The sequence below is a fragment of the Mesocricetus auratus genome, unplaced genomic scaffold, assembly GCF_017639785.1.
Source record: "Mesocricetus auratus isolate SY011 unplaced genomic scaffold, BCM_Maur_2.0 Super-Scaffold_15014, whole genome shotgun sequence".
NCBI lineage: Eukaryota > Metazoa > Chordata > Mammalia > Rodentia > Cricetidae > Mesocricetus > Mesocricetus auratus.
This window is the reverse complement of record NW_024429186.1, coordinates 4,149,724-4,207,082: the sequence shown is the minus strand read 5'-3', so window position 1 is coordinate 4,207,082 and position 57,359 is coordinate 4,149,724. Positions and strand designations below refer to the sequence as shown.

At 39.5% G+C, this 57,359-nt stretch overlaps 1 pseudogene and 2 gene segments (V, D, J or C); all 3 read right to left on the bottom strand.

Moving 5' to 3' along the window:
• Positions 1–8,033: 8,033 nt before the first annotated feature.
• On the bottom strand, positions 8,034–8,612 carry LOC101835668 (annotated as a pseudogene).
• An 18,379-nt stretch (positions 8,613–26,991) lies between these two features.
• On the bottom strand, positions 26,992–27,823 carry LOC110340575. The segment is given in 2 exon segments: positions 26,992–27,645; positions 27,729–27,823. Coding segments are annotated over 2 exon segments (426 nt in total).
• Positions 27,824–52,558: 24,735 nt separating this feature from the next.
• Positions 52,559–56,747, bottom strand: LOC121139531. The segment is given in 4 exon segments: positions 52,559–52,857; positions 55,633–55,965; positions 56,047–56,116; positions 56,731–56,747. Coding segments are annotated over 3 exon segments (678 nt in total).
• Between the last annotated feature and the right edge of the window lie 612 nt (positions 56,748–57,359).

Sequence of the window (57,359 nt, the reverse complement as noted above, 5' to 3'; positions counted from 1 at the left end):
GTGACTCCCTGTGTTTCTCCTTCCCAGAGTCCTGCTGGACACCTAGTCCCACCTATCTTGGTACCATATTGGCCAACAGTGTTTTATTGACATATACACTGGACCTCCCCCATCAATGTTATCTCTCATCTTTCTCTCCTCTATTCTTACCCTAGCTCAAACTTCCTGCTCTCCTTGTCCTCCCCCCTCCTCTTTTCCCCCTCTGTTTCTCCCTTCTTCTTCTGCCTTCCCCTCCCAATCTAATTAGGAGTACTCTCCCATAACGTTTCTCTGGGTTACCATGCACAGTTTGTTGAAATCTCCTCAATGCACAGTATCTTTGCCTGCTTCTGTGGCCATTAACTTCTTAAAGATTGATGGATCCAAATTGCCCCCTGCTGGTTCCCAGGACTGGTCTGTCCAACTTCTCATGCACAGAACCCTCACTATGACTCTTATTTATCTTCTCTGTAATGTACTTGGTAATGCTGAGTAGAGATTTCAAGGATAGATTATGAGCTATGCCTCCATCAAAGGTTGTCTACATAGGCCACAATACCTTCTGTAGATGTAGCTTTAGCAGTGAGCACTGATAATGAAGGGAGTTACCAGAGACAGAACAAGTGGTGGAGGGTATCCCCACTTGCTTTATAATGCAATTTTCCAAATCCTCCAGCTGCACTTGGGACACAAAATTCACAACACTTGGAATATGAACAAATGTGATAGAGGCAAATCTGTTCCCAACTACAGAAAATAATTTTGCATTTGAGAACTGACCAGAATTTAGGAAATTTGGACTGTGTTTCAATCTGTTTACTAATTTCTTTCATTTCATAGGTTGACTTTAGATTTACTTAATAAGCATTGTTTATCCTTTTTATGGCTCTTTCTGAGTGGAAATGATGGCTGTGTTGTCTCTGAATGTAACTTACCCAAACACAACATCCTCTTATTCATGTGATATCTTGGCTATTGATTTTCAAACAGATGGATGTACTTGCTATAAGCTTGTTGAATAACAGCTATACAGCTGAATAATCTACTACAACCTTCAAGTAGTTAGTGGAACCAATACATACATACACATACACACACACACACACACACACACACACACACATATCAACCATATGCTTGTGAATATGTATGCACTTTGTAGGCACACATAATAACCCCTAAAATATTCTTCACATTGATGTATAGAAAGATCTGTCTGGATGTAAGCAATGTAAACATGAGCCAAATGCATTTCAATCACATATAAATTTCTCTTGATTTGAAAATTTCAAGCGTCTCATGTTACTCAATATTCCATTTCTTTATGGGAGTGCTTTGACGGACTTATGTACTCAGGGCTTATTAAAAGAAGGGTGGTGGAAGTCACACTCACATTTATAATATATGTTGCACGTGGTAGATGCTTTTGTTTACATGACGTTTCTGCCTAGCATTGCTGAAATGGGATCCTGGTTTTGATTCTAACTAAAGAGACCTGAGCCTTCACAATAAAATCTGGGCAGGTAAAGAACGTACATAAAAAGTACACAGAAGAGTGAGAACGTTGATACAAATGAGTAAATATTGATGCATCTGAGCACCTGGTGTCTCTTAGAAGCTGAAACAATTTTGAACTTAGTATTGAATCAGGGATGTATTTCCAAGAAAGAATAATGAGATACAGCCCTACTTAGAGGAAATTAAAAAAGACCAACATGATGTAAATAACTGAAATCCAGGAAATCTAATATGTGACCACAGGGAAGGAGTTCTAGGACCCTTGGGAAATGGTTGTTCAAACACACAGGTCGAAAAAAACCACTTTAACAGAACATTTGGTTTACAATAAGACCAATGCCTACTCTGTCTCAGAATCTAGAACTTTCTATTAGTTTCAGCCATGTGATATATTCAAAGAGTGGGTTTTAAATACAATCTCACCAGCAGGTCACCACTGTAGCAACAGCGTGCTGTTAGGCTAATTCTCATTTGGGAGCATACTAACATGAAAGGTGGTCATAGGGCTGAGGACTGCAACCAGACACCAACTCAAATTTTCCATATTCAGTGAGATATGCAGGTGTTTTCTTCAGCAATAAGATGTTACAGTCAGTATGTGGAGAGCAACAAAATGCCTTTGTCACAGCTTGAGATATTTTGGGGTTTCTTTTGGTTACTTTACCCAATGGCTCAATTTACAAAAGCTGATTCAGACATGTAAATCTTCCCCGTATCCAGGCGTTTACTGACGATGATGTTACAATAATTCAGAATCTGGTCTTCTGAGTATTTGAGGCTAGAGACTTATTAGAACCACAGCCCTAAACCACATGAATCATGAAACAGACACCCTTAATCTTTACAAAATCAAACTGACAGATTCTCATTTCCAAACAATTTCTAAAAGGGGAGTCTCATTTGTGTAACAGGAAACAAGGGATTTAAAACTCAGAGTGAAGAGGAAACCCCAGGGGCTATCAGGAAATGTGGAGCCATTCCCAACCCATGAGGTGTATGAGGAAGACACAGAGCTGAGAAAAAGCCTGAAATTGTGTACAACTGTCAGCCAAGGCTGTGTGTCTGTGCTCTCCTGGCACAGGAGTATGTGGCAGTATTTGCAGTGTCCACACTGGTTATCTTGAGGAATACCCGGTTGTTAGAGGCGTCCTTAGAAATTGTGAGCCGGCTCTACAGGGATGGGTTGTAGTACTTATCATCATCCCATCAAATGTCTGCCAACCACTCCAGACCCTTTCCTGGGGGCTGACGGATCCAGCCAAAACCCATACCAGAAGGGCTCAGTGAAATCCCAGAGAAAGAGTAGGTCATACTGATAGTCTAGGAAGGTGGGAACAGACCAGGACCAGACTCCTTCAGGGTAACCTGTGACAGGACATCTGTGGGGAAAAAAAGTGGAAGGTAAGATTGACACAGAGTAAAATATTTTAATTCATCCAGTTGGGATCCACTCACATGCAGGCAAAACTAGCAGCAGGAATGAGGACGCATACAGGGCCATGGCTTTTCTCCAGTGAGTGATCAGGCCCAGCTTTGACTTTTCAAGCTAAGCATGGGAGGAGCCAGGAGAGATTTGCATTCATTCAACAGGTGTTGACTCTGATGGAGGACTTAAAATATGGGCCTTAGGATGAGATAGTCTGTGAGGAGGTACACAGGATACCTCAGTGAAGTTCATCCTTGTTCACGAAAGAATGGTGCCCTGGTGAAAATGAAAAGACAGTGGTACTCAGAATTTAACAGATCTGATGAGTACTGTGTGAATGCATCAAGGAAGAGAATGTGCCATTTTCAGGCTGGCAGTTATGCAGTCTATAATTACATGCAAGAGAGTTGTATTTAACTGACTTTACTGATCTGTCAATTTCCTGCCTCACAAATTTGATATTTCTACTCATTCAACATGAGCACCTTCATGTTTATACTGCCCTTTATTTCTGAAAAATTTAAAACAGCAGCAACAGAAAACATAAATTGTAGGCAGAGACATGAGTCAGTTAGCTTAATTCTCTCATATGCGGAGCATCCTGGAGGAGGGGAGGAAGAGCAGAAAATGATGACTGTCACAACACACAGGACCTATGGATTTCCATCATAGGATCAGGGATGTTAAAGCACACTGTATTCTACTTTTTCTTTGGGACCCTTGATGATTTAGCACCCAAAGAAAATTATTTACTTGTCTTTGGACAACATTCACAGTGACTGATATTAACATGATTGGAACCATGGAAAGCAGCTTGAGAGAACTGCTGATTTCTATAAATAAAGAGCTATATCAAAAATTACCTGCTGTTTATGAACACAACATCTTCTAATTAACATGTTTAAAAGATAAAGTTGCCAAGATGTTAATAAACCATGATTATAAACTTACCACAATGTTGTATTAACACTGCACAAAGAAACCAAGCCCACCATGCTGAGTGTGAGCTGAGGCACTCAGCCTCTTGTGGTAGGAGTGGTGACAAGTGCTGCAGTAACAGTGTCTTGGTTTTCCATGGCAATACAATGTTACAATGATTTTAATCTATTATTGAATTGTGTGTCTTGAAAGAGGATACTATATGACATTGCCTCTATAAAATAAAAAGGTCACCACACATGTACTCATCAAAGATGGGCAATAGGAAGTACAGACAGGTGTGCAGCATAGGGGTCAAACCACCACAAGAAATCCCAAAGAATCACTGATCCTGGGATGGTAAGGGACCAAAGAGACTTTACTAACAACCACAGAGCTTACACGGGACAAGCATAAGGCCTCTGCAAATAAGTGCCAGATAGGTAATATTGTTTTCTTATGGGACTCCTAAAAGTGGGAGCAGGGACTGTCTCTGACTGTTCTGCTGACTTTTGTGGTCCCTTTTCTCTTACTGAGTTGCATCATCAATTTGACATGTCATGCTATATTGGTATCCATAGGAGGACAGCACTCCATACGAACATATGGGTAGTCAAGAGAAAATGGGGAGGGATTTGAATTAGAGGACAGAGGTGGAGCAGACATTTGCTAATAAATTAATAGATAATATGTATGTATGTATATAAATCTGGCACAACAAGTCTAAGCAGGGTCAATGTGAGTGATCAAAAATCAATTATGGAATAAGAGAAACATAAATTATGATGCTATTTTAAAACAAAAATTCTGGAAATAATCAAAAGTTCATATACCCCCCTAGTTTAACATTTGAGAGTTTCCCTTGTTAAGGGAAAAATGAGAGTTCAGATTTTGGGTTGTTTTTATGGATATGATGGTATAGTGTATTTATCAAAAATAATTGATTTTTAAAAATTGTATGGGAAACTAGTGAGATGTAGGCAAACTGATAATGTAGTTATTAGTATTGTCCCACTGCAAGTTCTCATCAAGTTCTATGATTAAGCTGGGCATTGGTTGCACATGCCTTTAATCCCAGCACTCGAGAGGCAGAGACAGGCAGATCTCTGTGAGTTCGAGACCAGCCTAGTCTACAGAGCGAGTTCCAGGACAGGATCCAAAACAATACAGAAAAACCCTGTCTCGAAAAACCTAAGAATAAGTTCTATGATTATGTGGGATATATGCCTGCAGGAAGAGCAGTTGAAAGAACATGGATGAGATTTCCTTTTTATATTAATATCATAATCTTTGAACAGAGGTTCTTGCTTCGGTGGACAGTGCTGCTCACAGAAGAACTGAGATCTTATTGGAACATCACTATTCAGGGCACATGATAACTCCCTATGAGGTCATGGTCTGAAAGGCCCCACAGGTGATTAGAACAATATGAGGTATTGCCATTGATCTTAGTTTCCCACAACAAATTGTGCATGTCCGTTTCATGTTACTGCACTTTTGCCTATATTTCATAGTTGCATAGTTGTATGTTTTCATGAGTTTTGTGTGTGTGGCTTTCTTTTTTTCCTAGTTTTTAAATGCCTTATGTTTGAAACTTTTTTTACTTCCTTGCTTTCTACAAAGCGAAAAAATATGGTGTGATGTTCAGTGAGTGGAGAGGTAGGAAGAATCTGGAAGGAGTTGGAAAAAAATAGTCAATGACCAGAATAACTTGTATTGATTTTCTTCAGTTACATCATAAAGTACATCAAAACTGATTAAAATATACAAGAACCTACAAAACTGTGAAGTGTTTAACAAAGAATCAGCACTCAGTTAGACCATGGGAACATCACACATCAATCATAACAGGTATATATCAGCTTGTAGACTCAAGAAAGGAAAACACAGAAGATACAGACTCCCCTCCATGTCAACCTCATCTTTCTACTGTGGATTCTTGGCCCAACTGAGCCCCCTACTGGTTATGAGCTCCCATACAGGTTGGTTTGTCATTGCTTACACTAAATCTGCACTGTCTCCTTTGTGTAGTAACACATCCCTGCAACTTCAGTACTCACAAAGTTCAGCTGTAGAGATAAATGCCTTTTTACTGTAAGATACTGATTAAATGTTTCAGAGATAGATTTCATATTGTGCCAATATTACTTTCAGTGTCCCTCTCAAAGTGGGGATCCTCCCTGTTTTCAGTAGAATCCAACTATAGAAGTTGCCAATATAAAATAATAAAAATAATACCAGTAGAGAGTAGGGTCTATCCTGCCTTCATCAGGCTACAACTGGGGCAGAGCACCTGAGGTCAGAGAAACACAGTAAGTCTTCTCCTCACCTGTAGTGTCGATATCAATATGACACATTCAGATACAAAATCAACCGAATGAGGAGGAGGCAGCAACTTAGTACTCATAGATCAGTGAACAGCTATATAAAATATTTTACATTTAGAAGTCAGTAGAAACCAAGCAAATTCACACTGTAAGTAAATCAATGTCCTATCCTCCAGTTGGGGGAGGAAAGGACAGTTCTTTGACAAGATTCCTCATGGGTGGAAGTATATGTCCTTAGGCAACTCTCTCTGTCTCTCTCTCTCTCTCTCTCTCATCCTGTCTGTCTGTCTCTCTCTTTCTTTCTTTTTCTGACTCTGTCTCTCTCCTATTCCAGGTCCATTGTCCTCTTATTCTGTAACAGAGCTTGTGTTAATAAAGCTTTCTAGGAGTTGAAGGTTTTCATTCATGAAGGATTGTAAGATGCTTCCAGGAATGAAAAAAGCCAATTAATTTCTGTATAATTTGGTTTTTATGTCAGCTAAATATGAGTTCTTGCTACAAATATTAAAACAAAAATATATACTATGGAGCGTCGGCTGACTACTGTCTGTTTTGTTCTAAATTCAATATCATGAATAACATTCACCAACTGTTCCAAGAGGGAAGCAGATGGAGCCATTTGGTTGCAGAGTTTCTCACCTATCTACACCACAGTCTCTGAGTATAATGGTGTTGGCAATGAAATCCACACAGGCTGTTGGAATGTCCCCAGTGCACAACTTTCTTTTTTTATTTTTTATTTTTGGTTTTTTGAAACAGGGTTTCACTGTGGTTTTGGAGGCTGTACTGGAACTAGCTCTTGTAGACCAGGCTGGTCTAGAACTCACAGAGATCTTCCTGCCTCTGATTCCTGAGTTCTGGGATTAAAGCTGTGTAACACCACTGTCCAGTCAAGTGCACAACTTTTTTTTATCAACTTCAGCTATCATTTATTTCTTAGGGACTGGTGGATCTACAGTGCTCCCTGCTGATTTGGAGAATCCACTATTATAAATTTGACTCTGGGCTCACATAGAGTGCCAAAACTATGTCTCTTCCTTCTTTCTTCATCGTCTTTGGGTATGTTGAGTAGATATTTCAAGGATAAATGGGGAACTGCTCCTCAGTTTTTTCCAGATTCATGAAACCCAGTCTTTTTTCTTTTGGTGTTGTTGTATCTGACTATAGCAGTGACCACTGATGATGAGCTTAATTAATAGTGTCTACAAGTACTCTACCAGAGCAAAATTCAAACAATCTGTAGGACAAAGTTGACCAGCAGGTATCCAATGGCCTCTGACTATTGATGGTGTATCAGTACAGGTCCATGTTCTATAAAGACTTGAGGATGTGAGGCAGGTAACTGAAACTGGGAAGCAAGTAAATATGGGACCAGGGACTAATGTATGATCTAAGAAAATACCACATTGTACATACTGTGATTTGGCTAATGATTTTTGTGAAAAGTAATGTAATAATGCATTTGAAAAACTTACCGGAATTATACTTGTGTGGCAATGCATTTTGATAGATGTATCACATCCTAAGAGACTGGAACTTCAGCTGAACAACACACAGTTAACGATACCCCTGATGTCATATAAACTTTCAGATTATATAAATAAATTTGTTTACCCAGATGTTATTATTTGGACTTTACTGGTCAAATTAATATTTCAGATTTTTTAAAAGATATACCAAAAAGTCTCAGTCACATGACATCTGGAGATAGTTTTACCATAATGCATCATCACAATTTTCAATTTTATTGTTTTATTAATGAATAAACGTGTCAATAGATGTGGTCAATGGTGAACAGATTTTCAAGGTATGGTGTACACTGGGGCATCCTAAACCAGCATCATGGGAGAAACTGGTAATAATGGTTAAAGTGACAAAGGAACACTCAGACTGAATATTTCTGAGTAAACACCCAAGATTATCTTCTCTGTCATCTCAGTCCCAGGGCAGCTTACTGATCCTCCACGGTTTCTGTCACAATTAGGATGTGGTTGCAACATTGTGTCTCTTGCACAGTAATAGACTACAGAGTCCTCAGATGTCAGGCTGCTGAGCTCCATGTAGGCTGTGCTGGAGGATTTGTCTGCAGTCAGTGTGGCCTTGCCCTGGAACTTCTGATTGTAGCTAGTATCACCATTTCCAGGATAAATACTTCCAATCCACTCCAGGCCTTCTCCAGGCTTCTGATTTACCCAGGAAATATAGTAACCTGTGAAAGTGTATCCTGAAGTCTAGCAGGACAGCTTCACTGAGGCGCCAGGTTTCCCCAGTTCAGGACCAGACTGCTGCAGCTGGACCTGGGAATGAACACCTGTGAAGAGAAATGCAGAGTGGATGTCACTGTCACTGTCACCTTAGTCCTGCGTAATCCTCATGTTTGGAATTGGAAATAACTTACCTGTAATTACTGATACCAGGAAGAAAGTAATGCAGCTCCATTCCATGGTGAGGACTGGATAAGGACACTGAACATATGTTGTTAATGATGTGGACATCCCGGTATTTACAACCATAGACTCATGTGATTTGCATATTCATGAGCAGAGAATTTCTTTAAATATGGACCTAGTACAGCTGAAGAAGGAATTGGTTGAGGACACTTGAGTCAGGCAAAGGATGCTGAGATCCAAATCCTAGCCCTGTCTGAGGAATTGCATCCTTACCATTCCCTCAGGTCTGTGCAGATGCTGGGGGTGTAACATTAGGGTGTACATTGAATCTCTCTGTGACCTCTTGCTGCCTACCTTTCCCAGAGTTCTCCTCGATTGCTAGTCTCATCTATCTTCCCTCCTCTATTGACGAAACAGTGTCTTATACATCAACAAATAAGAGAAATATATATCCAGTGGGACATCCTCCATTGGATGTCAACTTTGGGGAAGGGAACAAAGGGTCAGAGATGCAAGATTCACTGATTCCAGAAATGTAGGGAGGTAGGCAACAAACTCTTCCGAAGAAAGAACTTCATTACTAAGCATGAAAATTGATGTTGTGTTTCAGACACCTTGTTTATGGAGGACATAAAACTGTGGTATTCTGTCTTAATTCTGTGACATGAGCTGCAGTAGATATAGTCATTTTCCTAAAATTTTCAGAGGTACTAGAATTATTTTTGGTTCCAAGGGGAAAATGAGGACAAGTGTGGAAATGCAGTATAAAAATTAAAATGCAGAATATAATCCAACAACCTTATGTAAATGCAGATTAACTCTCCCTCTCCAATAAAGGCTTAAAATTAGAAAAAACTATTGTAAAGTTGTATTAGAGTTCATCATGCCCTTATACAATTTCTCTGAACTAATTCCTTACATTCAAATTTCCAGAACTCAGATATAGCCAACTTGAGATTCTATTTAATGTTTCCCATCAGTGCTGTAGGAATGTCTTGGTCTTCCTATTTATCACTGTGGCATGTGAGGTGAAAATCACTTTAGTGAGAATATGTGTTAGATAAACTGTAACAACCAATTCATCTTTAGAAATTCCCAAGCACTTGGATTGAAAATGATTGTACTGTTATATGATTCCTGTGAGGAGAGCATGGTATTTATTGATTATGTGAATAACTGGATTCAAGATATGCATGGAGTAGAACATCAACCAAATATGCATTTAGTTTATGTGTAAAGTCTTATAACATAAGTTCACCTCTTCTACTTTTAGAGAAAGAATCATCCCTATAATTCAGGTTGCTGGATGGTTTTATCTGGACATTTCACAATCTCTGTCTAAAGCTGCATTTCATACTCCAATCCAGGGGATTCTGATGACTATCATAGGTAATGGAAAAGAGTGCTCACCTACTTAAATACAATGGAGACATCAACTTCTTATAATTCACAAAATTCTGCGACCTTTGAGAATACACATAGATATTGTTAGCTTAACTCCTTAATTAATGCAATATTAGGATTACAGTATGTGTATATCTGGTGAAATGAATATGAAAGTGAGCAAGAGCTTTCCTTGATTATATCACACATGGATTTCTAGCTTTTTGCCCTTTCTCCCTCTTTCACCCCAGAACCTGTGTGGACAGAGTTCTTCCATCCCAGTGAGAATTCAGTCACCACATCCATGTTCATTAAAGTGAATCATGCTTCAAGGGTTCAGTGGTCATCTGCACCTCCTTATAGTCAAGCAGGTTTGTGATGCAGAGGAGTTACTTTGGCCATCCTGGGACAGAGCTTTGGATGCTGCTGTCAGTTCCACAGCAGTGATCAGTAGAAATGTGCACACCACTTGCATTAATTGGGACAGTTTTCTCAAAATGTTGCTCATGGTCCTGAAGCTCAAATACCCTTAATATTTTCCGATAATTCTTTTGTGAACTATTGTCCTATCCAGCAGCTGTAGATTTTGGTGGCCTCATTATGGATTTTATTTAACAAATAACATCTCTCATGTTCTGGCTTGGATATCTCAATTGTCACTACACCATGGTCTCTGAATATACTGAGAATGTCAATGAAATGCCCAGAGTTTCTTGAAATCTCCTCAGCACTTGGCATCATTACCTGCTTCTGCTGCCCCTTATTTTCTAGAAATTGATGGATCCACAGTGCCACCTGCTGCTTCTGAGAACAGGGTTGTATATGTTCTCATACAAAGACCCTCACTTTGATGCTCAGCATCACCAGGCACAATACTTCTTGGTAATGTGCCTAGTGATGCTGAGCAGATATTTCAAGTATGGATGAGGAGTTATGCCTCAAAGTCTTTCTCCATGAACTTTGTCCTTTCTCTAGAAACTGTTAAATGTAGCTTTAGCAGTGGCCACTTGTGATGAAGGGAGTAACCAGAGAAGCACACATGATATGCAGGACCCACAACTGCTTTATAAAGCAATTTCCTAACCTCCCGGTACACTTCGGACAGAAAACTAACAACACCTGGAATATGAATAAATGTGGTATATGCAGATATGTTCCCAACTCTCAAAAGTATTTTCAAATTTGAGAAGTGACAAGAATTTAGGGAAGTTTGGACTGTGGTTGAATCTGCTTGCTAACTGAGCATCTGTTTCATGGGTTGGCTGTACATTTCTATATAAAGACTTAGAAGGGATTGTTCCTTCCTTTTTTGTCAATCTTCCTGGGTAGAAATGATGGCTGTGTTCTCTCTGGATCTAATTTCCCCAAGCTCAGCATCCTCCTAGTCATGTCAACTCATAGGTACTGATTTTCAGACTTTGTATAGCTTAGTGAATGACAGCTGTGCGCTGAATAATCCACCACCAGCTCCAAAGACTTAGTGGAAACAATACCACTGTATGTGTAACACACGTGTTTGTCCATATGCATGCACCTGTGTGACTTGTAGGCACACATAATAACCCATAAAATATGCTGCATGCTAAGGCATAGATGGATTTGTTTTGATATAGGAAGTGTAAACACAAGCCAAATGCATTTCAATCGTATACTGTTTCGCCTTCAATGAAATGTTTTCAGTGTCTCATGGTACTCAATATTCCATTTCTGTATGTGAGTACTTTGACTGCCTTATGTAATCCGGGTTTGTTACAAAGAATGGTTGGTGAAGTCAATCTCACATGAACAATATATGTTGCACACTGTGTATGGTTTTGTGTGCATGATATTTGTTCCTATGATGCTGAAATGGGCTCCTGCTGTTTATAATAACTAAAGAGAGATGAGATTTCACAATAAAGACTAGAGAGAAAAAGGACTCACAGAACAGGTGTACAGTAGAGTACATTGATATAAATGAGTAACTATTAATGCATCAGAGGCCGTGGGAGAATAAGAAATTGAATTTTTTTTATTTTAGAATTGAAGCAGGCCTCTGTTTCCAAGAATGGATAATGAGACACAGCTCTACTTAGCGAAAGTGAAAATGAACCAACTGTAGGAAGAGTCCAAACCTTAGATTCCTGCCCTGGAAATGACATCAGAATTACAGCAGATACATGGGACACAAAGACAGTCTTGATGATGTCATGTGGGATAACTGGAAGTGACACCAGTAATACATGAGACATATGGGCAATGAATAATTTTTTATGATGTAACATAGGATAACAACCAATAAGCTAATGGAAATTGAAATATCATCTTCGCTGTAAGAAACAAAGACCTGCCTGACTGTGTCTATGTTTGATTAACTCTGGAAAGGACCATGTATCTCTGATGACGCTATACGTGTTCTGAAAAACAAATGAGCAGTGAAACATATAGAAATTTCCATATAACCTACCGCACTATTATCAGTGCAGGAAGACAGAAATCCATAGTGCAGTCAGCAATAGGCAAGAAATTGAAGGTAACACTCCAAACAGGTTGTTTGTGCACATCACAGATACATAAATTAACATATTAGGTCTATCCTCTCTGTCATAATTTATCAAAAAAATCAATAAATGATTTTTGAAGGGTGGATTCTAAATTTTCTTTAGTGATGAAGTAGTTTTTAAGCATTACACTGTAGTTATAATTTATGTTTTCCCCCAGTAATACTATGTCCCGTCACAAGAAAATACCACAAGAATAAAAACCTCTCTCTCTCTCTCTCTCTCTCTCTCTCTCTCTCTCTCTCTCTCTCTGTCTGTCTGTCTGTCTGTCTCTCTCTCTCAGATACACACATACAAAAACACAAAAGCACCCAAAACAAAATCAGAAATGAAAATATGCAAACAAAAACTAAGAAGACAAAAATGCCTAATTAAGTTATCTGCAGCACAAAACATGCAAAAATACAATTTTGCTTGTTTTGTTTTGGTCTTCAGCATAAGAACTGCTGCGAAGTGCGTTTAATACAGTTAGTGACTTTCTACTGAAGTATATTATTTTTCCTTTGCATTTAAGTAACAATTGCAAATAGTTTCTGGTTTAGGATTGAGTGTCCATGTCCAGTTCCCCCTCAGAGTTATTAGAATCCCAATGTGCCTTGAACCTGTGCAAGTCCTGTGTTTACTTCCACAGTCTAGTGAGTTCATGTGTGCACCAGTGTTATTGTGTTTGAGACTGTAACCTTGGACTACCTGTGGGTCTTAAATCTTTCTATGTATTTTCCTGCATCTGTCTCTGAGTCCTGAGGAGAAACTTTACTTAAGACAACACATTTATGGTTGAGTGCAAATTGATCTTTCACGCTCTATAATTTGTCCATTTGGGAGTCACAAAAGTAGATATATATACATATGTATATATATGTATATATATCGTGTAGGAGGAAAAATATCCTAACAAACATTATGAGACAAAGAATATATAAAATATCACTGAGTTCATTTTCTTTTGTACTTATAGGCATGAGCCCTTCCTTAAGAGTAGTTTATATACCCAGTGTGACACATTCAGAAAGTATTTTTTCTTTGTAAATAAGTTATCAATTGGAGATAGCTTCTGTCCACTTCCCTTGTGAGCATCACAACTCCATCTGGTTTATGCCTGTGAAGACACTGTAATGCTGTCATAGAATCTCAGTTGTTAATATATGGGCATCTGTACTGGCCTGTCCTTAGGGAACTGACAGAAATTGCTCTCAGCTGCAGCCACTAAGAGCACTATCTGTGCATTACACTATTTTCCCTTATAAAGGGGCCCTGCCCACTTCCAATCCTTATCTCTCTCTTACTCTGTCTCCCACAATCTGTTCTCCTCTTTAACTCTCTCTCCCTCCTTCCTTTCTCTACCCCTCTTTCTTTCTCCTGTCTCCTGCTGCTGCTGAATCTGGAGCTTGTCTCTCCATTTCTATTCTCCTTTTCTCTAAAAAAATCTCTCCTTTATCCCTGTGGCATGGCATATTTCACTCCAGTGCCTCTCTTCTTAAATTACAACATCAGGCAGCTCATATCTGCATTAGTCCTGTTTGTCTCCTTGGTGATCTCCAATCCATATTAAATTTATAATCCAAGAGCATCATCTTTTGAGGGTTCCCTACGCTCTATGGAGACAGATTTGAAGGAGACATTATATTGAATGTTCCTAGGTCATTCACTTTTGGCACATTCTCCTGCTTGTCTCTGCATTCCCCAATATTGCAGGAGGTTCTCTAATAATGAATGCATGAAACACTGTTCTATGCATTTAGCAGAATTACTTGGATTTTTTATTGATACTTCCTTCAGGACAACAGGAATATTTTCCCATGATCCACCCATCTAATCTTAGGTTCTTGGCCAACACAGTGTCAGAATGATTCCATAACATGACCATAAAATTACATTCTTTAACCATAATCTGATATTGGTTGATTTATTCATTCCACATGTTTTTAATACTATTGCATCAGCATGTCATGATTGTAGATTTCTCCAGTCTATTCTTAGGTTCTTGCCCAACATAGTGTTAAGATTCATTCTGTCACATGAAGTGAGGCTTAAATCTAATCTGAGATTGGTTGATTCATTCCTCAATTTTTGAAAACTATTGTATCACACTGTCCTGTAGGCATTTTATGGCTGTAGATCTAAGGGTTTACAGTGATTGTATCATATTTTCTTTACCTATTTTCTACTCAAAGACATCTATGATGCTTCTATTCTGGTTATTATGAATAGAACTGCAATGACCATGGCTCCATCTCTATTAAGATGGAGAATCATTTGAGAATAAGCACAGGAGTGGTGTTTTTGGATGGTGGGATAGATCTCCTCCCAGCCTCCTATGGAACAGCCACCCTGATTCCCAAGTGTCTGTACACAGGAGGAAACTTTGCAGCCTGAGGGGTTTTTGCTTCAAAGTGATTTACATGCATGTCCAATGGATGTTTGTCCTTCCAATAAGGTTCCCATGGAATCACTAGAACTTGTATGTGCAATATTACTTGACAAAGAATTTTTGCTGAATTCACACTCAGAGTCTAGTCACATTAGCTGTATCACATGTATTGTGTGGTCTTGGCAATTATTTGAGGTCAGGACAGGAAACCTTAGGGTCTCAGAGGACTGCCTCAGTCTCCAGATGTTTCTTACAGTTAGTACAGTTTGTTTCCTGGCGATAATTGAGCATACAGCACCCGCTGCTGGTCCTGAGCATCCTCAGATTGAGGATGTTTCTGAGCACACAGGGAACCTGCTCACTTGTTTGCTGCAGTGGAATGCAGGGCTGTGTCTTCAGTCGTAGCAGAGCTCAACTCTACTTCAGGGAGAACTGGTCCTTGAATGTGTCCACTGACACACTAAGGGAATTCTCAGTGACAGCTGCACAATATATCCTCTTTCCTCTCGGGGTAGGCACTTTCCTGAGCATGCACAGCCAGGAGGAGGACTTAGCTCCCAACAGCCAGAAGTTATCACTACCCAGCCGAGAAGAAAATGAACTATATGGAATTTTTTTGTATTTATTGTGATTTTTGTCCTATAATGTGATAGATTTTGACAAGGTTCCATATGAGAAAACGGTATACTACCTATGTGTTAGGTGGAATATGTCTGTTGAGTCCAGTTCATCCTTAGAATATTTTAGCTCTGAATTTTCTTTACTTGTTTTTAGTTTGGAAGACCTATCTAAATTTGAGAGTAGGGTATTGAAGTCCCAAATTAAGATTGTGTTGGGAAATATGTGGACTTCTGTCATTTGGTGTTTGTCTTATGAAGTTTGGGATCCAAAGATGTGCGTCAAGATTTATAATTGCTGTATCTCCTGGATGAATTCTTTCCAGTGCTAATAGGTAGTATCCCTACCTATTATTAATTATTTAATAATGAAATTTTAGGTATGTCTAATAAGTTTGTGTAACTGTGTTTCTTGAACACAGAATATAGGTGGTTCTTTTTCTTTTTTTATCTCGTCAATTTGTTGTATCTTTTGGTGACACATGAGGCCATTTATATTAAAGTCAGTATAGGATGCGGTTTTCTGTTTCCTATAAATTTTTTGGGTGGTGTCCTGTTTTCCTGGAATATTGGTTATTTCTTTTCTTGTTACCACATTAGTCTTGAGGGTTTGATGAACTGCTGTGTGGAGCATGGTTAATTCTTCTCTGCATCTAGTTTGTTTATCTGCAGTCAGGTTACCATTCGTCTCTGTTCCTGTATACTATTCCCTCTAAGTATGTCCAGCAGTACTGACTTAGTAGTCATGTGTGGCCTTGTTTGTGTCTTAAAATTAATTTCTCCGTCAGCATTAAAAGATACCTATCACATGGGAATCAAGATTCACTAGACTCAGTACAGGTGTTGAAGCTTGTTCGGGGAGAACGCACTCTCACAAGAAACAAATTACTGCCACGGGTTCCCAATCCAAGGATGACGACCCTGTTACCCAGATGTTCTCCAGGACCCTTTAAGAAAGTTAGAGAGTTCCCAGCCCCAAAGATAATCCTTATCACTTGTCAAGTTCGCACCATTCACTGCTCCCAAAAGGGCATGGTCAGTGATACAGGTGTGGAGGAGGATATCACCACAGATAACTTATCAGGTTATAGAATTCTTAGCTCACAGTTGTTTGCTTTCAGAGTTTGAAAAAATGTATTTCATTCCCTTCTGGCCTTTCATAGTTGCTAAAGAAAATTCTGGGGTATTCTAATATTTCTGCATTTGTAATTTGTTTTGTTTTTTCATGTTTCTTTTGGAATTGTTTAGTATTTTTCTTTACTTTGTATAGTTGGCACCCTGGTTGTAATATGCCATGGTTATGTCTGTTTGGAGTTCTACATACCTCTTGTATTTGGAAGCCTATTTCTTTCTGTATATTTGGGAAATGTTCTGCTATAAACTCTCTATATTTGTCAGTCTTTTTCATTCACTTTTTCCTCTGCTCCTTCTTCTGCATCATGAGTTCTTAGGTTTGGCTTCTTGGATGTATCTTGGACTTCTTGTAAATATCACTCATACTACTGTAGTTGCATCTGGCCTTGCCAGTGAACTTGTAGTGGTGTTCACAACCTTGGGGTATGGTTTCAGGTACAGACACAACCACTACATGCTACTTATTTTTTTCCTTGTAAATGTTTATTTTATTTATTCAACTTCCTGTTACGTCAAAAAATTCGTTCTGCCTGGTTTTGCATGTTAAACATGATCTAGGATGTGGTTTCTATTTGGCTGACCATCTCCTTCAATTCATGCATTTTTGTATAATGATTTTTCAGTGTTTCAATCTCCTTGCTAACCTTCCTCCTCATTTTGAGCTGTACTAAATTCATTAATAAATTTATTAAATGTTTCACTCATTTTGGAGGTCATCCTGTCAAGACCCCAAATAGATTTCTGTAATTATCATGTGTGTTAATTAACTGTGTGGTTATTAGTTCTTTTTAATAGTAAGACTTCGAATTCTTTCTGAGATATTTCAGCCATTTCTGAAATTTTGAATTCCCTCATGAGGGAACAGGCTCCTTTTTGATGGGTCTTAGGTTATGGTTGTTTATGATGCTTCCTCATGTTTTGTACCTTTGTTTAAGGGAGTATGTTTATTTCACTTCCTTCAGAGCTTATTGTGAATTTCAGCCTGAAGAACTGTAGAAGAGGGTTTTGATTATCAAAGGATTGCTGCAGTCATCTCATCTTGGCTATGTGTTAAAATAATTAATGGTGAGGCTGTGCACTAAGCATCAAGGTAACTAGAGAAAGTCAAATCTGTTGATCCCTGGTCTCTATGAACTTACTGGAGTTGGGATACCAAACTTCATACCCATTGATGTTCATCTACAATCAGAAATCTGTGAAAAGTAAACACCAGATTCTGCAGTGACATTTAGCTCTTCAGTCATCAGAACTCACCACCAGCATTGACCTCAGATAACACTGGAACCAAAGCTCCACTCTCTGGAACGATACTTGAGCACACTAGAGCCAAAGTTTGGGCCGTGCAATGATCACATAAACTGTTCACTAGAAACCTGGACACAGGTGATGTCTGGCCCCTCAGAATCCAGAGGTCTCATAGAAGCTTGAAGTGTGCCTTAATATTATTTATAGGGGATGCATATGAACCTGTGATTGCCTCTCATAACTCTCACCAGGTCAGATCAGAGAACTCGATGCCTTACCCAAAGTGCTTTCATTGATACTCTGTGAGTTTTGCACACATTCCATGATGCACCAGAGCACTCATCACACATACAAATTAATCTTCACATGAATTTTTTTAAGTTATGGAAGATACCTGGGCTTCTTCTCCACCAACGGTACCAGACCTATGATGACAAATAGAAGAACTACCTGAGTATTGGAATTGCTTGCACCCACCAAAAGGGAACTCTGGTCTCCCAGCCACTGGACCAGTAAGGAGCTCATTCTGCATCCACTAGAAGAAGCAATGAGAAAGAGACAATACAACAAACTCAGCAAGAGCTAAACAAATATGACACCGCCAGATTCTAGAGACTCCACACCAGCAAGACTCCAACATTCCAATACAAGTGAAGCAGAATTCAATGATCTTAAAAACATCAACATGAAAATGATAGAGGCCCTAAAATAGGATATAGGAAAATCCCTCGAAGAAATGGAAGTAAAAAAAATTGCAAGAAATGGAAGAAAAAAGAAACCAAAAAGGGAAGAAATGGGAGAAAAACAAACTAAAACATGGAAGAAATGGAAGATAAAACAAACCAAAAAATTTGTAATATGCAACAAATGGACAAAAATATAAACCAAAATGCAAGAAAAACTCAAATATTGCAAGGGTTGAAAACTGAAATAAAGACTATAAAAAACCCAATCTGAAGAAAGACTGGAAATAGAAAAGCTGGGTGAACAGTTAGGTACTACAGATTCAAGTATTACCAACAAAATACAAGAGAAGAGAGAATCTCAGGTGTTGAAGATACAACAGGAGAAATGGATTCATCAACTAAACATTCAAAAAAATCATAGAAGAAAATTTTCCCAAACTAAAGAAAGACATGCCAATGAAGGTACAAGACACTCACAGAACATGGAAAAACAAAAGACCCAGGATAGCCAAAACATCCCTGTTCAACGAGCCAATGTCCGGAGGCATCACCTTCGCTGACCTCAACGTTTATTATAGAGCTATAGTCCTGAAAACAGCTTGGTATTGGCACAAAAAAAGACAGGTGGACAAAAGGAATCGAATTGAAAACCTGGATATTAACCCACACACGTATGAACATCTGAACTTTGACAAAGAAGCTAAAAATATACAATGGAATAAAGAAAGCATCTTCAACAAATGGTGCTGGCATAACTGGAAGCTGGCATGTAGAAGAATGGGAATCGATCCATATTTATCACCATGCACAAAAGTTAAGTCCAAATGGATCAAAGACCTCAACATAAATCCAGCCACACTGAACCTCTTAGAAGAGAAAGTGGGTGGTACCCTTGAACGAATTGGTACAGGAGACAACTTCCTGAACATAACACCACTAGCACAGACAGTGAGATCAACAATTAATAAATGGACCTCCTGAACTGCGAAGCTTCTGAAAGGCAAAGGACACAGTAGCAAGACAAAAAGGCAGCCCACAGAATGGGAAAAAATATTCACTAATCCAACATCTGACAGAGGGTTGATCTCCAAAATTTACAAATCACACAAGAAGCAAATCTCCAAAACACCAAAGGACCCAATTAAAAAGTGGACTGCAGAACTAAACAGAGAATTTTCAATAGAGGAGTCTAAAAGGACTGAGAGGCACTTGTGAAAGTGCTCAACATCCTTAGCCATCTGGGAAATGCAAATCAAAACAACTGTGAGATACAATCTCACTCCTGTCAGAATGACTAAAATCAAAAACACCAATGACAATTTATTCTGGAGAGGATGTGGTGAAAGGGGAACACTCCTCCATTGCTGGGGGGAATGCCAACTTGTTCAGTCACTTTGGAAATCAGTATGGAGATTCCTCAGAAAAATGGGAATAAGCCTACCACAAGACCCAGCAACTCCACTCTTAGGCATATATCCAAAAGATGCCCATTCATACAACAAGGATGTCTGTTCCACCATGTTCATAGCAGCATTATTTTTAATAGCCACAAATTGAAAGCAACCTAGATGCCCCTCAACCGAAGAGTGGATAGAGAAAATGTGGTATATTTACACAATGGAGTACTACTCAGCAGAAAAAAATCAATGGAATCCTGAGATTTGCAGGCAAATGGATGACACTAGAAGAAACCATCCTGAGTGAGGTAACCCAGTCAGAAAAAGGGAAACAAGGCATGTACTCTCTCATATATGGATTTTAGACATAGATCTGGGGAGTGCCAGCCTACAATCCCATGGCCAGAGAGTCTGGGAAACAGAAACTTCATTCAGTGGCTGATAGAAGAAGAGGCACACTCGCATGGCTAAGCACTGAGCTGAACTCAAGAAAGCCAGTAACAGAGAGGGAGGACTGATGAACAAAGGGATTAAGACTGGGCTGGTATAACCCCCAGAAACAGCTGAACTGAAAAAGGTTAACTTTTGAATCCCAGGCATCAGCCTGGGAATCCAGCATGGGACGGATCAAGAGCCCCTGAATGTGGGTGTCAGTGAGGAGGCCTAGGTAATCTATTGAGCCTTGGGCAGTAGATCAGTACTCATCCCGAGTATACACACGGACTTTGGAATCCCATCCAACAATGTGTGAAGAACTCTTACCCTGAATTCTTGGGGGAGGTTCTAGGCCCTGCCCTGGATGAAATGATAGACTATGGACACCTCCATGGAGGGTATAATGGAGAGAAAGATAAGAATTAGCATAGTAGAGGGACTTATTCTAGGTTTGAGGGGAGATCTGGCACTAGTGAGATTTCCAGACATTTACAAGGATGTCACCAAATGGCAAATTAAGCAATAGTGGAAAGACTACTTTAAAAGCCCCTCCCTGATTTTAACTACCATCATATATACCATCATAGTACTTCTCTCCAGGTACAGAGGAGAGCAGAGAGACATGCACAGCTATACGCTGAACGGAACTCCTGGAATCTAGTGACAGAGAGGTAAGTGTGATGAGCAAAGTGGTCAATACTGGGCTGGTGAAACCCAGAGAAACAACTGATCTGAAAAAGTGGAAGATCTTTGACACCAGACTGATGGCTGTGAGGCAAGCATAGGACTGATTCAGATTCCCCTGTATGTGGGTGTTAGTGAGCTAGCCTAGGCAATCTATGGAGCTTTGCAGTGTATCATTATATATCCCTGGCACACAAATGGACTTTGGGGCCCCATCCCCAAATTTGGGTTGCTTTCTCAATCTGGACACTTGGGGGAGGGCCTAGACTATTCCTGGAATGAAAGGACAGACTCTAGAGATCACCCTGGAGGGTTTTACCATCCCTGGGGAATGGAGTGGGGATTGGGTAGGGGGCAGGAGGCTGGTTGGGGCGAGTGGGAATGGAGGGGAGGGAGAGGAAGCTGGGATTGATAACTGAAGCAAGCTTGTTTTTAATTTAAATATATAAAAAGTTATGCAAGTCAACATTTGATGATATCTGACAGTGTCTCGATGAGACTCCAAGATCATCACAGATATCATCATTATCAAATGGAAAAGATCCTGGACTGGATGATACAGAAACAAAATCGTCATTTGGATGAAGGGAACAGAGAGCCAGAGATGCAGGGACCACTGTTTCATGCATGTATGGAAGATGGGAAATAGACTCTTCTGAAGAGAGAACTTCATTTCTAAGCAGGAACACTGATGTGGTGTTTCAGATGCCTTCTTCATGGAGGACATAATAGTGTGGTCCTCTGTCTGAATTCCATGATATGACCTTCAGTGGATATAGACATATTTCCCAAATTTTTCAGATATACCTGGAATGCTTCATGTTCCAAGGCAATAGAAAACATGAGGACAAGTATGGATTATGCAGTACAAAAATTAAAATGTAGGGATTTAACTTAATATAACAAAACCACATATAAATGTACTTTAGCTCTACCTGCCAATAAGGGCTTAAAAATTAGAAAAAAACTACTGTAAATTTGTATCAGATTAACGCATGCACTCAGACCATTTATCTTAACTAATTAATAACATTCAGAATTCCAAAACTCAGATATAATTAACATAAGGGTCTATTTAATAAATTTCCAATCATTGCTGCAGACATGTGTCAGTCTTCCTGTTCATCACTGTGACATGTGAGGTGGAAGCACTTTATATAGAACATGTGTTTAGATAACCTGTACTACAAATTCAACTTCAGAAATTCTCCAGCACTTGGACTGAAAATGATGGTAAAGTTCTGAAATTCCTTTGAGGGGAGCATGTTATATGTTGATGATGTAAGCAATTGGATTCAAGATATGCATAGATTAGAGCAGCCACTAAACATGCATTTAGTTGATGTGTAAAGTCTGCTACCAGAGGTGGTATCTAGAATGTGAACAGCAAACATCATCTGGCTGATGGACAGAAAGTGAATGTCTCATGATAAAATATCAGCATTCTCCCCCATTATGCTGAAATTCTAAAATCTAAAAGTGGTTGTGTTGTTCTTAACCATTTAATGAAAAGTCTGGGTGTAAATCTGACCAGTAGGATGGGTACTATGCATATATCTTGGAAATCACACCAGATTGAAGGACATTCTTCCATCAAACATAAGACTGCAAAGAGAGTAATCAGCTCCTACCTGAAGTTCAGCATGCTCTAAACAGGGGAATGTGTCTTGAAACGTAGGATATTGTAGGGAACATTGTCTAAATTCATAATTTGTGTGGTGATATCTGTAAGGTGTGAACACATCACTTTTGCGATTTCAGGATCCTAAATGTACAAATGAATATTCTTTAATTATTCAAATAATTTTTCCCAAGTCATTAAAATCATATGTGAGGGCTTAGTATTCCAAGTTTGACTAACAGTCTGTCATTTTTGTGAAAGCATTCACAGAAACAGGAATGACGAAAACCTATAATGAAGTTCAGATTATGCAATCATGCCCATATTCTTCTTCTCTCTTTCCTCTGAGCTGAGAGAATCACAGAACAATAGACAACACTTGAGACCAGGGCTCCTACACTTGCCTATCACAATTACGTGGGTTAAAGAGTGTGGTTCTAATTCAAAGATTGAGATGCCAAGCCATAGTCCAATATTTTAGCTGAGAAGACCTGTCCTGATGGTGGAAAATTGTTACAGATAGATTTACTAATGCTGCTGATGTTGGTTCTGACGACCACATGTCGTATTTGAAATTTTCTATCATTCTGTATGTGCAATTGACCTTCTTCTATTCAACAAGGGGCCCATGTAATGAATAAAACATTTATGTGCAGTATTCCTTAACATAGAATTTTTACAATACTAAAATTTGACTCTTCACAGTACCTAATTCACATGTATTGCATGGTCTCTGCAGTTATCTAAAGACAGGGCAGGAAACTGTGGAGTCTCAGAAGACTTCTTCACTCTCCACAAGTTTCTCTCACTTACTCCATTTACTTTCCTTGTGAAAGGTGGGTCTACAGTGCCCCCTCGTGGTCCTAAGCATCTTCACACTATCTACTGAGAGCTGATCGTGATGAGAAAATTTGGGTTAAAAGGAAACCTCAGAATTCAATTTGAAAGCAAAAATGTTTCATTTTTTGATGCTTGTTTGCTTCTATTAAATAAAATTGGTTTCAAACAATTAAGTACATGTTTATGACACGCACCTTTCCTTCTTTCCTCTTGTCCTTGGCAGCCCTCCTTTCTTACACAAGATTCTTTTATTGTTCATTTACATTTGATTTGTTTTAAGAGACATTAGTTTTGACAAGGGATGTCCAAATAGTGATGGAGTTAAGCCTAATGGAATAATAGATCTCAATATGATATCCTGTTAAAGAAAATAAAAAATACATAAGATACAAATAAATACCCTGTTCACCCAGAATCTATCAGGATTCATTAGTTCATAAGAGAGGTTGTAGGACACAATAACCACTCCATTGTCCAAACCACATTACTGACAGGATGATTATGCACAGGTCCAGGGTAAGCAACTGTAGATTTTGTTGAATTAAAGGTGTACACAATTTTCATGACCCGGTCATAGTGTTTTACAGCCCTTCTCCCATCATCTCTTATACTTCACAAGGGTCTGAGTCTAATGTGATGATTGAAATTTGAGGGGGGAGTATACAAACATTCTGTATTTTTGTACACCCTGAACAATTATTTGTTTCTGGAGTTTAATTTACAGAAAATCTACTTTGATTGAGTCTGAACATAGAATTTCTCTATGTGTACAAATATGGATATTTAGTTTATTAAGCAAAATAATGCTTCCTGTTTGGGGTCTATGAGATCCTTAGCCGTGGGTTTTTGTCAGGGTATTTAGAACAAGACATAGATTGCCTCCTTTGTAATTGGCCTCAGATCCAATCAGAATTAGGTTGGTTGCTTATGTAAAAACCTTGTCATCATTACCGCAGTGGGTGCATGTCAAGTCGTTGAGCAGATAGGAGATTTACACAACAAATATATGCCTAAATTAATTTTCTCTTCCTTACTTACTTTCTCTCTCTTTCTTCTTTCATTTTTTCTACTTTCTTTTTCTTTCTTTTATACATAATTCTTTTTATATTTTTCATAAATTTTCCATACATTGCGATATATTTACTGTCTAACTACACCCAAATCCTGCAACCATACCCCAACTCTTTTCTCATACAAATATACTCCACTTTTATCTTTCATTAGAAAATGCAAAAAAAATCTGAATCAATGAGATAAAGTAGATACATAAAACTTGAACAGAACTAAAAAACAAAGTACAAATTACCAAAAAAGCATAGGAAAAATTATACACAGAGTGCCAAGTCTGGACATGAAAGGATCCAATAAAATACAGAAGTAGAAACAAAATCATACATATAAATCTTGTCAGAGGAAAAAATCCTGAGAAACATTATGAGGCAAAGAATATCCAGGAACATAAATGAGATCATTATCTGTCAGCCATCTATTCTAGGGACAGGACTTTCCTTAAGAGTAGTTGATATACCAAGAGAGACACCATCCATGAAAAAATATTTTGTCTTTTTGAGCAAGCTAACACTTGAAGATAGCTACAGGATTATAGCCGGTGCCTTGTGTCCACTTCCAAGCTAAGCATTGGGACTCCATCTGGTTTAGACTCTGCTGTCACAGACTCTCAGATGTTAGCATTCAGCATCTGTACTGGTCTGTTCTTGGGGTTCTGACAGGAAACACCCTCAACTGCAGCCATTAAGAGCAGTATCTGTGCACATTGACTATGCTTCCCGTTAAAAAGGGCCCTGTCCACCTCCCATCCTTCTCTCTCTTGCTTTCTCTCCTTTTCTCTGTCAGTTCCCTCTCTTTTCTCCACCCTCTTTCATTTCTCCTATTTACTGCTGTTCCTGTATTCAAGTCCTGTCTCCCATTTTCTTTCGCCTTTTAATGTGTTCTTTCTTTAATAAAATCCTCGCCTTGAACCCTGTTGCATGCTGTCTTTCTTACGAATGCCACTTTTCTTAAGTAACAACATCAGTGAGTTCATATCAACATCAACCCTGTTCTGTCTGGAAAGCTTTGTCTCCTTGGTGTCCTCCATTCCCTCTGGAATTTATAATATGTGAGCATACTCCTTAGCACGTGTCCCTAAGCACTGTGGGGACAGATTTGAAGGAGACATCACATAGCATATTCCACTGTCTCGCACTTTGGCACATTCTCCAGTTAGTCTCTGTATTCCTCTATATTGCATGAAGTTATCTTATGATGGCTGACCTATGGATATAGCAGAATATCATTGGAATCATTTTACTGCTAGTTTCTTCAACCTGTCTTGTAGGCATGTCAAGGGTATAGATCTAAGCATTTACAGTGATTTTACCACATTTTCTTTTTCTATTTTCAGTATTGACAAGTATCTACGATGTTTCTAATTTTGGCTATTATGAATACAACAGCAGTGGCCATGTCTGAGCAAGTGTCTCTAGTAGGATGTAAATAGTATATGGCCAAGAGTGGTGAATTTGATGGTTGGGTAGATCTATTCCCAGCCTCCTGTGGAACTGCCACACTGATTCACACTTGTTTGCATACAGCAAGTGACTAAAGTTGGCTTCAAAGTGATTCTTCAGCAGAAAGCAGCTAAGACCTCAAGTCAAGTTTTCACAGTCACTAACAGACACATTCCAGTTACATCAGAAAATCCCATTCAGTCAGAGGCAGGAGGGGAAGGATTTCCTGCCATCTAGTCCATCACTGCGCCCAACTTGGTGGAATATAGAAGGATACTTTACTGCTGTGTCAAGTAGTAAATTAGATTCACAATAGTTTTCTATAATTCTAACATAGAATTGGCCAAGGGGATCCATGCCAGTCACAATGCATTCCTCAAATGAATGTATACATATCAAGCATGACACATTCATATTTTAATGGGAGATGACATATACTTTAGGAACTCCCAAAATTAATATTCTGAAATATGAAATATCACACTGATTCAAACACTGGAGATTACCTTGTTTCATTGGTCTCTATGCTGGCTGTTACTCACGTACTTGTTGTAAACGAAATACTCTATAGAATGAGGATGACCATCAGGAATCCAAAGCACTGTAAGAGTTGATGCTCTAGCAATGTAGGTTCGTGTTCTGTATAGACCTGCTACTGTAGAGCTGGGTACATTGACTGGGAAGGCCATGTTGATGAATGAGTTGTGTGAAAGGTAATTTAATGATACATTTGTACATCTTACAGGAATTATAATTAAGTAACGGTGCATTTTGATACAAATATCTGTTACATTCTAAGGCATGGAAACTTCTGCTGGACCAAACAGCCAGAGTCAACAATATAACTTGAGGTCACTTATGATTTAAAAATTAAGGAGTTTTTAATTTGCCCATATGATGGTGATTAGGAATTGACAGGCCAAATGTGTTTATAATTTATTCTCAGCTCTTGCTACAAAATTTCCCGTCACTCAAAATTCAGATTTATTTTCATCATAAGTCATCATCACAGTCTTCACTTTTATATTGTTTTATTAAAGAAGAATCATTTCAATACAGTCAGTCCCTGGACAGGAATTTGTCAGGACATGATGTACTCTAGAAGCATAGTAACTTAATACCACCTTGTATTTGGATGCCCTTTGCAAAGTTGACAAAAACAATATAGATATTTGGGGAGGAGACAGACAAACACACCTTCAGATTGCTTATTTCTGAGGGAGTCCACAGGATGATGTTCTCTGTCATCTCTGTCCCAGGGCAGTTTCCTGATCAGCCAGATTTCTCACACACTCAGGATGTGGTTGCAACACTGTGTCTCTTGTACAGTAATAGATGGCAGAGTCATCAGATGTCAGGCTGCTGAGCTCCATGTAGGCTGTGCTGGAGGATTTGTCTGCAGTCAGTGTGGCCTTTCCCTGGAACTTCGGATTGTATTCAGCAGCATCATATTCAGGAATAATAGCTCCAATCCACTCCAGGCCTTGTCCAGGCTTCTGATTCACACAGTTCATAGAGTATTCAGTGAAGGTGTACCCTGATGCCTTGCAGGACTGCTTCACTGAGGATCCAGGCTTCACCAGCTGAGGACCAGATTGTTGCAGCTGGACCTGGGAGTGCACACCTGTGGAGAAAAAGGAGCAGTGTATATCTTTGTCACCTCAGTCCCTGTCCCTTCCTCAGGTTAGGAACGAGAAAATCCTTTACCTGTAGTTACTGACACAAGAAAGTGAATAGTCCAGCTCCATTCCATGATGAGGATGTGTGTCTTCTGTACCTATGGAGAAGACACAGATCTTATGCTGTGCTGAGTTGTGGATGTCCTTGCATTTACCATAATAGAGTCAGGTAATTTGCATATTCATGAGCAGTGTACTTCTTAGATAAGGACCTAGTCTGCCTGGGGAGGAAGCTAGAGGAGACCTAGGTTAGAGAGCAGGATCCTTATGTTCCAGTCCTAATCCTTTGTGAGGATATGTATAGCATCCTATCCTAGGCCCTCTACAAAAGCTTAGTTTGTAACATCAGAACCCAAAATATCCATAGATTTCAGGTCTGAGACAGTGACTCCAATAAGTGCCAAGGTTATCAGATTGATTTACAGATGGTGGCTGTGATGATGGAACAGTGTTGAGAAATTAACACATGCTGAGTTTGGATTGTACAGCCTCCTTTCAGATATATGTAATTAATATATGAGGTTCCAATAGACCATACACTACAAAAACTCTCCCAAACTAACCAAAGCAACCATTAGCACAACAATGATTATAGCAACAATATCATAATAACTAAATTGTGGAAATGAACTTCGTTATCTATCAACAGAGGATCTCATCAAGATGTCATGTTTCTTTAAACAGCGCAACAGAAATTTTTCATCCACAAGGAATATGGAAATTACATCAGTTACTGGAAAATGAATACAGCTAGAGGTAAATGTATTAAGCCAATCTCAGAAATCAAACCTTATATGACAGTAATATCAGTAGTTTTCAAATATTGCATGCTCATATACAACTTTGAATAAATTAAATGATGATGTACAAGTGCGATTGTTTGGAAGAGTAAATGCAAAACAGGAGGGAAAAGAAAATGAAGAGTAGAGATTATGGGAAAATATAATTGTGTATGAAATACATGTGTATGGAAATTTTAAAAATAAGTAAAATTTCATATTTTTGAAATTTTAATCCATGTATAAAATATAGTATGAACATATCTATATACATTATGCCATACTGGTTCAACTTGTGACCTTTCAATATGTCTCTGCTGTGCTTCATGACCTCTTCTATTTAATTACCTAATAACAAGGTGAGTCCAACAGGCTCTATCTATATACACATATGTGGAACCCCTCGCTAGTATACCAGAAACCTCCAGAAGTCTTCCAAAGAAAACTGATCATATTTTCCCTATTAGTCATAAAGGCCAATGGATTCTCAGCTAGGTGGGGGTCCTCAGAAGTTTCTCTCCATCCATGTAATAGTTTTAAAATTGTTTTACTGTCTTTAGTGGTGTGAACAGACAAGAGACACACGAAGTTGTTTTTGTGAACCTCAGAGGAAAACTTATGGAATTCACTTCCTGTATTCTATCCAAGAAATCAAACTGATGTTGCTATGTTTGCCAGTAGACACCTTTACAAATTCAGCTACTTCACAGGCTCTGACCAAAGTAAATGAACTCAATGTTATTTTTATTCTTTTTTGCTTTAGTTTTAAATTGAAATTGGAGAAAAGGTTGCATCACATGCCAATCCCAGCTCACTATCCCTCTCTCTCCCTCCTTCCATGCCCTCCCAAAAACCCTCCCATTCCCATTCCCCCAATCCCCACTCCTTTCCCCAGGGAGGTTGATGTCCTCCATGGGGGGTATCCATAGTCTGTTGTTTCATTCAATGCAGGACCTAGGTCCTCCTCCAAGAGACCAGGCAGAGAGAGCATTCTCATTGTGAGACAGGCACCCAAAGTCCACTTGTATGCCAGGAATAAACATTAACCTACTACCAAAGGCCCCATAGATTGCCTAAGTCTCCTCACGGTCACCCACATTCAGCACATTCAGGGGGTCTGGATCAGTCCCATCTGGAACCCCACCAGTCTAGGATTCAAGAAACACCTCCTTGTTCAGGTCAGCTATTTCTGTGGGTTAAGCAAGTGCAGTCTGGACACTATGCTCCTCAGTCCTCCCTCCCTGTCACTGGGTTCATTGTCTTCCACTCAGTGTTTAGCTGTGGGAGTCTTCCTCTGCTTCCATCAGTCATCTCTGCTTCCATCAGTCATTGGTTGGAGGGTCTGTCTCCCAGACTCTCTGACAGTCAGACTGTAGACTGGACCTCCCCTAATCCAAAGTCTAAAATGCACATATGAGTGAGTACATACCATGTTTGTCTTTTTGTGACTGGGTTACCTCCCTAAAGATGGTTTCTTCTAGTGCCATCCATTTGCCTGAAAATTTCAATATTCCAGTGTTTATTTTTTCTGCTGAATAGTACTCCATTGTGTAAATGTACCATATATTCTCTATCCACTCTTCAGTTAAGGGGTATATAGGCTGCTTCCAAGTTCTGGCTATTACAAATAATTCTGCTATGAATACAGTGGATCAGACATCCTTGCTGTATGAATATGCAACTTTTGGTTATATGCCTAAGAGTAGAATTGCTGGGTCTTGTGCTAGGCTGATTCCCATTTTTCACTGCTTTTCAAAGTGGCTGTATGTGTTGGCACTCCCACCAGTAGTTAAGGAGTGTTCCTCTTTCTCCTCATCATCTCCAGCATAAACTGACAATGGTATTTTTTATTTTAGCTATTCTGACAGAAGTAAGATGGCATCTCAGAATTGAGTTGATTTGCATTTCCCTTATGGTTGGGGATATTGAGTATATTCTTACATGCCCCTCAGTGATGTTAGACTTCTCTATTGAGAATTCTCTATTTAGTTCTGTAGCCCACTGTTTAATTGAATCTTTTGGTGTTTTGGAGACTTGCTTCTTGAGTTTCTTGTAAATTTTATAGATCAGCCCTCTGTCAGATGTGGGGTTAGTGAATACCTTTTCCCAATCTGTGAGCTGATTTTTTTGTCTTGTTGACTGTGTCCTATGCTTTACATAAGCTTCTCAGTTTCAGGAGGACCCATGTATTCATTGTTGATGTCAGTGTCTGTGCTACTGGTATTATATTCAGGAAGCAGAAGAACTGGATACTGGCATGTAGAAAAATGAGGGTAGATCCATGTTTATTCCTATGCACATAAATTAAGTCTAAATCGATCAAATCCAACCACAAAGAAACTCATAGTTATTTTTAAAATAGTTTTCTTTCATACCACATTGTTTCTTTTTTTCACTTGTGTTTTGAATCTATATCATGTTACAGAGTTATGTTTCTGTATTTTCTGTGTTCTGATGTGTATTAATTTGTTTGATGTTAGTCCCTGTCCTAAAATATTTTTGTCTATTTTGTTTTTTTTCCTGGAGATTGAAAGACAGGGTGTAGAGCAGGGTAGGAGAAGATACATGAAAGATTTAGAAAGAGTAGGACAAGGGTAATCAGTGATCAGATGACATAGTACATATTTTTAAAAGATATTTGTAACACCATGGGGGTAGGAAGCCCAGAAACTTCTCCAGTAAGAGACATACTTAGATTAACAATTATGGGGAAATTACTTAAGTCAGAGCTAGCCAGTAAGAAACAAGCAAGGCTAACAGCTTCATAATAAGTATAGCCTCCTGTGTGTTTATTTGGGACTGACGCGGCTCTAGAAACAGGCTGGCGGGAAGGCTTCTCTCAAAGAAAAAGCTTCTCTTTACAGAATGGTGTCAGAGCGGGATTGAATTTCCACGTAGAATGACAAAAGCTTTAAAGGAATTTTAGAAACAGAAGAATGGAGAGAAGAACAGATTTTTGATAGCAGCATTTTTCTAAGGTGTTTCGCTAGTGACAAGCCGAGATACACGCGGCTCGCTTACCGGAGTCTTCCTGACTGGGCATTAAAAACAACAACAACAAAAAAAAACAGCCAGCCAGGTTGTTTTAAGAGACTCTGCTAACAATTGAAAGGTGTGTACGTACAGCTGGAAGTGGCAGCTTTTGCTAGATGTCAGCATGGACTGAGGCAGTAAGCTAGAATCATGCTTACGCCCGCCATCTTGAAAAAAAAATATGTCAGTTTAAAACAGCCGCGGTTTCACAGATAAGACACGTGGCCAGAAAAACATAAAGATTTACAGTAAAGTCAGACTTGGATGAACAAAACCTCTAAAGGTTTACAGTGTGTTTAAAAATATACGTGAGATTGAGAGAGAAAATGAAACTACAAAGTGGTAAATAAAAAAAAAAAAGCCAGCGATGTGATGGCACACGCTGGTAGGATTTACTCCAGAGGCAGAGGCAGGCAGATTTCCAAAGAGAAACCCTGTCTCAGAGAAAAATAAATAAAAGTAAAATAAATAAAGTAATAATAGATAAATAAATAAGCCATGCAAAGATGGAAAATACACAGAGAGTCCAGATACTGTATGCTATTGTGTTTTCAGTTTTTTGATTGCTCAGGAAGGAACAGCTACTAAAGTACACTTGATTATAAATGCTGCTGAATTAATTTAACTTCTATCTTTTGAAAATGCCTTGACTTCAAAATTTAAGTATAAGGATATGTTACTTGGGAAAGGAGATTTTACTTATGTTTCTACAGAAAATGAAAAGCTGAGGATTCCTTCCAGGCTTCTGTGGTTTGATGAACCAAGACCCCCGGAAGCAGTGGGCCAGATGTTTCAACAACTGAGACAGCTAAGATGATGGAGCTTTACACACCCTGAAAGTAAGGACTTCTAGAGGTTTCTGAGTTTTGTCATGATCCCCATGGTATGAACAGCACCTCCTTCCAGCATGAAGCAGTTTGGAATGAGCGACATCCTAATTGCCATCTTGGTTATAAATCTTTGTTTTCATTTAAATGGGGTTGTTCATAATTGGACAATGATATCAGCCGATCTCTTTTTTAATGGTAAAAAGGGGAATTATGGTATGGGTATGGTTTTTCATTTATTGATACAAATTCAAGGTCAATTTTGTGATGTGTATATTTCTCCTCTTGATTACGTATTGTGCTTATACTGATCTTTTAAAATGTAATGCATAATTGAATACAGACTATAGATAGTTACTTATAATAGAATTTATAGTTAGGTAAGTTAGGTATATAGATATATAGAGACGTATTTGAGACAGAGAGTCTTCAAACCTCTCAAAGACCTTCAGAAAATGGCATTTAAAATTGTTTAGGGTTTTTCTTGACAATGAGAAATGTCTGCTCCTGGCAGCACCAATTACGTCTTAGAGGAAGAGGAGCATCAAAGAAACTTGTTATGGAGTTTGCTTTCAACATGGCAAGATTAGCCATTTGGGCAAGAAACTGCTCTTGCCTGTACTGTTTGACAGTTGTTGTATAATCTGGACATGCAGGACCCACAGGAAAGTGACTACTAAACTCAGTCTTACAGGGTCCCTGCTTCATGGAAGAGTCTACAAAACTTTCTGCAGGACACAGAAAAATGACTGACAGACTGCTGATGCAGATGGACAGTTTTAAAATTTCCTGCTTTGCTGAGAAATGTTCTGGATACATTGTGGCCTATGGGCTGAAAATGGATGGCCCAACGTTACAGAGGAACTTCGGGTGACTGTCCAGGCAGTAAGATGTCTCTGTCAATCCTAGTGTTTATATATTATCCTTCTGTGGTCTTTGATGGAGTTGAAGACAGATAATAATAGTTATAGTTTTCCTTAGTTATGATAAAAGATATGCTACACATAGAACTTCAGACTCACAAGAATGAGATAGATGATATTTTCTTTAAATCTTGCTAAATGTTGATAGACAAAATGTTGTAACTGTGTTCTTTCTTGATAGCTGTTCTGTTGTATATAATTTGACTATGTTAATGTTAAGACCTTTTTTGTTTAGGCAGAATAGAGGAGATGATGGGGGAAGTCCTTTACATTTGTCAATAAAGCACTGTTGAGCCAATAGGAATCTAGATAGGTGGGACTAGGAGTCCAGGAGAGCTCTGGGAAGGAGAAACATACAGAAAGGCGAGATGTAACGCCATGGAGTAAGAAGCCCAGAAACTTCCCGGGAAGAGACATACTTAGATTAACAATTATGGGGAAATTACTTAAGTCAGAGCTAGCCAGTAAGAAACAAGTAAGGCCAACAGCTTCATAATTAATATAGCCTCCTGTGTGTTTATTTGGGACTGATGTGGCTCTAGAACCAGGCTGGTGGGAAGGCTTCTCTCAAGGAAAAAGCTTCTCTTAACAGATGTTGATGTTGATATAAATGAAAACTTAAAAAAGTAAACAAGGAAATATAGACCCATAAAAACCTTAGCAAAGAATCTTTAGTGTATTTGATCATGGAAACTTCACATGTCAACAATAGCAGTTGCAGGTCAACTGGCAAACCTAAGAAAGGAATCCAGAGAGGATACAGACTACCCTCCATGCCAACCTCATATCTCTACTGGGATTCTTGGCTCAATTGTTTTCCTTGACACCTATTATCTGTCCTGCAGGTTGGTGTCATTACTTACAGAGTTGTTACATTGCCTACCTTAAGCATTCCATCATTTCAACTTCAATGCTCCCAGAACATATCTGTGGGAAGAATGAGTCTTTTTTATCAGGACATACTGACTGGATGTTTCAGAGATTAATTTTTAAATTATGCCTATATGGTCATCATTGCCCCTCTCAATGTCAGTATCCTCTCTGGTTGATCTGTTCTAGCAGTTTCCATATGTAATAAGATGTCATGAGGAGAGAAATGGGTCTTTGTGGCCATCAGTCTTGCTACAACTGGAAGAGAACACCTGAACTCAGAGAAACACAATGAATCTTGGCCTCAGATATAGCCTTCTATGTATCCACACATGAATCCTGGGACACTAAGATACAGGAGTCAACAAAAAGAGGAGCCAGCACTGTGGTACTCACAGCCAAGTTAACTACTCGAGAAAAATACATTCATAAAGAGAAGGAGATAAAAGTCAAGCCAGTTTGAAGTGTGTCTCAATACATTTCCCATGCTGAACTATACTTACAATTCAGGGTGTAGAATATGCTTAAAGTTGGCATTTCATCCTCTCTTCTTCTCCGGGTGGTGTCTATAAAAGTCCACTTCATAGTCCAGGGTGGTGGAATGCTGAGGGCCCTCATGAGTGACAATGTACAAAACTTCTTGCCTGATTATTCACCATGGGTTCACTGAGACATCCCCCTCTCACAATAGAACTCATGCACAAAAGAATGGATGATAAGATTGTGGAGAGATGGTGTGAGCATCTGCTCCTAAGATAAAGAACTGTATCCCAATATGAGCTCTGTGAAAGAGTTTCCTAAAACTACATGCACTCATTGATTTCTAGAATTCTCAGTCAAACTTTACTGAGTGGATTATTTTACAATTCACTCTGTCTAGGACCTGGTTTCAATGATTATAAATGCAGCACAGTGCCTACTATTGGTCTTGTTATACTTCATGCTTCTGAGCACCATGGAAGGGCCTGAGCACAACCTGTGCTATTCCTTAGTCCCTTTGCAGATAGAACTGCATCTGAACATTGAATCATATCTTCTCATTCTTTTTCTCTGACAAGGAAAGACCATGGTATCCTCAATGAGCAGATATCTCAGGAGGAATAAGAACAAGTTTAGATGTGTTTCTGGAGATATCTGCAGTGTCTTCTCTGGAAGCTTTAGTTAGTGTAAATTACAGATGAATTCTACAATGACTTCAGCTATCACCTCACAATGAGTCAGTAAGTGGACTTGCTAATTATCGAACAACTGGACTGTAAAATCTTGGAGAATGTCTCTGAATGTTTATCAGACATGTAACTAATACTTCTTATGGATGACACACTTGGTGACACAAGTGAATCATTCAAAAGCATTAAAACATCCAGGCCATAACTGTGTAATCATATGAGAACACACATGACAAAGAGTTCCCACATTGCCACACAGGAAAGGCATCAGCCTTTCCAGACCCCAACCTCTGGCAAACCCAGCTTCAGATTCAGGAAGAAAGGAGACAAGTGGAGATGAAAAGACCCCCACCTGTACTCACTGGATGAAGAGATGGGAAGAAGACAGAATAAGAGCTCACTCAGCAATAGAAAGGCCACCTGACTCCAACAGAATCTAGAGAACCAACGACAGCAAGACCTGAAAAGCACTACAAAGACGAAGCAGAGGAGACAGACCTTAAAAATTATTTTATGAAGATGATAGAGAACCTCAAAGAGAAAATGAGGAATTCCCTTAAAGAAATAGAAGAAAAAACAAACAAAAAATCCATGAAATGGGGGAAAATTCAAGAAATAACAATTCTCTCAAAGAATGTAAAAAGTACCAAGAAAAAACAACCAAAATATGAAGGAAACAACTCAAACAGTTGAAGGATTGAAAGCTGAAATAGAAACAATACAAAAAACACAGAATGAGGGGGTGCTGGCAATAGAAAAGTTGGGTAAATGATCAAGAATCACCAAAAGAATACCAGAGATAGAAGAGAGAATCTCAGGTGTTGAAGACTCATTAGAGGACATACAGTCATCAACCAAAGAAAATCTCAAAACCAACAAATAACTAACACACAAAATATCCAGATATGGGACACTGCGAAGAAGCCACATCTGAGAATAATAGGTATAGAAGAAGAAAAAGAAATACAGCTCAAAGGTATAGAAAACATATTCAACAAAATCATAGAAGAAAACTTCCCTAATCAAAAGAGATAAAGGACATTTCATGTTCATCAAAGGAAAAGTTCATCAACATGAAGTCTCAATTTTGAAAATCTATGCCCCAAATACAAAGGCACCTACATTTGTGAAATAAACATTACTAAAGCTCAAATCGCACATAAAATCTCACACACTAATAGTAGGAGACTTCAACACTCCACTCTTGCTGCTAGACAGGACCTCCAGACAGAAACTTAACAAAGAAACTAAAGAACAAATAGAAGTTATGACCCAACTGGGTTTAACAGATATCTATAGAACATTCCACCCAAACACAAAGCGATATAACTTCTCGGCATCACATGAAGCCTTCTCTAAAATTGACCACAAAATAGGAAACATAGCAAATCTCCACAGATACAAGAAAACTGGAATAACCCCCTGTATCTTCTCAGACCGCCATGCATTAAAATTAGAATTCAATAATAACACAAATTACAGAAACCCTTTAAACTCATGAAAATTGAACAATGCACAAATGCACCATCCCTGGGTGAAAGAAGAAATAAAAAAAGAAATTAAAGATTTCCTGGAATTCAATGAGAATGAAGACAAAACATACTCAAACTTATGGGACACTCGGAAAGCAGTGCTGAGAGGAAATTTCATAGCACTAAGTGCCCACATGAAGAAAATGGAGAACACTCACACTGGAGAATTAGTAGCACAGCTGAATGTTCTAGGACAAAAAGAAGAAAAACTCACCCAGGAGAAGCAGACGCCAGGAAATAATCAAATTGAGGGCTGAAATCAATCAAGTAGAAACCAGGAAAACATTGAGAAGAATCAAGGAAACAAAGAGTTGGTTCTTTGAGAAAATCAACAAAATAGACAAACCTCTCTCCAAACTAACCAAGAGACAGAGAGAGAGCATGCTAATTAACAAAATCAGAAATGAAAAAGGAGGACATAACAACGCGCAATGAGGAAATCCAGAGAATCATCAGGGCTCCACAAAATTCGAAAATTTAAAGGAAATGGATCTTTATCTGGATAGATATGACTTGCCAAAACTAAATCAAGAAGAGATAAACAATCTAAACAGACTTATAACCCTTAATGAAATAGAAGCAGTCATCAAAACTCTCCCAACCAAAAAAAGCCCAGGCCCAGATGGCTTCAGTGCAGAATTCTACCATAAATTCAAAAAAGAGCTAAATCCACTACTCCTCAAAGTATTCAACACAATAGAAGCAGGAGGCTCACTGCCAAACTCTTTTTATGAGGCGACAATTACCTTGCCACCCAAGTCACACAAAGACACAACTAAAATGAGAACTATTGACTAATTTCCCTCATGAACATCGATGGAAACACTCAATAAAATACTAGCAAACCGGATTCAAGAACACATCCGAAAAATCATCCACCATAATTAAGTAGGGTCATCCCAGGAATGCAGGGATGCCTCACCATTAGAAAATCTATCAATGTAATCCATCATATAAACAAACTGCGAAAGAAAAACCACATGATCATCACACTAGATGCTGAAAAAGCATTTGCCAAAACCCAGCACCCCTTCATGATAAAGGTCCTAGAGAGATCAGGGATAACAGGAACATACCTGAACATAATAAAAGCAATATACAGTAAACAAACAGCTAACATGAAATTAAATGGAGAGAAACTCAACCCAATTCCTTTGAAATCAGGAAGAAGACAAGGCTGTCCACTCTCTCCATATCTCTTCAATATTGTACTTGAATTTCTAGCTACAGCAATACAACAAAAAAACGGAGAACAAGGGTATACAATAAGGAAAAGAAGAAGTCAAGCTTTCACTACTTGCAGATGATATGATACTTTACATAAGTAACCCTAAAACTCTGCAAGGGAACTCCTAGAGCTGATAAACACCTTCAGCAAAATGACAGTATACAAGGTTAACAACAAAAATCAGTGGCCCTATTGTATACAGATGATGAAGTGGCTGAGAAAGAAATCAGAGAAACATCACATTTTACAATAGACATAAACCACATCAAATATCTGGGGATAATGTTAATCAAGGAAGTGAAAGATATGTATATCAAGAACTTTGAGACTTTAGAGAAAGAAATCAAAGAGCATACTAGAAAATGGAAAGATCTCCCATACTCTTGGATTGGTAGGATCAACATAATAAAAATGGCAATCTTGCCAAAAGCAGTCAATGCAGTGCCTATGAAATTCCCTGACCTATATGAAATGACAGACTATGCACACTCCCATGGAAGGCTTCACCCTCCCTGGGGGAATGAGGGGATTATGGGGGGGTTGGGGAGAGGGCATGGCAGGAGGGGAGGGAAAGGGAGAGGGACCTGGAACTGACTTGTGAAGCAACCTTGCATCTTATCTAAATTTAAACTGAAAAATCAATAAATAAATAAATAAATAAAACAAAGAAACAAAATTCCGGAGTAATTCTTCACAGACATTTAACGAACAATAATCAACTTTATATGGAAAAACAAAAGGCCCATGATAGCCAAAGCAACCCTATACAATAAAGGAACTACAGGAGGCATTACCATACCTGACTTCAGTCTCTGTTATAGAGCTATAGCCCTGAAAACAGCTTGGTATTGGCACCAAAATAGACAGGTAGACCAATGGATGAAAATTGACAACCCTGATTTTAACCAACACATCTATGAACACTTGATTTTTGACAAAGAAGCTAAAACTATACAAAGGAAAAAAGAAAGCATCTTCAACAAATGGTGCTGGCAAAACTGGGTATTGGTATACAGAAGACTGCAGATAGATCCATGTCTACAGCCTTGTACAAAACTTAACACCAAATGGATTAAAGATCTCAACATAAATCCAACCACACTGAAACTCTTACAAGAGAAAGTGGGAGATACTCTTCAATGAGTTCGTACAAGAGACCACTTCCTGAACATAACACCAGTGGCACAGGCACTGAGATTGACAATTAACAAATGGGACCTCCTGAAACTAAGAAGCTTCTGTAAGGCAAAGGGCACAGTCAACAAGACAAAAATGCAGTCCACAGAAAGGGAAAATATATTCACTAACCCCATATCTGACAGAGGGCTAATCTTCAAAATTTACAAAGAACTCAAGAAACAAGTCTCCAAAACACCAAAAGATGCAATTAAAAAGTGGGCTACAGAACTAAATAGAGAATTCTCAATAGAGGAGGCTAAAATGGCAAAGAGTCCCTTAAGAAAGTGCTCAACATCCTTAGCCATCAGGGAAATGCAAATCAAAACAAGTCTGAGATACCATGTAACTCCCATCAGAATGGCTAAAATCAGAAGCACCGAAGACAATTTATGCTGGAGAGGATGTAGAGAGAGGGGAACACTCCTCCACTGCTGGTGGGAATGCTAACTCTTACAGCCACTTTGGAAATCAGTATGCAGAGTCCTTAGGATAATGGGAATAATTCTACCACAAGACCTAGCAATTCCACTCTTAGGCATATACCCAAAAGAGACACATTCTTAGAACAAGGACATCTGCTCAACTATGTTCATAGCAGCATTATTTGTAATATCCAGAACCTGGAACAAACCTAGATGGCCCTCAACTGAAGAGTGGATAGAGAAAATGTGGTACATTTACACAATGGAGTATTACTCAGCAGGAAAAAAATGGAATCTTGAAATTCGCAGGTAAATGCACGCTACTAGAAGAAACCATCCTAAGTGAGGAAACCCAGTCACAAAAATACAAACATGGTATGTACTCATTCATATATGGATTTTAGGCATGGATCAGGAAAGCGCCAGCTGCACGTCCACTGGCAGAGAGTCTGGGAAACACGAGAGAGATATGCATGGTACCCCAGAGAAGAGGAATGAGGCAAGATCTGCTGAACAGATTGGGAACATGGCGAGGGGTGGGGGCAGTGGTATCTGTGAAGAAGAGAGGGTGAGAAGAAGAAGACAGAGTAGGTCATGGGGGAACAGGAAGGTTGAGTGGGTGGTAGAATAGGAGGAAGAGGGAATCATAGGTTAGAAGAGAGATCTGGCACCAGTGAGACTCTAGTGATCTAAAGAGATGACACCAACTGGCAAGCTAAGCAATATTGGAGAGACTACCTCGAATGCCCATTCTTGATAATGAACTTGATGTCTATAGGCATCCTAGAACCTTCATCCAGTGACTGAAGGAAGCAGAGACAAACACCCACAGTTAAACACTGAACTGAACCCAAGGAACACAGTGACAGAGAGAGGAGCGATGAGCAAAGTGGCAAAGAATGCGCTGGCAAAACCAGCAGAGAGAGTTGATCTGAGCAAGGAAGAGCTCTTGGACCCCAGACCGAAAGTTGGGAGGCCAGCATGACACTGATCCTGACCCCCTGAGTGTGAGAGTCAGAGAGGAGCACTGGGCAACTTATGGGGCCCTGGGCAGTGGATCAGTGTTTATCCTTGGCATACTAACAGACTTTGTGTGTCCATAACACAAAGAAGGATTATCTCTCATCCTGGATTCTTAGGGGAGTGCCTGGATCCTGTCGTGAGAGAAATGACTGACTCTAGATATACCCTATATTGAAGGAACTGGCAATATGGAGGAAGGCTAGGGGCGAAGGTGGGGGGGGCGGAAGGAGGGGAGCGAGAGGTAACTGGGATTGACATTTGAAACAAGCTATTTGAAATTTAAATAATAAAATTTAAAAAGAGTTACCACATTGATGGACATCTACAAAATTCAATGAATTGCTTTTGAAACTCTGTGGTTCAAAGAAAACCGAATTGAGTAGAGGGTATGGATTTTGTCTGTGTATGGCCAAGAAACATCATTCTAACAAGAAGATATATACTTTGCCTAAGGGAGGCATTAGAGGTCGGGGTAGAATTTGATCAAATTCTAATATTCAGCAAGTGAAGAAGCGACCAGGCATTTCTTCACTGAAAGAGAACAATGTTCTGAAGTCCAAGACATCGGTGTTCTTGGAAAGACCAGTTTCATCAGAGAAGGAGGACAGTAATAAAGTATATATGAACTCTCTTGTCATGAGAAGTCCCAAACTGTAATGGCACATCTCTGCTACTCACCTTGCAATCACCTTCAGCTCAGCAGTCTGAGGTCTTTTGCATGCAGTTTAAGACATTGAGACTCTTCCAATAGAATTGTCTAGCAATTATCTAAGTAGACATCAGGTAAAATTTTGCAGCCATGGTAACTGCTGTACTCACTGTGCTTGCAGAATGTATTCAGTTCTGAATTGTGAAGAACAAAATTTTTCTACATATTGATCAGTCTGCACTTTGGATTTGGAGGAAAACAGGAGTGTGTCTTGGAAATAAACTGGTATTTTATGCATTATTTTTAATTTCCATTTTATATGAATTTATTTATTTTACATCCTGTCCACAGTTCCTCCTTCTTTATCTCTCTACTCCCTCCCCCCACTCCTCACTTTTGTTACAACCTCAATTCACTCTCTCCTCCATTTCTGTTCAGGAAAGGGCAGATCTCTCATGAGAATCAACACAGCTTAGCATATCAAGTTTCAGTAAGACTAATCATGTTCCAAATGCATTATGACTGGATGAGGAGACACAGCATGGTGAGTATTATCACAAAAGCCAGTAAAATAGTTTGAAGCAGCCCATGTTCACAATGCTAGGAGTCCCACATAGCTCTAACTAATAGGCAGTGGGTCTTATATTTCTGTGCAGGATAACTGGTCACAGTTCAGACTCTGTGAACCCCTATCATGGTAGTTAAGTTGATTCTGTGAGTATTTTTGCTCTGTCTTTTACACCTCTGACTCCTACATTTCTTTATCCAATTGTTTTCTGAGATGCTCAGTGGGTCTTCATCTTTTTCCACAAGTTGCTTAATAAAGCATCTCTGACATCATTTGACTTAAGCAACAATATATAAGTAAATGAGAATTTTAATTCAGCATACAGTCGCATAGGTTCTAAGAACCATAGAAGAATACTTACACTTATCAAAAGGTACTACTAGGATGGTAACATCCATCAATTCATAGCAATCAGATTTCTCCTGGAGAGGAAATTCTAAAGTTCCTGAGGTCCCCCGTTAGCTTATCATGGTGACCTCAGAGAATTTGTTCTCATAGATACTTTCTGCATATTTTTCAGGTAGGAATAGGGAACCTATATGTTCAAAACTGAATTCAAACAGCATTTATCTATTTTGAGAGGCATGCTCAATTCCAAGAGTCTATTATAGTAAAGAGGATTCCAGAAAACTGGTATATGGAGAAGGCAAACAGATAACAGAAAAACCCTGAAATATTTCTGCTCCCAGGCTTTATGTCTGCTCAGCAACACCCTGCTAGCTATGGGATGCTGGCAGGGAGGTTTCTTCCTGGGCTCACACTGAAGATTCATCACCGTGTCCACAGAACAGTAATAGGTGGCCCTGTCATCAGTTCTCAGGTTGTTCATTTGCAGGTAGGTATGCTTTGGGAATCGTCTCTGGAGTCAGTGAATCTGTCTTTCACTGAATTCGAGTACGAGTTCACATAGTTACAATTTTTGCTGCCTATGCTAGCAACCCACTCCAGTCCCTTCCCTGTAGGTTGGCAGATCCGAAACATGGCATGTTCAGTGATGGTAAATCCAGAGGCCACACAGGACAGTTTCAGGGACACCTCAGACTTCACTTATCCTTCAGCAGACTCAACCAGCTGCACCTCAAATTGGACACCTGCGATCAGAGAGGATCCTGATCAGGAAACTGTAACAAAAGTCTATTATCTCACCCATGTCTACTCATACACTCAATATCCCTTGCTATCTACCTTTTAAAAGAGCAACAAATAAAAAGTCCTCTGCCTGAACTGCAGGGTCAGGGCAGAGCTGGTTTTCAAGAGCAGAGCAGAAGGAGGCCATATTTGCATATCTTCCTGATATATCTTATTCTCTGGTGTGTGTCAGCCTTAGAGGCAGCAGGTAATTGTGCAAATATCTGAGGGACAAGAGAGTAGTGAGGACCAAGATTTCACTCAAATATTATTCATTATTTGTTTTTGAAAATCTTCAGCATCCTTAATTTACTGTTTTCTTTATTATTTGCATGCATTCTTTATTTGTCATCTTTCCAGTTCATATTCAATAAGTTGATAGAAATTTAAAAATTACTAATTGATATTTCAAGGAGAACTAAGATAATGAGAATGAATATTGAAGCATACATAAAATTTCTCTAATGAAACTTGGCTGAGGACAGGATGTGGGTAAATTTAACATTCACAAGGACCCCAGTATTATCATCATTATAGAATACATACATATGAATATGAATAAATATCCATATTAAATAAACATTGATAATAAAGAGGTTATTCCTTGAGAAATACTAAAAACATCACAAACTGCTTTTATACACATGCTACATATTTGTGTTTGGGATGCATTAATTAACACGTTTGCAGTTGTGCCATTAATTTTCCTCAAACATAAATATAGGTTATTATTTGTAATAGCCAGAACTTGGAAGCAACCTAGATGCCCATCAACCGATGGGTGGATAGAGAAAATGTGGTACATTTATGCAATGGAATACTATTCAGCAAAAAAAACATTGGAATCCTGAGATTTGCAGGCAAATGGATGGCACTAGAAGGAACCATCCTGAGCAAAGTAACCCAGTCACAAAAAGAGAAACATGGCATATACTCTTCTCATACATGGATTTTAGACATAGATCTGGGGAGTGCCAGCCTACAATCCCACTGGCCAGAGAGTCTGGGAAACAGAACCTTCATTCAGTGGCTGATGGAAGAAGAGGCAGACTCCCACGGCTAAGCACTGAGCTGAACTCAAGAAAGCCAGTAACAGAGAGGGAGGACTGATGACCAAAGGGATTAAGACTGGGCTGGTTTAGACCCCAGAAATAGCTGACCTGACAAGTGTTAGCTCTTGAATTCCAGGCTGATGCCTGTGAATCCAGCATGGGACTGATCAAGACCCCCTGAATGTGGGTGTCAGTGAGGAGGCCTAGGTAATCTATCCAGCCTTGGGCAGTAGATCAGTATTTATCCCGGGTATACATATGGACTTTGGACTCTCATCCAACAATGTGAGATGCACTCTCACCCTGAACTTTTGGGGGAGGGTCTAGGCCCTGCCCTGCATGAAATGACAGACTATGGACACCTCAAAGAGGGCTCACCCTCCCTGGGGAAATGAGGGGATATTGGGGGAGTGGGGGGAGGGGATGTGAGGAGGGGAGGGAAACGGAGAGGGACCTGGAACTGACTTGTGAAGCAACCTTGTTTCCAATTTAAATTTACTTTAATAAATAAATAATAAAAGTAAAATTATATATGTTCCTTGTCTGTGGTAACTATAGGAAGGAGAAGTGTCAATTACCTGACCTTTAGTGTCTTAGTTTTAATGATTTCCTGTCTCTCCAATCCCCCTGGGAGATGTAGAACTTTCTTGGTGGTTGTGGGAGGACACTTGGAATAGTCATACTATATTAGAAAGCATAGTTGGGAAATAATGCTTAATTGATTAATTAGCTGAATTATTAGAGAAACTTTGTTATGATTGAAAGTTCTTTTAGACTATGGTTTTAATGTTTCTGTGGCACTTGCAGGAATATGACTTCATTTAAAGCAACTAAATGCAGTGAGATGATGACCTGAAGAGACATCTGCTTTCAGCCATTTGATGAAAAAATCTTTTTCCTGACAGGTTTCACACATATACAGTTATATGTGGGTAAGCAAAAGGAAGAAACCTCAAATGGATGTGGTTACCGCACCTGCTGTTATGTCTTTGTATCTGTTTCACATACTCAATTACAACACTAGTATCAACAGCAACAAGAAAATTAAAGTACCTCTCGTTGATTGATCAGACCACCATGGATAAAAGTTGGGTATCAACAACAACAGTAAAAACAGAAAGACTACAAACTCATGGAAACTAACAGTTTGCTCCTTAATGACTCCTGTGTCAAGGTAGAAAGAAAGAAAGAAAGAAAGAAAGAAAGAAAGAAAGAAAGAAAGAAAGAAAGAAAGGAAGAAAGTAGAGACCTCCTAGCCTTCAACTACAATGAATGCACAACATATCCAAACTTATGGGACACTGCTATGAAAGGAGGAAAAAGAGGAAAGTTCATAGAACTACTTTCCTGAAAAAAGAAATTAGACAATTCTCATACAACAGACTTAACAGTACACCTGAAAGCTCTAGAAAAAAAAAGATGTTTAGATAGCAGGAAATAACCAAATCAAACTAGCAATGGGGCATACAAAACCTGAAGAATCAATCTACTGTAACCAGGTAAGACGTTCAGTGGGCAGACTGGACACCAATCCATCCGCAAGATCTCAACCTACAATGTTTCTGCACAAGATGTGCTAGCATATAGGTGGCACAGATATTGAGGGAGTGGTCAAATCAATGACTGATACAGTTTGAGACCCATACCAAGAGAAGGAGCCCACCCCTGAAACTACATGAAGTGCCAGGATCCAGAAGGTGGATAGTTGAAAGACCTAGGATAGATATAAAACATGACTGGAAAAATTCATCGAAATTGTTCCTAATGATCTTCTGCTGTACTCTTAGCAGGGAGGAATAGAGGGGGTAAAGAGGAAGGGAGTTGGTCATGGGGGAACAGGAAGTTGAGGGGGTGGGGGTAGAATAGGGGGAAGAGGGAATCATAGGATCGAGGACAGATCAGGCACCAGAGTGACCTCGAGTGATCCAAAGGTATAACATCAATTGGCAAGCTAAGCAATAGTGGAGGGACCACCTCGAATGCCCATTCCTGATAATGAACTTGATGTCTATAACCATCCGGGAGCCTTCATCCAGTGACTGATGGAAGCAGAGGCAAACACACAATTAAGCACTGAACTGAACCCAAGGAACCCAGCGACAGAGAGAGAGGAGTGATGAGCAAATTGGCAAAGAATGGGCTGGCAAAACCAGCAGAGACAGCTGATCTGAACAGGGGAGAGCTCTTGGACCCCAGACTGACAGCAGGGACGCCAGCATGGGACTGATCTGGACACCCCCAAATGTGAGAGTCAGTGAGAAGGCCTGGGCAACCTACGGGGCCCTGAGCAGTGGATCAGTGTCTATCCCTGGAATACAGTCATCGTGTGCCCATAGCACAAAGAGGGATGCTCTCCAGCCTGGACTCTTAGGGGAGAGCCTGGACCCTACCCTGGGTGAAATGACAGATTCTAGATATCCCCTAGGTGGAAGGAATTGGCAAGAGGATGGGAGGTTGGGGGGAAAGGGGAGTGCGGGAGGAGGGGAGGGAGAGAGAACTGGGATTGACATATAAAACAAGCTATTTAAAACTAAATTAAAAAATGATAAAAAAGAATTGTTTGCTTTCAGAGCTTGAAAAATTGTATTATATACCCTTCTGAACTTCATGGAGCGAGCATTCATTATACAGACTGGACAGGAAAAGGACTCACAGAACAGTGTACAGTAAAGTAGGAACATTGATAAAAATGAGTAGCTATTGATGCATCAGAGGCCCTGGGTGACTCCAAGAAGCTGAATTTTTTTATTTTAGTACTGAAGCAGTCCTGTGATTCCAAGAATGGATAAAGAATCACAGCTCTACTTAGAGAAAGTGAAGATGGACCAACTGTAGGAAGAGTCCAAATGTTAGTACCTGCACTGGAAATGACATCAGAATTACAGCAGATACATTGGACATGAAGACAGTCTTGATGATGTCATGTAGGACTCCTGGAAATGACACCGGTATTACATGAGAGATATGGGCTATGAATCATTTCTTCATGATGTAATATAGTATAACAACCAATAAGCTGATGGAAACTAAAATAATATCTTTGCTGTAAGAAACAAAGGCCTGCCTGACTGTGTCTATGTTGGATTAACTCTGGACAGGACCATATATCTCTGAGGACTCTGCACATATTCTGAGAAAACAAATGAGTAGTGAAGCATATAGAAATTTCCATATAATCTACCTCATTGTTGTCAGTGCAGAAAGACAGAAATTATCAATAGTGTAGTCAGCAACTGACCAGAAATTGTTGGTAACACTCCAAACAGGTTGTTCGTGCACATGACAGATACATAAATTCACATATTATGTCTATCCACTCTGCTATAATTTGTCAAAGAACAATCAATGCATGATTTTCGAAGGTGGGATTCTAAATTTTCTATAGTGAAAAATTAGTTTTTAAGCATTACATTGTAGTCAAAATTTACCTTTTCCCACAGTAATACTATATCCCGTCACAAGAAAATGCCACAAGAAAAATCTCTGTCTCTGTCTCTCGCTGTCTGTCTCTCTTCTCTCCGTCTCTGTCTCTGTCTCTCTCTCTCTCTATTTCTCTCCCTCAGACACACACATACAAACACACAAAGCACCCAAAATAAAATCGGAAATGAAAATATACAAACAAAAGACTAGGAAGACAAGAGAAGCCTAATAAAGTTATCTGCAACAAAAATCATACAAAAATACAATTTTGCTTGTTTTGTTTTGGTCTTAGGTATAAGACCTGCTGCTGTGAAGTGTGTTTAAGACAGTAAGTGACATTCTACTGAAGTATATTATTTTTCCTTTGCATGTAAGTACCAACTGCAGATAGTTTCTTGTTTAGGAATGAGTGTCCATGTCCAGTTCCCCCTCTCAGCATTAGACTCCCAATGTGGCTTGAACCTGTGTAAGTCCTGTGTTTGCTTCCACAGTCTAGTGATTTCATGTGTGCACCAGTTTTATTGTGTCTGAAAGAGACTGTATCCTTGGACTCATTCAACATCTGTGGGTCTTAAATCTTTCTTTCTCTTTTCCTGTATCTGTCCCTGAATCCTGAGGAGAAACTTTGCTTAATACAACACATTTATGATTGACTGCACACGTATCTTTCATTCTCTATAATCTGCCCATTTGAGAGTCACAAAAGTAGAAACCTAAATTTATGTACATACATACATACATACATACATACATACATACATACATACATCCTGTAGGAGGAAAAAATTCCTGACAAACATTATGAGACAAAGAATATACAAAAATATCACTGAGTTCATTTTATTTTGGCCATGTACTTATAGGCATGAGGCCTGTGCAACCTATGTGGCCCTGGGGAGTAGTTCAGTGTTTATCCCTGGCATACTAACAGACTTCCTGTGTCCATAACACAAAGAGGGATGCTCTCTCAGCCTGGAATCTTAAGGGAGTGCCTGGGCTCTGCCATGAGTGAAACGAGAGACTCTAGATATCTCCTATGTGGAAGGAAGTGGGGATAGGGTGGGAGGCTGGGAGGATGGTGGGAGGGTGCGGGAAGAGGGGAAGGAAAAGGAACTAGGGTTGAAATGTGAAGCAAGCTATTTAAAATTAAAGTAATAAAAAATAAAAATTAAAAAAGTGACTTTCCTTAAGAGTAGTTTATATACCCAGTGAGACACCAGCAGAAAATATTTTGCCTTTGTAAAGGATTTATCAATTGAAGATAGCTTCTGTCTACTTCCCCTGTGAGCATCACAACTCCATCTGGTTTAGACTTGTGAAGACCCTGTAATGCTGTCATAGACCCTCAGCTGTTAGTATGTGGGAATCTGTACTGGCCTGTCTTTAGGGAACTGACAGAAAATGCTCTCAGCTGCAGCCACTAAGAGCACTATCTGTGTATATTCACTATGTTCCCTTATAAAGGGGCCCTGCACACCTCCAATCATTACCTCTACGTCTTTCTCTATCTCCCTCTCTCTAACTGTTCCCCTTTTTACCTCTCTCTCCCTCCTTTCTTTCTCTACTCCTCTGTCTTTTCTCCTATATCCTGCTGCTCCTGTCTCTAGAGCTTGTTTCCACAATTCTATTCCCCCTTTCTCTAATTAAAAAATACTCTCCTTGGTGTTGGATCCCTGGATTCTGGTGGGGTCATGTTGGTGTTTCTATTGCTGAGTGATCTCTTATTCTGTCTTCTTCCTATCTCTTCTTCCAGTGGGTGCTGGTGGGGTCTTTCCGTCTCCACTGGTCTCCTTCCTTACTGCAGCTGAAGCTGGGGATGCTGAAGCTGGAATCCCTGGGGTTGGGGTCTGAAGCTGGGCTCGCTGAGTTGGGGTCTTGGAGGGGCTGATCGCCTTCCTGTGTGGGCGGCTCTTCTGGAAGCCGGGAGCGGGCCCGAAGATGGAGGGGGATGGAACCCAGTGACAGAGAGAGAGGAGTAATGAGCAAATAGGCAAAGAATGGGCTGGCAAAACCAGCAGAGACAGCTGATCTGAACAGGGGAGTGCTCTTGGACCCCAGACCAACAGTGGGGAGGCCAGCATGGGACTGATCTGGACCCCCCAAATGTGAGTGTCAGTGAGAAGGCCTGGGCAACCTATGGGGCCCTGAGCTGTGGATCAGTGTCTATCCCTGGTATACAAACTGTCTTCATGTGCCTATAGCACAAAGAGAGATGCTCTCTCAGCCTGGACTCTTAGGGGAGTGCCTGGACCCTACCAAGAGTAAAATGACAGACTCTAGATATCCCATATGTGGAAGGATTTGGCAATAGAGTGGGAGGGAGGGGGGAAGGGAGTGCGGGAGGATGGGAGGGAGAGGGAACTGAGATTGACATGTAAAACAAGCTATTTAAAATTAAAATAAAAAAATGATAAAAAAAGACTCTCCTTGATCCCTGTGACATGGCATCTTTCCCTCGAGGGCCTCTCTTTTTAATTTACAACATCAGGGGGTTCATGTCTGCATCAATCCTGTTGTATCTGGAAAGCTGTGTCTCCTTGGTGTCCTCCAATCCCTATGGAATTCATAATTCATGAGCATCTTTTTGAGGTTTCCATAAGCTCAGTGGAAACAGATTTGAAGGCGACATTACACTGAGTATTCCAAGGTCTCTCACTTTTGGCACATTCTCCAGCTTGTCTCTGCATTCCTTAGTATTGGAGGAGGTTCTCTAATAATGTCTGACTGAGACACTGTTCAATGAATATAGCAGAATTCTTTGGAATTGTTTTATTGATAGTACATTCAGGATAACAGGAATATTTTCACATGTTCCACCTACCTAATCCTAGGTTCTTGGCCAACACAGTGTCAGAATTGATTCCATCGCATAACCATAATATTCCATTCCTTAACCATAATCTGATATTGGTTGAATCACTCCACATGTTTTTGATACTATTGCATCAAACTATATTGAATGCATGTCATGACTTTAGATTTCTCCAGTCTATTCTTATGTTCTTGCCCAACATAGTGTTCAGATTCATTCAGTCACATGAAGTGAGGCTTAAATCTAATATGAGATTGGGTGATTCATTCCTCAACCTTTTGGACATGATTGCATCACACTGTCCTGTAGGCATGTAATGATTATGGATATAAGGGTTTACAGTTATTGTACCATATTTTCTTCACCTATTTTCTACTGACAGACATCTATGATGTTTCTAATTCTGGCATTATGAACAGAACAGCAATAACCATAGATGAGACAGTGTCTCTACTCAGATGTAGAGCCGATTGTGTATAAGAACAATAGTGGTGCTTTTGGATGATGGGATATATCTCCTCCCAGCCTCCTGCGGAACAGCCACACTGATTCACAAATGTCTGTATACAGCAGGAAATATTGCAGTATGAGGGGTTTTGGCTTCAAACTGATTTATCCAGATGACAGGAGATAAGTCCTGAAGTCAAGGTTTTATAGCCACTAGCAGATGCTTTCCTGGTACATCAAAGAATCCCATTCAGTCAGGGACCAGGAGGGGAAGAATCTCAAAACTTCTGCTCAGTTCCGTCTCTTCAGTTGGAGGAGGAGAGGAGAGTGATTTATACAGTGATTGTTGGGTCAAGCAGTATTTTAAATTCAGCATGGGTTTGCAAAAATCTCTAACGTAGAATTGGCGTAGGGTTTCCATGTGTGCCACAGTGCATTCAGCATAGATTTCACCATGTTAAGCATATTGTATTCATACTGGTCATGGGGGATATACACTGCAAGGACATGCAAAATTAAGATTCTGTGATATGAGACATCACATTCCATCAAACACTTGAGACTACCAAGTGCCATTTGTCTCCATGTTGGTTGTAACTCACCAATTTGTTGAAAATCAGATACTCTATATCATGAGAATGACAAGACTTGATGCTGTATCATATAGGTCCATGTTATTTAACTTGATACTGTAGAGTTGGGTACATGGACAGTGAAGGCAATAAATGTGGCACCAGAACAACAGTGACTAAGGGATATTTCCAAATATACCTCAATTGCCATATATATCATAAATATTTTGATAAGTGTGATCTTGAAAGTAATGTAATAATGCATAATACATTTGTCCAGTTTATGAAAATCATAATAAAAAAGGCAGTGCATTCTGATATAAATATGACTTTCATTTTATGATGCCGGAACATTTGCTGGACTACATGGCCAAAAAACCTCACTGAGGTCACTTAAGAATTAACATTGTGAAAGGAGCTTCTATTTGTCAGATATTGGTGATTTGGATTGCACAGGTCAAATGTGCATTATACTTTATTCTCAGTTCTTGCTGAAAAACGTCCCATAACTCAAGGTAAAAATGTATTTTTATGATAATTCATCATCACAGTTTTTTCCTTTTTGTTGTTTTATTAATGAACTGTGTCAATTCAGGCAGTCTCTGGCCAAACTTTTCTCATGATATGGAGTCCTCTAGAGGTATCCTAAATCAAAACCACTTTTTACTCACATGCATTTTGCAAAGTTGAATTAAGCAACATAGGTTCTTGGGGAGGAGGCAGAGAAGGGAAGTCTAGAATGGTTATTTCGGGGCAAGTGCCCAGACTGATGTTTCTGTAATCTCCATTCTTGTGGAACTTCTGTGTCTCTTGCACATAAATAGATGGCAGAGTCCTCAGATGTCAGGCTGCTGAGCTCCATGTAGGCTGTGCTGGAGGATATGTCTGCAGTCAGTGTGGCCTTGCCCTGGAACTTTTGATTGTAGCTATTACTACCACTTCCACCATAAATCCATCCAATCCACTCCAGGCCCCGCCCAGGCCTCTGTCTCACCCAGTTCATATTGTATCTACTGAAAGTATAGCCAGAAGCCTTGCATGACAACTTCACTGAGGAACCAGGTTTCCCAAGCTCAGGCCCAGACTGCTGCAGCTGGACCTGTGATTGGACACCTGTAGATAAAAATACAGAGTAGGGGTCATTGTCACATAACATTCTGTTTCTTCTCCAGGTTTGGAACTTAGATCCCCTTACCTGTGGTTACTGACACGGGGAAGAGGATTATCCAGCCATGTCCTCAGTTCTCAGGTTGTTCATTTGCAGGTAGACCATGCTTTGGGAATCATCTCTGGAGATGGTGAATCTGCCTTTCACCGAATCCACGTAATAGGTTGCATAATCATTGAGTTTAGTTCTTATGCTTACAACCCACTCCAGCCCTTTTTTTGGAGGCTGGCAGACCCAGGTCAAGGCAGCATCACTGAAGGTGAATCCAGAGGCTGCACAGGAGAGTTTCAAGGACTTTCTAGGCTGTGCTAAGCCTCCTCCAGACTCCACCAGCAGTAACTTACACTGGACACCTGCAAACAGAGAGGATATTTATCAAGAAACTATCATGCGTGTCTACTGTCTCTCCCATTCTTGTCCACTCACTCACTCAGTATCCATCGTCATCTACCTTTTAAAAGAGCAACAAAGAAAACCTAATGCAGCCTCAATACCATGTTGATTGTCATGCCTTCAGCGCTTGTCACTGAATGGAAACACAGGGCAAGAGTCGTCTGCCTGGCCTGAGGAGTCATGGCAGTGCTGGTTTTCATGAGCAGAAGGAGGACATATTTGCATATCTTCCTGATATACCTTGTATATAACTTGTTCTCAGGTGAGTGCGGACCTTAGAGGCAGCAGTTACTAGTGCAAATGCCTGAAGGACAAGGAAGTCGTGAGGACCCTGATTTCACTAAAATAGTATTCATCTTCGTTTGTAGAAAGATTCAACATCCTTAATTTATGTTTTTTCATTTTTTACATGACCTCTTCACTGCTTATCTTACCAGATATTGCACAGTAAGTTCGTGGAAGTTTAAAAACTAAAAATTACATTTTGATAATTCAATGCGAACTAACGTAAGGATGACTGAAATGGAAGGGAATCTGTTACTTGGTCTGCATTGCCGTGGTTTTATAAAGTCCTGTCTCTCTAGTCTGCCCAGCATTATAGGAATTTCTTGGTGGCTGTGGGATATGTCTCAAGAGGCACCCTTTAGTAGATACTCTGTATTTGAAAGGAGAGTTGCAGAGTAATTGGTTAATTGACTAATTACTTCAACTATTAGTGAAACTTTGTTATGGCTAAGAGCTCTTTTGGACTATGATTGTTTCTGTGACACCTGCAGGAAAGTGACTTCATTTAAAGCAACCAAATGCAGTGATCTGATGATCTGAACTCCCTTCTGCTTTGAGTCCTTTGATGACCAAATCTTTTCTCTGACAAGTTTCAGTCATTTAGCAGGGTTATATGTGACTCAGCAAAAGGAAGAAATTCCAGATTGATGTGGTGACCTCCCTTGCTGTTCTGTCTTTGCACCTGTTCCTTAGGAACCTGAATGGCTGAGGCGTGGCCATCCCCTGCTGGCATGTGCTCCATATTCATCAGGATGATCTGTTATGGGAGTTGCTTCTGATCCTGGGTAAGGCTGATCAATAGGATTCATCCAAGTCTAGAATGTGGATATCAGACTCTGCTGCATGGTGTTTGTTCATTTCTATGACCTTTTCACAGTTAGATGGTGCCATCTCAGTGGGTTTCTTCTTACAAGACTTGCTGGACGATACTCATGCACAGCTTCACCTATTATGATCTAGAGATTTCACTTGGAACAGATGGGGAAAATATAACTGCATGTAAGAGTAAGTTTGGATTGCCTTCATCACACTTCTTAGAAACTGAATGTGTATAAAATATTATGTTCATTCAATGACTGCCGGAAGAAGTACATAAAAAGCAATCTTCACACTTTAATTTCAGCTAACACAGGAGTGATAAGAGCAAAGTATTAGGGAATTTTCAGTTGATGTTTCCCCAGCATGATTTCAGGGTCCTAGTGTCCAGCTGTTCTATAGAAAGAACCTTGTTCTCAGCCAAGACACCTGATGATCCAGGACTGTGATTTGTATCCAGTGATACAAAACTCACTTTTCTTTTCTGAACGTTATTCTCTCACTCCAAACCAAACAAAATGGAAAGTTTTCAGCTTCATAGTCCACCAGCTTTTCATTTGCTTTATTCTCTGTCTTCTATTTGTTGTGGGAATTTTGTCACTGGTGCCCTAGACAAATGTGAGAATGTTTTAGTCAAAGAGAGATGTTTTTCACTGGGGATGGCTATGAACAAGAGAAAAAGTCTGAGCAGAGTCGTGTGTGCCCCATTCCAGTGAGGAAAGGAGTGACAGAGAGTGTTATAGGAGGCTTCATTTTTGGCTCAGGTTCCCTTCTGTTGTTTAATACGTGCGCACAGGATTTTTTATTTAATAAAACCATGAAGAAATGTACAACATATACTGTTTTTTTCATACAATTCATTTTATTATATCCCCCATCAAACTCTTGCCAGATATTCCCCATGCATATGCACTCATCTTTGTGCTCTGTGTGTGTCTCTCGGTCTCGCTGTTTCTCTGTCTATGTCTTTCTCTCCCCCCTCTCTCCTTTATATCTCTCCCTCCCTGCTGCTTCTTATCTATTCTTCCTTGATAACAATGGATTTTAATCCACCCTTACAAAATATCCTAAGCTCTTTCCCTGCCTTACATGCAGTCATGGAAGTTCTACAAGGACTGAGGACTCTCTTATCACTAAATCCATGTAACATCTATTCCCAAATCAATTGGATCCCTTCCCACAAACTTTCTTTGGTTGCTTTAGGAAAACAAAATTGGAATATGAAAGAGTCATTAATTAGCTCAAATTCTATTAATTTGTCTCTTATGGGAATAATCTAATTCACAGCCCATTCATAGCTACTCCAGAATCATTTCCAGTCCCTTCTAGGTAAGAGCAGTAAACATCATCATGCATTGCTTCAGTTTGTCCTATATTTGCTTTTTTAAAAAAGAATAATATTCATGGATAACATCACTGTTAAACAGCTGATCAATGTATGGTGAGGTCTAATGGCAGCGGAAATCAGCTTAACTTATTCCCTTCAGTCCTTTTGAAACGTTGACAAAACCCTCTAAGTCTGGGAAGAGACAAAGGGACACCCAGTGTGATGATTCATGGGCAAATCTCCAGGCTAATCTTCTCTGTCATCTCAGTCCAAGAGCAGTTTCCTCCTCCTGCAGGGTTTCTTTCACACTCAGGATGTGGTTGCAACACTGTGTATCTTGCACAGTAATAGATGGCAGAGTCCTCAGATGTCAGGCTGCTGAGCTCCATGTAGGCCGTGCTTGAGGATGTGTCTGCAGTCAGTGTGGCCTTGCCCTGGAATTTCTGATTGTACTTAGTATTACCATTATTAGGATAAATCCATCCAATCCAATCCAGGCCCTGTCCAGGCTTCTGCTTCACCCAGCTCATATAGTTGCTTGCGAAGGTGTATCCTGAAGCCTTGCAGGATATTTTCACTGATGCTCCAGGCTTCACCAGCTCAGACTCAGATTGCAGCAGCTGGACTTGGGAGTGGACACCTGTGGAGAGAAGGCAAAGTGGATGTCACTGTCACCTGAGTGCATGGACCCTCCTCAAGTCTGGAACTTGGAGTCACTTACCTGTCGCTGCTGTCACCAGGAAGAGGATGATCCAGCTCCAGCCCATGGCGAGGACCTGTGTGCTCAGTGACTGTGGAGAGGACACAGATCATATGCTGTTTTTGTTGTAGACATCCTTGTATTTACCACCACACACTCACATGATTTACATATTCATGAGCAGGGATCTTCTTAGATAAGGACCTAGTTCTGCTGAAGCAGAAGATGCTGAGATCCTGTCCTAATCCTCTCTAAGAATATGTGGAGCATCCTTCTTCCCAGGGACCTCAGATGATGCTGAGGAAGAAACATCACAACCTGAGGTCTCAAAGCATGTCAGGCCTGAGACAGTGGTTCCACCTGGGACAAGGTTATCAGATTGATTTACAGAAGGTGGCTGTGATGATGGTGATGGTGACGGAAATTTAAAACCTACTGAGTACTAAATTTACAGCCTCCTTTCAGATATATGCAATGACTATTTGCCTGTCCACCAGATGGTATACTGAAAACCTCTCCCAAATGAACAAAAGCAAACATACTTCAAAAATCAAGTAAACAGCTTGATTACTGAAGCAATATCACAATAACAAAATTATGTAAATAAACTATGTATCTATCAACAGATGATCTCATCATCAAGAAGAAATGTTTACATAAACAACACAACAGAAGTTATACATATTCAAGGAAAATGAAACTTACATCATTTAGGATGGAACTAGAGATAAATGCATTAATTAAGGTGATCTTAGAAATCAAACGTCAAATGAGACTCACATCAGTAGTTTTTAGATATCGTGTGCTTACAGATATGAATAAAAATACAAGATGATGTGTAAGTGAGTTGTCTAGTAGAATAAAGGTAAAGTAGGAGGGGAGAGAAAATGAAGAGAAGAGATTATGGGAGAAATAACACAGAGTAAAAAATACATGAGTATGTAAATTCTAAAACTATGTAAAATTGATATTTTTACATTACATATTTTATTATTTTTAAAACCATGTATAAGACATAGTATGATAATATCTATACACAGTGTGCACCACTGTTTCCTCTTGGGACTTTCCTATAAGTCTCTGTCCCTCTTCATGTCCTCTCTTGTTTCATTTACTAATTACACATTGGTTCAAACATTTCTATCCATAAACACATAGGAGGAGTCCTTCACTAGTATACCAGAAAGAAACTGGTTCTAGAAAGAAAGCGAATCCCTTATGAGAAATCACCATTAACCTCATGAGTCTCCATAGTAAGATGAAATTCTACATAGGACAGGTGCGGTACATACACCTGGGACATCACACCAGACTGGAGGACTTTAAACACAATA